General features: G+C 48.6%; 1 protein-coding gene across 1 annotated transcript; it reads left to right on the forward strand.

The window, feature by feature from the left end:
* Window positions 1-19,027: 19,027 nt before the first annotated feature.
* On the forward strand, window positions 19,028-23,806 carry LOC121438925 (potassium voltage-gated channel subfamily F member 1). The gene has a single exon (XM_041639428.1). It carries the CDS (start codon window positions 19,686-19,688, stop codon window positions 21,198-21,200), a length of 1,515 nt encoding a protein of 504 aa, XP_041495362.1. The 5' UTR covers window positions 19,028-19,685; the 3' UTR covers window positions 21,201-23,806.
* The last annotated feature ends 48,283 nt before the right edge of the window (window positions 23,807-72,089 follow it).

Below are 72,089 nucleotides of genomic sequence, written 5' to 3' on the forward strand. Positions count from 1 at the left end.
CTGTGTAAGGAATTTCCTGGATCAGGTTGGCCTGTGGGCCTCTGTGTGGATTGTCTTGATTGGTCATTGATGTCGGAGGGCTCGTCCCATTGTGGGTGGCGCCATTCCCTGGGCAGGTGGTCCTGGGCTCTCAAAGCAATCCAGATGAGCATTCCTGTGAGCAGGCCAGCAAGCAGTACTCCTCCATAGTGTTTCTTTAAGCTCCCCTTTGAAGTCCTGCCCTGACTTTCTTCACCGATGAACTATAGCTTTCCAGCTGAAACCCTTCCCTCCCCTAAGTTGCCTTTGGTTGGTGTTTTATTTCACCCATAGAAACCAAACCGGAACAGGAAGTAACGGAGACTCAGAGAGACCAGCTGGCTTGTTTGAGGTCAGGCAGCTGGCATGCAGCAGAGGCCGCCACAGTGTGTCCTTGTTAGATACCTGCCTGGCATAGCGCGACCGAAAGGGGCCTGGGCTGGAATTGCTGGGCCACCAGGAAGTAGAAGGAGAGCTTTCTTCCTCCCAGACCTTTGCCTCTCGTGCTGCTGTCAGGGATTTTGTATGACCAGAGACCTCCAAGTTGAGACTGAGGTCTGCGGACAGGGACTGCTTTGAAAGGAAGGTCGACGTCTGTGATCCAGACTCCCTGGGGACCAAGCTGCCCACAGGCCCGCCTGTTTGATTCTTGTCCCCACACAGGGTGTCTTCCTGCTGTTCCCCAGAGGGCTCTGTCATGAGGTCTGAGCTGTGACTCAGGCAAGCCACTGCCTCTGATGACTGCATGCTGGCTTGGGGGACTGCACTAGGAGGCTCGTGACATCATAATTATTTGCTTCTTGTGGACTGAAACATCCCACAGATGACAGTAATTAACAAGTCCTGCCCGGTGTGACATTTTCTTCCAAAGGCTGTAAGATGTTTCAGAGTTCCCGTCTCCGCTCCGCTCTGCCTTCCTGCCCCTCTCTCTCACCTCCCACTCTGATCTTGGTTCCCGCCCACACTGTCTCCCCCTCCCTGTACCATGCCTTCCCTCTTTTCTTTTGACCCACTCTCCTCTGCTGTCACCATCTGGGGACAGAGATGGACCTGGGGACAACAGGAGATAACCTTCAGTCCAGGGCTTCCCAGGGCGGGGGTTCCCAAAAACAACTCACCAGTGTCGGGAACCAAGCCTCTTCCCAGACCCTCCTCAAATTCCAAGGCCGACTCTGGGTCTCAGGTTCCCCATCTGCACTGCCTGCTGGGGACCTAGGTGCCTACCTAATAGGCAGCTACTGTTCATGTAAATGCTGGACCTGTTTAGTCCCGCACAGCCAGGTTTCTCAGCCAAATCTTTAATTGTATAATAATAATAATTAAAAAAATCACAACTGGGCTAGAGAGATGGCACAGGGGTTAGGAACACTGTTTCTAACTGTTCAGAAGACCCAGGTTCCATTCTCGGCACCCACCTGTGGTCACAGCCCTCTGTGACTCAAGTTCCAAGGGATTCAAACAATATGGTGCATAGACATACATGCAGGCAAAATACTCACACACATTAAAAACAAAATTTAAAATAAGTAAATAAAATGTAATATAAATAAATTAAATTAAAAAAAAATAAAACGCAGCAACTCAGCCAACATTTAAAACAACATCAAACCTAATCTACATGGGAAGCAGAAAAGGACAAGGTCTCCTGAGTAAACTGGGAGCATGGGGACCTTGGGAGAGTGTTGAAGGGAAGGGGAGAGGCAGAGAGGGGAACAGAGAAAAATGTAGTGCATAATAAAAAATAAAAAAAAACCCAAACATTCTAACAACCATACAAGCAGAAGATAAACTAACCGGACACACACTGAGGAGAAATGCTAGAAAAATAGTAACGTCTGAAAACTATCATAACCCAAGTGCTCACTGACTGGTAAGTGGATGTATACACTGTAGTATATATACACAATGTGGTAGCTGTCAGTTCCCAAGAAACCTAAGACAAGTCTCGCTCTATACCCATGGCCTCTCCCAGCACGTTCTGTCCCACCCCTCTCCCTAAACTTCCTCCTCCCTGGGTCTGGGCTTCCCTTCCCCCGGCTTCTCTTCCCATTTTGGCAGCAGACTGTCCTGCTCCATGCACCCTCTTACCCTCTCTTGCCCCCCTCCCTTCCTCTCTGCTCCCTCCTCCTCATTCAGCTCAGTCTGGACTCTCAGGTGCCTCTGACTGTATTCTCCCTCATATCTACAGTAAAACCTTACTCCTCTACCACACCTAGGAGTTGTTATGTCCCCATATTCCTTCAGTAACCAGTATTAGACAGGCAGGAAATTCTGTCATTCACGACAACATGGTTGGTCAAACTAGGGGACTTCATGCTAAGAGAAATAAGCTGTGTGTAAAGACATACACTTCCCATGACGTTCACTTCCTCGTGGAGTCCTAAAAGACAAACTCATTGCAGTATAGGGCACAGTGGAATACCTTGGGGCCTTGGCGAGTGGGCAGTTCCAGTGAGGTCCTGTTGCTTAGCATGGTGGCCTCGGTTCGTAAAGGCGGGATGCCGCGCCTTTCAGAGTGGCTGAAGGGGTGGTGACAGAGAAGCTTTTTGTTCCTGAGATAAAACACTGGTCAGAAACCTTAGGGGAGACGAGGATTCATTTGAGTCATGCTCTCAGGTCAGTCATCCTCGGCAGAAGTCCGGGGCAAAGAACTCCAGCAAGACTGCGAAACAGAAGCCATGGAGGAGCTCTGCTTGCTGGTTCACTCGTGCATGGGCTCACACTTATGGAGCTTTCTTCTGTAGCCCAGGTGCCTGGGGAACGGGCCACCTCTGACATCTCCCAGACAGGCCCACTGGCCAGTCTGATCTGGGCAGTTCCTAAAGGTGACTCTGGGCTGTGTTGACACATAAAGCTAAGTAGGACAGTGGGGTTTTTAATGTTCACACCACAAGGAAATGATAAATAATTAAGGTGATGAATATGTTAATTAGCCTAATATGATCATTTCATAAGCACATAAAGGGATCTAAACAACACTTTGTAGCCAATAAGTATGTCTGATTCTTTGCCAATTTGAACAAAAATCAAACAAAACATAATAAAATGTTTTTATTGCATTTTTAGTTCCACAGACACATTTGCACAGAAGGTACGCCCACATACACCCCGCCTCCTCCCACTTCCCCTCTCTATACAGCATCCCATGGTATCAGCACCCTCGTTACAACTGATAAAACTCACTGTCACATCGTCACCCAGATAGCTTCATGCTCTATGCGTGTATTATACTTCTGACAGATCTGTAATGTACCCACATGTATAGTAACAGTCACAGAAGCTTTACCATATGGGGCTGGGGAGATGGTTTAGTGGGTCAGAGATCCAGGCACATCTGCCTGACAACATGGTTTGGTCCTCAGAACCCACTTTCTCTCCTAAAGCCAGACATAGAGGTGAACATCTGTCATCCCTACACTCCTTCGGAGAGATGGAAGAGAAGCTAGGAGAACTGGCCAGAAGCTGAGGGCCTGCTAACCTGGAGTCAGCCAGAAACTGCTTTAAAGTAAGGTGGAAGGAAAAAACTAACCAATGAAAAGCTTTCTTCTGGTCTCCATGAGAATGCCATGGTACAAACATACCTGCACATGCACCTGCACACACCTGCACACCCCCACACACCTGTGCACACATACATACACACCTAACACCCCCCACACCTGCACACACACCTGTACACATATCCCTACACCTGCACACACATCTTCACACACTCACACATACACCTGAACACATACCCCCCACTCCTGCACACATACCCACACACACCCCAAAATACATCCTCACACACACCTGCACACACACCAATAGTTTTATCAGCCTGCAAACCTTTCATGTCCCACTCCTCCACCCTAAGCTCAGTAGTCACTCATCCTTTTGTACTCTCCAGAGTGTCACAGACGGAATCACAGAGAGCGTACCTCTTGCAGACACGCTTCTTTTGCTTGGCAGCATGCACTTCAGTTTTCTCCATCTCTTTCCATGACTTGAAAGCTCCTTTCTTTTTGATCTGCACCAGTTCCATTGTCCAGACATACTGAATTTTATCTACTCGCCTACTGAAAGACATCTTGGATGACTTTGCATTTTTACAACTACAAGTAGCTGCTGCTGGATGCTGGTGGCGCATGCTTTTAATCCCAGCACTAGGGAAGCAGAGGCAGGCAGATATCTATGAGTTCAAGTCAGGTCTACAGAGTGAGTTCCAGGACAGCTAGGGCTATACAGAGAAACCTAGTCTGAAAAAACAAAAAACCAAAAAGAACAGCAAGCAACTGCATCCACATTCTTGCATTCTATGGGCATACGTCACTCAGCTGATGAGATTACAAAGAGCTTAATTATGGGTCACATGACCAGAGGACGTTTGGTTTGGTGAAGAGCCACCAAACCACCTCCAGCAGCAAGTGAGAGTCCTGTTGCTCCATGTCCTTGCCAGTACTTGGTGTTGTCATTGTTTTGAATTTTGGAATACTCTGATAGGTGGTGGTACCCAATGTAGTTTTAATTTGTATGTCTCTGTTGCCTCATAAAGTTGAACATCTTCTCACAGGCCTACCTGTCACCTGGATATAGACTTTAATGAGGTGTCTAACCAGGTGTATTCCCCATCTTTAACTGTTGTTTGTCCCATCATTGTTGGGCTTAGTGTATTTTGATAATTATCAAATGTATTTTCTGTAAGCACCTTTGTATACTTTATGGCTTACTTTCCCAAGACAATATGATTGTATATTTAGTTCTGTGTATGTACCTGTGGAGGGTGCGTGTGAGTTCAGGTGTGTGAGGAGGCCAGAGGAGGGAGCTGGAGTTACAGGTAGCTGCGAGCTGCCTGATGTGGGTGCTGGGAGCCAAGCTCAGGCCCTTTGCAAGAGAAGCAAGTACTCTTAACTGCTGAGCCATCTCTCCAGCCCCTTCTCACTCTCTTGACATTGTTCTCGGAGCAAAAGTTGAAGATGAATGGGAACTGATGCATTTTCTTTTGTGGGTTGTACCTCTGGTTTCAGCCAACGTTACCTAAATTCTCTGCCGTAGCATCTTCAAGGTGCTTTATAGGTTCATAGTTATATCTATGACCCCCTTTTCTCTCTCTTTCCCTCTCCCTACTCCTCCCCCTTCCTTTCTGAGACAGGGCCTCACTCTGTAGCTCAGGCTGGCCTCAGACTCAAGATCCTCCTGCCTCAGCCTCCTGAGTGCTAGGACCATAAGCCTACACTGCTCACCCACCTTTATGATCCAGCACGAGAGCTTGTGCTGTGTGTACACTCCTCCTAGATTCAGCTCTTTCACATGTGGATGCTGGGCTCTTGCAACACCATTTGTTGAGAGGTGATCTTTGATCTACTGTGCTGCCTTTGATTCTCCGTCAAAGATCAACGGACTGTATTTTGGTAAGTCTATTTCTGGGCTCTCTCATTTGTTGCCTCGACCTACTTGTCCTTATGCTTCCTGGCTCCATCCTGGCCTGGTTGTTGCAGCTTTGTAGTAAAGTCTTGAAGTCAGGTGGTAAGCGTCCTCTGACAGGTCAGCCGTCCTCAGTGACTCTGTCCTCGTGTTTTTTAAATCCACGGAAGAATTGCCAAGACAAAAGATGATGTTGAGCTGCTTTCTGTTATGTTTTCTTTTAGGATGTTTAGAGTTGCATGGTCTTACTCAAATCTTGAATCCATTTGGAGACTTTTCTCCTGTCCCTAATTGTAGAAAGAGGTCTGATTTTCTTCTTTTGCATGTGAATATGGCTTTGTTTCTCTTAATGGCTGAATAATATTCCATTGTAATGACCATAAGTCACAAGTAGCTTGATGGGGATGTACCAGGAAAGCTTTGTTAGACAAACGTTTTTGGCTGCTGAAATATTGTGGAGTGATCGCACACACCAGGGGGTACAGTCAGTCTCTCCATAAGACCTCTCCTTGCAACGAAAAGACACAATAAGCATAAGATTCATGAGGCTAGTGTAGCAAATAGATTTACAATAAACTTTGATGGCCCTGATTTATAATAATTTCATTTAGGATTTTTTAATTTAAAATGATAAAGCAATATACATATTTTAAGTTTTCTTCCTGAAATATTTTAATAAAAATTGGCCTTTTCCAAGAAACACCCACTGCATGTCCATCAGTAAAAGAGAACCGTAACAAAATAGAAAATTTACCATATGGCTATGATTTAAAGAAAAAAATATGCAGACCCTGGAGCACGATAGCCAAGTCCTTCTGACGGGCCCAGTAGGAACCCAGATAGACAGTAGACAGCGGAGTAGAGCGTGGCCCATCAGCCCCTGCCCTCAGAGGCCTCTCAGAAGCATCTTCCTCAAAAGCAGTCCAGTCTGAGGCGTGATTTTAGGATAAGGCAGAACAATATTAACACAACACATACATGTGATCAAAAAAAAATCTATAGTTCCCCCACATAGTCTGAATCTGAAAACAAATCTAGAATCTTTATTACTTTTCTTTAAACAATTGCTGGGACCGGAATCAAAGACAAATAGAAGGCACAGTTTTGCTCAGTTTTGTTCTCAGATTTGGGGTTTGTTTTCTTGTGGGGATTTTGTCCTTTTTCTCCTTTTTCTTTTCTTTCTTTCTTTCTTTCTTTTTTTTTTACAAATATAAATAAAACATGAAAAACTCTACCTCAAAATAATCTAACAGTTCAAAAAAAATCCTTAGCTGTGGTCTAGACTTTGACATTTGTAGTGGTTACTCACTCCACCCGTGACTTTGGGCTATCTGACCCAATAGAGGCGGAGCTTCTGATCTGTCTGTGACCCCTTTAAAGGAAAGAGATGGGTAGTTGTGCTCTCTCCTGTGATAGGCAGAGATCAGACTGCTGACTGCTGATTCTGTTTACCCCCAGGGCAGAATGGAAGACGCAGCAGTGTATCTATGAGCAAGCGGTTCATAATAAACCCTTGATTCGCCTACTTCCATTGTGCAGAAACTAATCCAGACTTTGACTTTTTCATTCTTTTACATGAACTCCTCTCTTCACTAATCGTTCCAATGGCTTCCTCGTCTCTGAGGTGTAGAGAAGATCAGATGGCTTTGTTCCTGGGCGCCCAATCTGCTTCCCTGGCCCGTGTGTCTCTCCTGTGCTGGTGTCCCACATCTTGAATGCTGCGGGTATGCACGGAGGATGGCCTGAGGACATCCTAGCATTTTGCTCAGGTTTTGTGGCCCTGCTTTCAGGAGATGTCAGTCTAGCTTTCTTGTACTGTGTTCTGGTCTGAGGGCAATGTTGCCTGTGGCACTGGAGAGTGTTCTTCTGTTTTTGATTTTTTTTTTAACCAAAATTAGTATTATATCTTCTTTAATCATTGGGAGAATTCCTCAGAGAAGCACCTGGTCCGGGAGTTCTCTTGTGGGAAGGGCCATAGTGACAACTCCATTTTAATTGCTAGACAAAGGGCTATTCATGAGGTCTGTGTTATTTTTGAGTGATGGTTGGTAGTTTATGTCTTTAAAGGACTTTAAGAATTACCAATATTTACCTGTAAACTTGATTCGTATACAATGGAACATAAGCACATATAACCCCATTTTCTCCCACCCCCTACCTCATATCCTCTCAACAATTCTCCCAACTTCATCTTTTTTTAAAAAAAAATAAATAGCCCACTAAGTTCAGTTAGTGCTGCCTGTATGTGCAAGTGGGGTAGCCAATGGAGCATGGGGATCCCATCAGTGTCCATTCTCCCCTGCCAAAGGAGCCCCTTTCCCTCCAAAACTATCAATGGCCCCATCTTCTCAGTAAGGGGCAGGACCAGAGATCTGCCCACCTATGCTGGAGCTTTGGCTGGCTTGATCTTGTGCAATCAGCCACTGATGCTCTGGGCTCCGATGTGGTATAGGAGGTCCTTCTGTATTTGTGTTGCTTTCATTGGTTGAATAAAGAAACTGCCTTTTGATAGGGCAGCCCTTAGGTGGGCAGAGTAGACAGAACAGAATGCTGCTTAGAAGGATAGACAGGCAGACGCCATGGCTCTCCTGCCCAAGATGGACGCTGGTTAGACTCATGCCGGTAAGCCACAGTCAAGGGGCGATACACGTTAATGGAAATGGGTTAGCCAATAAGAGGCTAGAGATAATGGCCCAGGCAGTGTTGAAATGAATACAGTTTCTGTGTAATTATTTCGGATGTAAGCTAGCTGGGCGGCTGGGACAAAAAGCAGGCCCGCTCCTCCTTCAACACCTATGTGTCAAATGCAGAAGAGAGCATCTGAGGGAGCCCCCCCCACACCTCTGGCTCTTGCATTCTTTTTGCCCCTTCTACCACAATATCGCCTGAGTGTTGTTGGTGGTGGCAGGGTTGATCTAGCTGTCCCATTTAGGGTAACTTATGTGGCTTACACTAGGCTTTGCTAGACATATTAAGCCCTTTGGAGTAGACAATCTTGGTGACAAAACAATGCCATTTTCATACTGTTTTCCATGTCTGGCCCAGAGCTCAGCAGGTACGGGGAATGAGTGACAACATGGGTATGTCTGAAAGAGGGGATGCCTATAGCTGGCCTTGCTGGTCAGAGTCTCTGTGAAAGCATCTTGGGTGAATGACTAATTTGATGGCAAAGAAAAGTGACGATAAAATAAAACATTAAATGAAGTCAAATGACAAATTACATATGCAAATGAAACGAGATATCATTTTCACCCTGCTGGAAACCAAGTTTTACAACCAAATTTAGATCTTACTCAGAAATCATGACGTCTTGAGGAAGTAGGGACTGTCACCGAGGGTCTTTGTTTTCAAGGTGTTTGAGTCATTTGTTTGAGCCTGCTTTTTCGCACAGCAAGTTCTCAGCATCCACCCTGCAGAGGTCCAAGAGCACATGGAACAAACGAGTCACTTTCTTACATCATCGTTTTCATGAGAATTGGAAAGAAACTTAATACCCAGACACAGGGGGGTAGATAAAAATATTTCATGACTGCTAATGTAGAATGTTTGTGAAATATTACTAAGTAAAATATTGGCCACCTCTATCTATCTATCTATCTATCTATCTATCTATCTATCTATCTATCATCTATCCTATCTATCTATCTATCTATCATCTATTTTCTTTCTATCAAAAAGGTCTAGAACTATAAGAAAATTTATGAGGTAAATAGAATTCCAAGATGGCCCCATGACTCTTATATCCTTGAGTGTGTCATCAGGACAGTGAACAAGACAGATGAGATGTCAGACTTGTGCCTGGCTTGCCTGGCAAAAGTGAAGCCATCTTGAGGACACAATTATGATCTTTTAGCATATGAACCTGAAATAATGTAAAGAAAAAAATAACTCTTATATGGGCCTGCCCCAGTCGGGTATTCTTAATAGAAAGCTTGAACTTTCCCCACCATCAGAGATGCCGTTGCTGGCCTAAAAGAAGAGAAGAGCCAGTAAGTTTTGTAGCTGTAAGGAAGTGGACTCTGCCTCAGATGAGACTCAGTCACGACTTAACAGCCTGTGAAACCAGAGACCGGGAAGCGGGATGAGCCTGGAAACCCTGACAAGACTCATATGGGATGTTTAAGTCCAATTCCACCAATGACCCCTTTATACCCAAGAGCTGACTGCAAAATCCCAGGAATAGAGATATATACAAATAGGTATGCAGGTTAAATATTTACTGGTAATAAACCACAAGGAATTTTATTTTGAAACAATTCCTTGGCATATATACAATTTTACCATTTACTAAAGATTAAAGCAAATTTGCATATTATTGAAGTGGATGTGCTTGTTTGGTTTTACTTGAAGAATTAAGTCTTAGCTACATATTTGATGCTGTAGGATGCTGAGCACCTTCAATGTTTTTCTGTGTTGATCAATATTTTCATTTTATAACTGTCAATTCTAAGAACACCACTTCACATATATACAGTGTTGTCTGAGGTCTCTGTCCTGCCGGGTTCTGCTGCTGTTAAGTCCCAAAGAATCACACAGAGGTCTACATTAGTTATAAACCGATTGGCCCATTAGCTCAGGCTTCTTATTTACTAATTCTTATAACTTACATTAGCCCACAATTCTTGTCTGAGTTAGTCACATGGCTTGGTATCTTTTTTGGCAAAGCAGTCACATCTTGCTTCCTCTGAGGCTGGGTCACTACTGCACACTGCAGAATCCTCTTCCCAGAATTCTCCTGTTCTCATTGCCCTGCCTCTACTTCCTGCCTGGCTACCGGCCAATCAGCATTTTATTAAACAAATATAAGAAACAAATGTTTACAGGGTAAGACCATTGTCCCACAGCCAATACAGAATAAAAATGGGCAGAAGTATGTTTAGGCCATAACAAGAATTACTGGAAATCCTGTCCTAATCCCAAGCCAAAATTCATTTAATAATTTTCTTTAAAAATAAAATTTATGTCCATTGCTCAAACAACACTTTTTTAAAATCAAGCATCCTAACATAATACAGCCCAAAGATATACCAGCTTGATTCATGCTGAGAAATGATGCTAGGGAAACATTTTGTCTTTGTTTTCTGTAATTAAGGCCTTCTGTGTCTGGAAGAGTAGAAAGTTTCATAAGGATGGTGGAAACACTGTGATGCAGAGCTTGCAACAGTCTGGCAGCCGAGACGAGGTGTCTCAGGCTGTGTTCAGGTGCAGCTTGACGGCACACATGCTACACAGTGTGCATGCAGATGTGTGCAGTCACGGTTGCAGGGAGGTCACGTGATAGATAGGGGGACCTGCTGCCAGGAAGATCCCTGCTTCATCACACCTGTGATTTTTGAATTTTTGGTAACTGCATGTTTGGAAACCTTTTACTATTGCCTTTCTTTTGTGGGGGGAGGGCCTCTGACATTCAGTCCTTCCGTCTCTGATAGAGCCACTGCCCACAGTTTAAGGAGCTGGGGCTGGGGCTGGGGCTGGGGAGAAGGCTCAGTGGATAAAGTACTTGCCTTACAAGTCCCACAAACACTGTGGATGAGCATGGCAGCCTCTCTGTAATCCCAGCATCCACATACACTGTAGATGAGCATGGTAGCCTCTCTGTGATCCCAGCACCCACAAACACTGTGGAAGAGCATGGCAGCCTCTTTGTAATCCCTGCACCCACATACACTGTAGACAAGCAGGGTAACCTCTCTTTAATCCCAGCACTTCCAAGGTAGAGACTGGTGTTAAATTGTTTTCCACCCGACAAACCTCTCCATCGACACAATAATCCAAATTAGACAAAATCAAACTGAATTAGAAAAAGTCCAGGTTTAATGGATGCCAGCTTTTCCGGGTGGCCCTCTGGGAAAACATGGAGAGGGGAAAAGGAGAACCAGGGAGATATCATGTTTGTGTTCTCTGGATAGCAGTTTAAATAGTCTATGGGAGTGGTCTTGACCCTCCCTGGGGAGGGGTCACTGTTTGGCAAGCTTTCTTAGAGGTGGAGTCTGGACTGTGGCAGCTCCTCGGGGAGGGGCTTGGAAATTTCCACCAAACAACTGGGATCACTGGAGTGAGCTGGCTGGGCAGACCCGTCCAGTATGGCAAACTCAGCAAGACACTGAGCCACAATAAAGTAGAGCAGGATTGGCGAAGGCAACCTGCGGTTAGTATTAATTGTCAATCAACTTGACAGAATCACCTAGAATCACCACAGAAGGGAGTCTCAACGAGGGGTTGTTTAAACTAGCCTGACCTGTGCACATGTCTGTGGGAGATCAATTTGATTTTATTAATCAAGTGGGAGACCTGCGTACTGTGGGTGGTGCCAATCTCTACATGGGGGATTATGGACTGTAAGTGAAGCAATAGCGTGCGTGCATTCATTGCTCTCGTCTGGTGACTGGATGGATGTACCGTGGCCGGATGCTTCATGATCTTGGCACTTTGACTCCCTCGCCATGATGGCCTGTAACTTGGAGCTGTGAGCTGCAATAAATCCTTTCTCATGACTGCAGAGAAAGAGGCTGAGGCACACCCAATGCCAACCTCAGGTTCACAGACATGTATACACATATGTGTGCCCATGTGCACCCACACGGGTCTAAACATGTACAGATATACCATATTCACACCACACACACATATGCAGGAAAGAAAAAGCTGTGAATTAAGTGACCACCATACCGGTCTGTTACAGAGCCGTAGCAAAGGAACATATTAACATTTAATTCTGACCTTCAGGCTGTAGTGGGGTGAGGAACGCAAATACAGGAGGCTATCTCATTTTTCAGTTAAAAGTACTGAATGGAGATGCTAAGGAAAGTTTTTATTAGCACATATTAATTTACATAACAGTGGGCCTCATGACATTTTCATATATGCATACAACATGTTTTGTCTATATTAATCACCCACTCATGTCCTCTTCCTGCTCTTTCCTGTTTAGTCACCTATAAGAACATGGGTGACGGGTTATTTGCATGGGCACCTTACTAGTGGCTACCCCTTTGAAGAAAATGTCTCTCCTTCCCCAACCACGGTTAGCTGCCTATAGTCGCTCAGGGAGGTCTGTGACAGGACCTCTTTTTTTTTTCTTTCAAAGGAGTTTTCTTTTGGGCTAGGGAGACAGCCCAGTGGGTTAGTATAGTAGGATCCAGCCGTGACAATCTCAATAGAGGACCGAGTCTCAGTAGTTTTCCCTAAGGCAATACCTGGTTCCAAGAAAGACTGCAAACTGAGACCGCCCAGAAACAGACCATCCAAAGGAAATTCCTAAAGTTCCAACCAGCACACACCCATTGCTTTTCACTGTGACACCCCAAGACAAATGTCAGCCCATCAGGGGTCCTGAACCTTAGAAATACTTCACCCCTATCTTTGCTACTATAAAATCCCAGTCCCAACTGAGCTTGGGGTTCTCTGATCATTTCGATACATTTGCCACGCGAAGAGTCCGAGTTTACAAACTTGTGTAAGAGAAAAGGCTTTTTGCTTTTACATACATGTTCTCCTAGTTGGTTTTGCGGCTGAGCTCCATGATCTGGACAAAACAGAGCACTTGATGTGAAGTGAAAACAAGAAAACCTAACCTCAAATCCCAAGCACCCCAAGTGAATCTGAGCATGATCATTCATGCCTGTTACTCAGTATTGGGGGCCTGAGGCAGACTGAGCCCCAGAGCAAGCTGGACAGCTAGCCTAACCAAAATGGTGGACTTCAGCTTCAGCGGGAAGCCCTGGCTCAAAACTAAGAGGAGAACATAGAGGAAGGTACGCTGCACACTAGTCTGGCCTCTGTGTGTACAGACAGGGTTCTTCAACCTTTGTCCCTGAAATTACCTGGCGTTAGTGAGAAGGAAACACAGAACATGCAACAAACCCGCTTAGGAGTTTACTGGGGACAGGGAGCAGAGGCCTGGTGTGGTCGGTATGCAGAGCTTGTAGATGGTGTATCCAGCTTAATTGTTATCTAAATTGTAAGCAGGCCATATTTTTGAACAAAGATGGACAAGTGCGGGAATCTTTAAGTAGGGCAGTGGGGCCTGGGGTTTCAGGGTCTCTAAAAGGCATCAGTGTGCAGAGAGCAAGCGAGCTTGAAGATGGCGCGTCCAGCTTTTAAGGGCTGCCTAGCGCATGTGCACAGGGGGATGACGTGGTTATATCATACGACGGAGCTCACGCATGCGCACAAGGGCTCACGCAGTTGTGTCAGATGTAGATGATGCAACCATGAGGCACATGGGTCATGCAGGATCCTTTAAGATCCCTGGGGCCATTAGGCACTTCTATCAGCATGTGTGTGTGGTCCTAGAACTGGGAAGGGTCAGCCATGTTGGTTTGGCTAAAATCATAACAGTCCCCATCCCAGAATGAGAGCAAACAAGACTCCAGCGGTCTTGGCTCACTCCACAGCCCTCCCACTCCAGGTTTTCCTCACTCCACAGCCCCTCCCACTCTAGGTGGCATGTACCTATGTGCCTGTGCATGGAGAAGCCTTAGGTCAGCCTTCAGTATTGCTCTAGGAACCCTGTCTCTCACTGTCTTGAACTCACTGGTTCAGCAGTCCTGAGGATCTGCCTGTGTCTGCCTCCCTGGAACAGGCGTCTTGCTAGGGTGTGGTCCTCAGGTCCTCAGGACTGTATAGCAGTAGCAGTAGTCTACTGACTAAGCCATCTCCCCAGCCCCAGCCTCCTCCTTTGAAGCAGATGGTGAGGTTTAGTGTATTCACCAATTTGTACACCATTCCCACCAGTGACTTTCAGCTCACTTTTTTGTTTTGTTTCGTTTTGTTTTTGCAACATGAGCTCACTATGTAACCCTGAGTGTCCTGAAACTTACGTGTAAACCAGGCTGACCTCAGACTCCTAGAGATCCACCTGCCTCTGCCTCCGAGTGCTAGGATTAAAGGCGTGTGCCATCGCTTCCGAGTTCCACTCATTTTTGTTATTCCAAGAAACAGCCTTGTACCTTGTAGCCATGAGCCTTAGGCCTTTCTGGCCTTTGGAAACCACTGGCCTGCTATCTGTCAGCTTGTCTGTGTGGCTATTTTGTATAAATGGAATCTCATAAAATACAGCCTTTGTGACAGGTTGGTTTTTTCCACTTAGGATCCTTTAAGGCTCATCCATACTGTGGCAGGCATCAGTTTTCCATTCCTTTTTCTGGCTGTGTGGTGATCGCTACACTGATAAATCACCCCTTGTTTCTAGCCTTTGTGGGAAGTGGCCACTGTATTAAAGCAGGCCAAGTAAGACTGGGTATGAAGGGTGTGGAACTAGGAAACAAACTGACAGAGACCCAGACAGGAGGGGTCCCAGCCTAGGTACTGAGCCAGACAAGGGCTTTACATACCTGAGTCTTTGTACAACGAACAGGGCTGCCCACCTAGCCCTGGGCTTTTTACTCCCCATCTTTCAAAGCTCAGCCCTCAGGATGCAGGCCTCTGACAGGATGTCTCCTAGGACTATGCTGTTTCCCTGTGGTCCCCAGGGACATAAGCCCCTCCCCTCGCACACTCACAGAGCCCCCTGCTGTCCCGTAGCACAGGCCTGGACACCCAGGGCCTTAGGTAGGCACAGTGAGGGAGACAGGAGAGGTCACTTTAGTATAATCAGATTCTGCAGTCTGGAAGATCATAAGGGTGTCCATGCCTATGATGAACTGTCATTTGCTCTGCTGTCCCTCAGAGTTGACATCAGCAGTTTCTGAGACATACTGACAAGAAAGGCCAGTATACAGTTCTGTATATGGTCCTCTGAACATGCTATTAGCACCATGGTAAACCTTACTGAGAGAAGAGAGGCACTGGGAGTGGGGCCACAGCTGGTGAAGGGGTTGCTGGGGGGCCACAGCTGGCAGAGGGACTGGTGGGGGCCACAGCTGGCAGAGGGGTTGCTGGGGGCCACAGCTGGTGGAGGGGTTGCTGGGGGCCACAGCTGGTGGAGGCTGGCCTTCTTCATACAAACAGGACACAAACATTTCTTTCCATCCTACAAGAGGCCAGCAAGAAACCAAGCCTGCACTCACTGTGATCTTGGGCATGAAACCCCAGAACTACAAGACCATGGATGGCTACTGGGGTTCTGGTGCTTGGCCTTGTCTTCCTCCTTCTCTGAGTCTCCCTCCCTAAAGCCCTCGGGTCAAGCCCTTTTCTTCTGACCATCAGTCAAGTTGGCCAGGATTTGAGGAAGCTTGGATGTGATTCCATAAATTTCGAAAATGCTCACATGCTGAGATCTCATTGAAGGTCACTGTTGTACAGGAAATCCAGAGCGTCTAGATCTGCTGAGATCTCATTGAAGGTCACTGTTGTGCAGGAAATCCAGAGCATCGAGAGCCACTTAGAATTTCTTGAAACGTTAAGCAAGACAGAAATGTCCAAGCGATTGGCTAAAAACAGAAAGTCCCTTACTGTGGCGTGTTTGGTCCTATATTTGACTTCTATGGCAATTGTACATTTCATGGCACCGTGCAGGGGGTTGGAGGGAGTGATGGAACAGTCCAAATCTTCTGCAGCAGTTTTGACTCCTGACTTTCCATTTAAATGGGTATGAGAAAAAACCTGCCACTGTCTACGGGTTCTGGGAAGCAATTGTTTTGAGCCACATTTTTCTCTGTCAAATGTCTTTTTAAAAAGTTACTGAACAATAGCATTTGGAGCTACAGAGTGCTCTGTTGCTGTGACATCAATTAAAACCAGCACAGGTATGCTTTGGTGGTTGCCTAGATGGGAAGCCATGTGAGAGCTGACCTGCTCCCTTTTTAGGAGCCAGCTAATCAGCTCTGCTCGGTTAAGACCTCTTTGTGTCTCGCTGAATCTAAAACAGTACCTTCGGGCTGGAGAGATGGCTCAGAGGGTAAGAGCACTGGCTGCTCTTCCAGAGGTCCTGAGTTCAATTCCCAGCAACCACATGGTGGCTCACAGCCATCTGTAATGAGACCTGGTGCGTTCCTTGCCAGCAGTACATTGTATGCTTAATAAATAAATAAATCTTTAAAAAAAAAATAAATAAAACAGTACCTTCCGGGCAACTGAAAACTTAACAATTCATTATTTGCTGGGCACCCTCAGCACTGGCATGAGCTGACCAAGTCCCACCTTCCGAGCCCAGAACTCAAGGCAGAAGGCTCGGCCTTGATCTCCAGAGGTCAAGTGCAGGAGGTCAAGTGCAGGAGGCAGGCTGGATGGGAGCCAATGCTGGACGGAAAGAGGGTAGGGAGAAAGAGGCAAGCCATGATCATAAGAAAGCTCCAGTTTTCACTGAAAATACCCAAGTTGATGTCTTCTTTAATGTCTCGGTTTTTCCATCAGTGAAATGGAACCAGTGGCCCTTCTTTTCTTAACTGCAAGATTTTATAGAAACAACTAAGTTACACTGTGGGTTCTGTCTATGGTCGCATGCTTGATATACAGGGGCAGATGGAGCAGAAGAGGGCAGCAATCAAGAGGGCCTCCTGGCTCCCATCTCAGCGGCCAGGTGAGGTCCACAGAAGTACCACAACCCCTCCCTGCTCCTGCCTCTGCTTAGCCTCAGAGATGACTCATGGCTATGCTGGTGATGGTGCCGGAGATCCAGAGAAAAGAATTTGAGTCTTTGTACTGTGTTGTAGGTGCACTAGGGCCGAGGGAAGGCACCCTGGGCCCAAGTCTAGGCTGCTCTGACTTTCAAAGAGAAAGAGGAATGAAGTTAGAAATCAGAAGCAAAGCCCCTGGCTACCAGCTGCCAGCATGGAGCAAAGGAGAGGTCTGGAGCGGAATGGACCTGGGGTGGGAGGGGTCATGGAGTGAGGAGGACATGGAGTGGGAGGGGCCATGGAGTGAGGAGGCCCTAACACCTTGCTTTGTGCCTTCCTCTTTCAATCAGACATCCTGACACTACCTATGGGAGAGCTCTGCAGTACTGCCCTGTACATCTCTCTCTCTTGTTATGTATTCCCTTAGCTGTACCGTATTTAAATTTCCAGTAGAGTATGATTATGTCTTTGCCCAGGGTGGGTGTGGTATGCGTAGATGGCACAGGACATCAGTAATTACGTGAGTGAGAATGGGTCCTTTTTAAGCCCATAAAGCTCAGTCTTAGATGCCGTTCGCACTGGACCCTGCCCGGACAGGGAACAACAGTAGACCGCCAAAAGGGGAATAGCTTGGGTTAGATGGATCTAGTGTGGAGATGGTAGATTGCAGTAAGGAAAGGCGCCTTAGAGCCCAGCAGCCAGCATCCCAGATGTAGCTGGTGATGATGGCAATTACTTGATGTCTTTGTTTCTCTGAGAGCAGCTAGGGACTGAGTAAGAAAAATGGAAAGTACCCAGGGTGCTGGGTACACAGTGCTCTTACATTAGTGTTAACTGTTACTGTCACCCAACCGTTCTCTTTGCCGGTTTCCCTTTCTGAGTAGCACACCATAGACTGGCGCTAAATGGAAATAAATATTGTAAGACGTTTCCCCCAAATGATACCTTGTGTGCTGTATTCTAGTGCGTCTTGTTTTTATGCCATCACATTAAAGAACAATACTGCCAGTGGCCTGGTATACCAGTTTCATGACTCACGAATGGGCAGGATCTTGAGCGTTTTAGAAATCCAGCTTACAGACTACATTTTAATAGTCTTTTAAAGCTAGCAGTCTCAGGTGCACAGAAAGATGCAGTTTCCCAGACCGGGTCTCTACAGCTTCCCCACGATCAGCAGCCCCCACTCTGAACATCCCTGTGGGAATGGAAGGCTTATCACAACTGAGGAAACCACAGGGACAGAGCACCATCGTCACCCACTCAGCCCACAGTGTCCTCTAGGGCCCCCTCTTGCTGTTGTGCATTCTGTGGGTTTGGGCAAATGTGAATGGCATGCTTGCCACTGCATGGTCAAACAGATAGCTTTGCTGTGCTATTAGCCTGTCTTACTGGCTCTGCCTATTCATCCTTTCAACTTTTTTTTTTTTTTTGAGACAGTCTCTAGGCCAGGATAACCTCCAAAGCTAGATGATAGTCTTGAACTTCTGCCCTTCCTGCCTCCCTTTCCTAAGTGAAGAAAGCTGGGATCCTAGACAAGCACATCCGGGCTGGTTTATGTGGTATAGGAGAACAACCACAGGGCCTTATGCATGCCAGGAAAGAACTCTACCAATTGAGCTACCACTTGGCTCAGCTTACTTTTAGACCCAATTCTAGGCCATAGATGGGTCCTCCTTTGATAACCCTGATGGTAAAAACCATGGGCTGGAACCAGAGATGCTCTCAGCCTGGAGAAAGATGAGAGGGAGTGAGGCAGCAATCAACTGAAAGAACTGACTTCCTTCAGAGGAGTGGGGACGGGGATGGTGGGCGCAGGGACTCTGGGAACTACTGGTAATGGCTGTGTAAGCCAGCAGGAAAGCCTTGGGTTAAGGAATGGCTAAGCTCGCCTCCCTTTCTATCTTGTAAAGTGGAGCAATTTCCTTTTTTACTGTGGGAGCGGAGACAAATTTTAGGGGTGGGGACAAGGTCAAACCACTGACCGGGCAGAGCTCTGGAGTGTTAGGAACCCTTACAGGCCGACCGAAGCCTAGGACAGAAGGGATGTGCCCAAGGAGTGTGCAGCTGCCTCTTGAGGGGTTGGTGAGCAACAGGCGGAGGTCCTCTTTTTCCCCTTCTCACCTAGCAATTCAGGAGGGACTCGCCAGCCTGAGCCTGTGAGATCTTAAAGCTCTGGGTTGTAACCCCTGAGCCTGCAGGCGCAGCCGGTGGCGCCGGTAGTGGAGAAGGGTGGGTAGTGGAGAAGGGTGGCGGTGGCGGCAGCGGTGCAGGTCTGCCCAAGGGTTAACTCATTCCTGGGCAGCTGCTGCGCGTGCGGTGCAAAATCTCACCAGAAGAGGGTACAGTAGCAAAGCGTTTGACGTCAGGTTGGAATTCCTATTGTGTTTCGGAACCGCTCCTGCAAAGCCAGTCCAAGTTCGCTCTCGGCACATCCGGATCTCGCAGCTCCTGGACCTACCCGTGGCCGAAGCCACCTGCTTGCCCCGGGGAAGGAGGTCTCTGCTTGCTAGGAGAGCCAGGTTCTATTCTGGACCCAGCTGAAGCGTCAGACCCGGAGCCGCGGGTGAGTATCCTGAACACCGGAGGCCAAAGGCAGCGGAGTTCTCTGCCGGCGCGCCTGGATGCCCTCGCACAGACCCTCTACTGCCGCTGGGTGTATGGCTCCCCCGCGGTGTACCCCAGCCTCCTGCCGCCAGCGGCTGTGAGTACCTTTCCCAGCAGGTGGCTGCCGTCCCCGAGGGAGGCACATTGGCTGAGGCAGGACCCATGGAACCCGGGCTTGGGAGCGCACCCGCGGGGAGCATGGACGCGTCTGCAGAGCAAAGCCTCCCGGAGCCTGGCAGCCAGGACTCTGTGGCAGGCGACGACATTGAGATTGTGGTGAATGTGGGGGGCGTGCGGCAGGTGCTCTATGGAGACCTGCTCAGCCAGTACCCCGAGACCCGGCTGGCGGAGCTCATGGACTGCTTGGCCGGTGGCTATGACACCATCTTCTCCCTGTGCGATGATTACGACCCAGGCAAGCGCGAATTCTACTTTGACCGGGACCCAGACGCATTTAAGTGTGTTATTGAGGTGTACTATTTTGGGGAGGTCCACATGAAGAAGGGCATCTGCCCCATCTGCTTCAAGAACGAGATGGACTTCTGGAAGGTGGACCTCAAATTCCTGGATGACTGTTGCAAGAGCCACTTGAGCGAGAAGCGCGAGGAGCTGGAGGAGATCGCACGCAGGGTGCAGCTCATCCTGGACGACCTGGGTGTGGACGCGGCCGAGGGCCGCTGGCGCCGCTGCCAGAAGTGCGTCTGGAAGTTCCTGGAGAAGCCGGAGTCGTCGTGCCCTGCGCGGGTGGTGGCAGTTCTGTCCTTCTTGCTCATTCTAGTCTCCTCTGTTGTCATGTGCATGGGCACCATACCCGAGCTGCAGGTGGTAGACGCTGAGGGTAACCGTGTGGAGCACCCAACCCTGGAGAACGTGGAGACTGCTTGCATCGGTTGGTTCACGCTGGAGTACCTGCTCCGCCTCTTCTCCTCGCCCAACAAGCTGCACTTTGCCCTTTCCTTCATGAACATCGTGGATGTGCTGGCCATCCTCCCCTTCTATGTGAGCCTCACACTCACGCACCTGGGCGCGCGAATGATGGAGCTGACCAACGTGCAGCAGGCTGTGCAGGCCCTGCGGATCATGCGCATCGCGCGCATCTTCAAGCTGGCCCGCCACTCCTCAGGCCTGCAGACCCTCACCTACGCCCTCAAGCGCAGTTTCAAGGAACTGGGGCTGTTGCTTATGTACCTGGCCGTGGGCATCTTCGTCTTCTCCGCACTAGGCTATACCATGGAGCAGAGCCACCCTGAAACTCTGTTTAAGAGCATTCCCCAGTCCTTCTGGTGGGCCATCATCACCATGACCACAGTGGGCTATGGTGACATCTACCCCAAAACCACTCTGGGAAAGCTCAACGCGGCTATCAGTTTCTTGTGTGGGGTAATTGCCATCGCCTTGCCCATTCACCCCATCATCAACAACTTTGTCAGGTACTACAACAAACAGCGTGTCCTGGAGACGGCAGCCAAACACGAGCTGGAGCTGATGGAGCTCAACTCCAGCAGTGCAGAAGGCAAACCCGGGGGCTCTCGCAGCGACCTGGACACCCTGCCCCCGGAGCCTGCTGCCAGGGAGGGGCCAAGCTGGGGCAGCAGGCTGAAGCTCTCACACAGTGATACCTTCATCCCCCTGCTGACAGAGAAGCACCATAGGACCCGGCTCCAGAGCTGCAAGTGATGGTTCAGCTCCCAGGCAGGGACAGACTGGGATGTGGATGGACAGACCATTGGGCAGGCATGTCAGTAGGCAGCTGCCTGTGTCTCCCAGCCCTCCCCTGAGCAGACCCTGCCAAGGCTGGGTAAGACTCCTTGGGTGCCAGCTGTCCAGGTGGAAGCCCTCTAGGGAGTACAGGAGCCACAGGGCCCCTTGGGGCTTCTGGAATGGTCTGGCAGGAGCCCACAGCTGCTTCTGTGTCCCCTTCGATAAAGACCTCCTGTTCAGCATATCCTCCATGTTGTGGGTTGTCTCAGGCTGGTTGTCACCCCAAGAGTGGCTCCTGCACACCCTAGTGCCAGGCCAGAAAGGAGGTGTGCAGCCCCAGAGGTAGTGGGGGGTGGTGGGGGGTAGCTATTTTTAGTTGAGAGCTAACTAAAGACAAGTTGTGAGGCAGGGTTCAGCTCCAAGGCGCCTTGCCACATTCCACAAGACGCTGCTCTCCTGCTTCCTTCTGTGGAAAAGCTGCCTCCCTGAGGCTTGGGGAGGAAGGAGAGGTTGCATAGCCTGCTTATGGGGCAGCTAGCCCATAGCTGTCACCTGTGGAGCAGTGTCCTTTCCGCTCCCCTTTTTTTCTTTCCAGCTACCCTGGTAGACAGCCCCATTTTACAGGTAAAGAAACTGAGGTTCATGGTCATACAGGAGAGGAATTCAGGTCTGGTTCTAAGTGTCCCTGAGTTCAAGTGGTGTCTCCAACACCAGACAGTATTGGGCCAGAGGCTTTCTGCGGGACTTATAAGGGAGGGTGTGAGTTCCTCCATGCTTTGTGTGTCAGGGGAAGCCAGAGAACCACAGTTATTAGTTCAGCTCCTGGCATCGGTATGTGGCTGCCAATCAAAACTGTTTCTATTGTTCGATGCTAGAAAGAGGGTAAGTTACATAGCTGCCCACTGTGGTCTCCACGGGTCTGGACTGGGCCCAGGGCAGTCGAAAGCAGGGCACTATAATGCTGTTCTTGGCCAAAGCCTAAGTGCTGGGCCTGCGGGCCTAACCGTTCTTGTTTTTCACCTTCTAGGACCATAGGGCCCTTCCCTTTACCCCCATCTCCCGCCCCCCAGCTGAGGGGCCTCCAAGGAAGGAGGTGGAGGGGGAAGAGGGGTTGGCTTCCATCTGCCTCCACCCTAGGAGGCTCCTTTCTCTTCCCTGAGCTCAGATTTTTCCCAGAAGCAAGAAGAGGACTGATTTCTCAGGGCACCTTCTAGGTCTACCTTTCCAGAATTGCCAAGGGTTGGGCTGCTAATTCTTCTGGCAGGGTCTCCAGGAGGTAGGAGGTTGTCACTTGGGCATTGAAGTCTCAAGATTCAAGAGTATTTCTGTGGGGTGCAGGCTCACTCCAGGCCTTTCAGTGAGAGGATACTCAGGTAGAGATGGATCAGACCTGAGGTAGATACCCATGTAGCAGTGATGTCAGTGGCTGTCCAAGGGGACACAGGGACTGCCCCATGTCTCCCCCTCCCCTAGCCCTCTCACTTAAGACTCTGAAGGTCGTTAGCACCTCTGGTCAGGCTGGCTAAGACATTGGTTGCTCTGAACTGTGCTGTGTGCTTCCTCTTCGTGTTTCTCCAGGGTGACACCAGGTTCTGTGACCATCAGAGGCAGAGGAAGAAGTTGGGGTCTGAGGAAGTAGAAACTCTAAGCAGGGGAGGACAGGGCCTTCTGGGTTATGTGGGTTCTTGGGGCCCAATAGATTTGATGAAAGATTAGCTTGCCTTTGTTTATACCCTTTACCCCAGAGTCCTTGGGAAGGCAGGACCTGGGTACCATCCTGAGGACTCAGCGTTCCAGGGAGGTGGGGAAGCCCAGGGTTCACAGAGAGAGTGGGCAGAGGGCCACCTTCCTGCGTTCCCTGCCTTCTGGGGTGACGCTGGAGATGAGGGTGGAGACAAGGAGTTAGAGGGAAGGGTATGCCCAGCTCCAGAGCTTCTTTTGCTCATTCAGGAGTGGGAGACCACCCATGAGGTCTCCACACCTAGGATCCAGGGGCACACTGGCCCCGGGGTGGCTCAGTGACTAGCAGTGTCCTTACACAGTGATATGCTTTGTCAGAGAGGAGTGGCCTGGATGTTCTGAGAATCAGTAGTCCCTAGTCCCTGGGAGATCCCTGGGTTTCAAGTACTTGAACTTGGCTGTACCAACCAGGGGCAGCTCTGAAAGCTCGGTGTCCAGGCTACACCCCGTTCCTATGAAATGAGAGTGTTGGAAATGACCCTCTGGCGTCAGTATTTTTATAACTTAAAGTGCACATGAGTGACAGTGATTGTGTTAAACCCAGGGTTTGGATTTGTAGAGCTGAAAAAAACAAAAGCTATTTTTCAACAAGCTCCCAGGTGCAGCTGGAGGCTAGGGCTGCTGGTCCACGAACTGGTTTTGAATGATCAGAATAAGCCTGTACACTTTATCCTGTGGCCAGATCTGGTGGATGGACCACCTGTTTTTGCATAACCTGTGACTTTAGAATAGGTTTTATATTTTTAAATGGTTAAAAAAAAACTCAAAGGAATAACATTTTTGTGACCAGTGAATAGTACTTTAAATTCAAATTTTGTTGTCCATAAATAAAGTGTTATTGGAACTACTCTGCCTATTTGTGTGTTTGGGATTGTTAGGAATGACTAAGGCAGTACAAGACAGAGCAGAGGTAGACTAGATGGCTCCCAGAACCTGAGTGACTTCTTCTATGGTCCTTAAAGAGGAAGTCTGCCCATCCTGGGCTGGAAAAGACAGCTAAGGTAGCCTCAGGGTTGCCCAAGAACCCTTCCAGAAGAACCAAGAATGTCCCAGGAGCCAGGGGTCCTGGGGGGGGGGGAACGTAACTGCTGTCACACCACAGGGTGGAATAGGAACTGCAGGACAAAGGCTGCTCTCTCTGTCCTTATGATGTCACAGGCTCTCAGATTCCACTTCCTTTGCTCCTGAAAATTCCCAGCCTGGCTTGGCTTTAGCCTGTTTCCTGCAGTCCAGCCTTGCCCGTCCCCTCCACTTCCGGTCTCCTAGACACACCTAGGAGCTGTTTCTTCACTTCTCTCTTCTAGGGATGTGGTCTCACCTGCATCTCCTCCTGCATAACACATACACATACCACCATACCACAGCTTGCCCACATCTGTTAAGAGTGAGACAATGTTTTGGGGTTGTGGAAGGTCTATGTTGACAGAAAAATGAGGTATCATTGAGTTTAACACCCTCCTTGCTTAGATGGGAAACTATGGCCCTGAATCATAATCTTTGAGACATTTATTACAGACCTTTGGGTCACAGGGATACCTTGTTTTGTTCCTGTTAACATTGAGAGTGAATGGTCGTGCCATTTAGATTAGAGTTGTGTATGTGTGTAAATACGAATTGATTTTTAACCCCCAAAGAAAAGGACAGGTGGTATCTATAAATCCTGGTCTCCCGCCTCCATCTTTGGAGGCCCCACCACTGTGACCATTGAACCTTGGACCCCCTCCCCAGTAAGGGTCATGACCACTCCCAGGCTATTTAAACTGCTCCCCAAATAATAAACATGTGGTTTTTTTTTTCCCTTTCCCATGGTCGCATTGGCGGCTTTCCGGTTCCCCTCGGAACCACCTAAGAGCGCAGGAGTCCAGTTAAACCTGGGTATCTTTTAATTTGGTCTGATTTGATTTGCTTGATAGGGATTTTGCGTCGGCAGAGAGCTCATGCTAGAAAATATTTCTAACAGTAGCATATTCACAAACCTTTCGTTTCAACTCTAAACGACTACATGATGTTAACCAGTCAGTCCATCTTCCAGATGGGCAACCTGAGGCCCAGAGCACTGAAGCCCATAGGCTGGGCTGGTGGTGGTGGCAGGAACGAGACAGAACCTTCAGCTGACTTGCTCTTCTGAAGATGGACAACCCGATCCTCACCCCACCCCCACCCAGCAGTTGTGACCAGATCTCAGGGCCCCACCTCAGGGCTGACCCAGCTTCCTAGTAAGGTGAAGGGTGCTGCCGTCCAGTCTCTGGAAAGCATCCCTCCATCATGATGAATTGGCTTTAGTGGTGGTGTTTTGTAAGGTAAGAAAAGAGGTCAATATATTTCCTCCGGTGAGCCACTCTGGGCAGATGTGTGGCTGCGTGGTGGCATTCAGGGTCCATTCTGGCTGCTTAGCCAGGGGCTTACAGCTTTAGTCTGGAGGTATCTCAGAAGATAAGTAGGCTGATTTGAGATAATGACAAGGTTTGTTCCCTGGGGAGAGCGGTTGAGGCAGGTAAGACAGGAGCAATGGCCTTGCAGTGACAGCCACTGGCTCCCAGACCTCTTAGGGCTTTAGAGAGAAGGTGCTTGCAGGACCCAGCTCTTGCCTTCCCTCACTCTGTGGGAAAGGCTGCCTGCTCTCCCCCTTCCCCCTCCATGATTTGATGTCACAGGTTTCCTCTGGGGGAATGAGAAACACTGCTTCCAGAAGCCTCCCACCTGTCGCCTGTAGGCAGACAGCTCTGTGCGTGGTGTGCCTGGTGGCGCATTTTAGCTTCAGAGTGAGGATTTGACTGATACCCATATATCCAAGGTGGATACCCCCCCCACCCCCCCCACCCCCGCACACACACAAATACAAACATAAACAAACTCTTCCCTGTGCCTGTAACAGTTCAAGGTATAGCTGCAGGGATAAAGTGGGCTTCCAAAAGGAGAGACCACTGAAGAACCAGGGATCTTGATCTTGTTCTGCTTGGCTATTGTTTTTCTTTGTGAGCTTCTCAGCCATTCAGGCTTGTGGGGGCAGGGCTGTCTGCAACTCCTCCAAGGAGTGGGTTAGCTTTAGCTTTACAGATGGGGAAACAGGGGTCCAAAGGGCAGAAGCCACAAGGCTGGTACTGATGGCAGAAGTAGGTACTGTGTCTGAGCTGAAAGGTGTGACCCCCAACCATCCACCACCCGCTTCCTGGCAGAAGTGACAGGAAATTGTCTACAGTCACACAGTTATAGAGAAGTCAATCATGGGGACCAAACAACTGCATTGGCCTGGGAAGTCATCCCTTCCCAGAAGCCAAGGCCAACAGGCATCACCTGATCCCTCACTCAGCACAGCTGCCAGTACCTTCCGGATATGGGCTTGACTATAGCAGATAGCAATTCCTTGGCAGAATCTCTCTCCAGACACACACTACCATGCCAGGATCACTGTCATTGTCAAAAGGCTGGGCCTGCCACAGTGAAAGCCCAGACTGGGGGAGGCACAAACATTTGTGCACACACCCAGCTTCTGTGGGTGCATGGTTGCTCAGCCATCAGGAGCAGCGCTCTCCCTGCCCTGTTCCCCGACTGTCTTGTTCCTTGCTAGGCCTGGCTGTGTGAGTGCACCCCAGTCTTGAATATAGGCCCCAGGGGAGGCCCAGCTGGAGACTCTGTTAGCTTTCACATAAACTGGACCCTTGAGAGTGCCAGCTGCTGCCTGCTTTGCTCTTGTGTGAGATTAGTATGCACGCCAGATCTCTCTATTGGTCTTTGGTGTCTCCCCGAGTGCAAGGTATAAAGGGGGTTGCTGAGCCCATCATAGTTCTTCCCCTTACATGACCCCCAAGGACCCGTCACCCTCCTCTTCTCTCCGTCTCCACTACCCTAGGCCTGTGGGCTGTCTCACACCAACCACACTGCACACTGGAGGTACCTGTTGTCCTTGGCACCCTCTGCCCGTTATCCACCAATCAGAACTCTGCCCTTTCTTTCACTCCCTTGTCACCCACCACCCTTTCTCAGCCAGAGGTAGCACTGCCCCCCGTGTGCCCTCCCAGTGGAGTGGGACAGAATGCAGGTTATGGAAGCTCTACGGTTCCCTCACTTCCCTCTCCATGAAGGGGGCAGACCGTGGAGGGTAATATGACAACTTGGCACCTCAGAGTTGTGGTGGCTGTGGGGACCCCCCTCCCCCCAATCCTTTCTCTGTGTTCACTTCCTGCTCAGTCCATCACCCACCCACAGGTGGTCACAGCAGGGGGCTGACCAAGTCAGGCCAGTTTTGGAAATTCACCTGAAGAAACAGCTTCCCCCAGTATGGTGAAACTCAGCACGGGCTCGAGCTCCACCTCACAGTGCTCCACACACTGCGGCTGGGTCATCTCCGACCTTCACAGAGACCTCTTGGCCTTTTAGAGCTTGGTGTTCACAGCCAGTGTGAGGGATCTGCCTTATCAGAGAGCATGTGCTAGGTGTGCAATACCTCGTGTGTGTGTGTGTGTGTGTGTGTGTGTGTGTGTATCACTGTGTGTCTGTATATGTGTCTGTGTGTCCATATCTTTGTGTGTATGTGTCTGTGTCCTTGTGTCTCTGTGTGTTTGTGTGTCCCATGTTCAGGTGTGTATCTGCATTTGTGTCTGTGTCCTTGTGTGTAACTCTGTGTGTTTGTCTGTGTGTACATATCCGGGTGTGTGTCTGCATTTGTGTCTGTGTCCTTGTGTGTGTCTCTGTGTGTTTGTCTGTGTCTGTGTGTGCGCATCCCTTCCCACAGAAGGAAAGGAGAAAGTCCTCTGTTTGGTGAAGCAGTAGCCTCCACTCATAGCTCTCTTCTCTCCCAGAGAACCTGGCTTCTGGCATGGGGCTGCAGGCAGATCTGTCCTCCGTCCTGAGAAGTGCAAGCAAGGTTCTGTTCCTAAGACCAGCAGGCCATAGAACCTGAGGACAGGAGGCCTCAAGGGTGTTGCTGAACTGATCAGCGGGAGCCCAGGAGTGTGGCATACTGGTGGGGACTCCCAACATCAAGCCTGATGTTTCCCAGGAAAGCTGGGGCTCGGGATTTACATGGCTTGCCCAGTCTCACTTTCCTCCAGTGTGTGGTCCAACCTATTCCCTCATGACCGTGTTTCATGTTGCTTTCCTCCCACTCTTCTGTTTGTGGGGCAGAGACTCTGGGGAGACAAGGGTGTATCTGGATCCCAGGTGCGTCTCTTGGGACCCAGGGCAGTGTCTACCCTATGTTCAGTACACAACTGATCTCTCTGCGATGAACCTTTAGCACTGCACACTGAATTGATCTTGTCCTTCCTGCCCTTCAATTCCACCAGTGGCTGTTGGGCTCCTGATGGTTGCGAGTAGCTTGCCCCTGTTCCAAGGACCTCATACAGTGATTTTCCCCCAGAGAAAAGCCCCTCATGATGTCTCCACTAGACACTCAGCACCCTCAAATGAGAATGGATGGGAGAAAAGTGAGTAACATCCTGGAGACCTCCAAGAAGCGTGAAGGAATTTGGACCACATCCCAAAGCACCGAATGATTAAGCTAATCAAAGACTTACTCCTTTGGCACATGAAAAATGGCTGAGACTTGAGGCAGGGGACAGTGACTGGACTTTGGGGTGATCCAGGCTACCTACGGTGAGACTGGAACCTTCTGGTTGCCCTGTAGACCCAACATTTTTTGTTTCTGGGGCATGATGACCTGAGCTTGTGCACGAGGCAGGAAGTCACCTACTATTCTATTTTAAAACAGTCCATTGAAGGAGTCGGACTCACAGGGAAGGGAAAGGGGGCTACAGGGAAAGACCCGAAAAGGTTGATGTCCCCTCCTGTCTCCCGGATGTGATCACACACGCACTGTTCCCTCCTCTGAGTGAACCCCCTCACTCTGAAGTGAGGCCACCCCAGAAACAGAAGCAGCATCAGTGTTATCTGCACCTTTGGTGCATAGACCCCTCCTCTGTTTGGTGTGGACCACTCTGCCCAGGAAAAGCCATGAGAACATTCTGAGAGTCCACTGCCTGTGCTGGGGTGGGAGCTGGAATCCCTCCCCACAAAACATCAGGGAACAATCAGGCCAGATGATTGCAGACAGACAGACCAGAGATTGCAGAGCTCCAGGGACCCAGCCAAGTTCATGGCCAGTTATGACCATTAGATGTCTGCTGGCCCTCACCACTGATCAGCGCAGGGTCCCCTAGCAGGAGTAGAGAAAGTCTTGGACATGCCGGGTGCCCTGGGGACACTGTCAGGTGTCCAAACCCCATTGTGGCTATAAAGAAATCTCACTTTGTTGTTGGAGAGTGGTACTGAAATCTCAAGGGGACCGCATGCACATCTGATACTTAGTTCTAAGGTCTAGGAGGCAACAGTACATGCTAGGAACTGCCACGCTCAGTTTGTGGGCATTTGGGTGTTCCCTCTAGCATCCGGTTGATTTCTCTGTGTGTCAGACACGGAGTCTAGTGGAAGTCCCCATGAGGAGCCCCCGAGCCATCATGCCTGAACACCGAGCTCTTAGACTGGTAGGCCATGAACCCACACTCCCCCATGTGCCCCTTTAAGAGAAAGAGAAGATAAGAGCTCCCATTTGGAAAACATTCAATCAAGTCATCCCCTCTGGCCAGGAGAGGCTATTTGGGAAAACGGCCAGGTAGCCTCCACTGCTGCAGTTAGGGAAATTGTCCTAACCTTAATGTCTCTGCCAACTCTGCTCCTTTCTCTGGGACTCCTCCCTGATGCTGGTACTCCCGTATGGCTGCGAGGGTCCCCCCAAGTCTGCATTTGAGAGTAGTGCCTCCCGGGCTGCCAGGTCGATGTCAGCTGGGTTGGGTCACCAGCTTCACTAGTCAGTGAATGACACCACCTCACAAGTCACACCCCTTCCTTCACTGCTCAGGCTTCTGGTGGCTTCATAGTCTTTGTTAGACACGTCACCAGCTATCTGTCATTATGGCTCAAACCCCAGACAGTCAGCTCACAAGGAGAAAGGGTTTATTTTCAGCTCTCAGTTTCAGAGGCGTCCATGGTTGTTAGCCTCATTGCTTTGACGTGGGGTGACATAGCAAATACGAGGTAGCGCAAACCCACTTACCTCATGGCCTGGAAGAGAAGGGAGGAAGGCTGCGAGGTGGGAAAAGGAGGGGGATGGGGACCATGAAGAACCATTCTTGGCTCATCACTGCTAGCATCAGTTTTAGTCCAGAATTTGCCCCCCCCCCCCCATAGATACCCGTTGCCTCTATAGGATATAAATCTCTTCATTCCTGTGCTTGGGAGTGCTGTGTCCTATGTGGGGCAGGCCCAGGCTTCTGGACAGTCACTGCAGGAGTAGGGGTTACGGCAAGGGGACACTGGTGTCACAGAGAGCGCTGGAGGAGGCAGTTGCTTTCCACTCCTTCTTGGTAGGCACCGCTTGAGAGAAGAAAGGTGGTAGATGCTCTTCTCCACCTGGCTATGCTTTCAGGTAGAGATGCTGGGTCACCTTCTCTGGGAAGATTCCTGAGCACTCATTCTCACAGCGCCCTTAAAGCACCCACCTCATTGATATGTTGATGCCTGTCTCTACCTGTTACCAAGTGTCTTAGGCAGTGTTCTATTGCCATAAGGAGACACCATGACTATGGCAACTCTTATGAAGTAAAACCTGCAGTTGGGACTGGCTTTGCAGTCCATTATCGTCATAATGGGGAGCATGGCAGCACCCAGGGAGACATGGTGTTGGAGTTCTCCGTCTGGATCCATAGGCATAAGGAAGAGGGAGTGAGACTGGGCCTGGCTTGTACTTTAGAAACCTCAAAGCTCACCCTTCAGTGACGTACTTCCTCCAACAAGGCCACACCTACTTGACAAGGCCACACCTACTTGACAAGGCCACACCTCCCAATCCTTCTCAAATAGTGCCACTCTCTGATGGCTAAGTATTCAAATCTATGAGCCTATGTGGGTCATTCTCATTCAAACACCACCACACCAAGTGACCATCTATAGAGCAGGGTAAGTATCTGACACCCTGTGCCATGGGGTGGACTGGAAGAAACCCCAAACCTAGCTTTGCCTGAGGCTGAGTGCTTGTTGGGTGAGTGAAACACCAAGCCTGTGGTGAGCTGAGGTTTGGTGAGAGGGACAGTGTTTTACCAGAGCTGATGCCCAGCAAAAGGAGCTCCATGGAGGTACCATCTCTGAATCATCCCAGTCCAACAGTTCCAAGGGCCAGGGGAGGGGAAATAGCTTCCATTAGCTCTGATTGTTGATGTGTGGTCTACATACCAGGCTGCCTCCAGTGTGACCAGTGCAGTTGGGGGAGTTGAGAAGCTCCTGGGGGTGTGTCCCAGATATTGTCTTTGCCTTGTCAGTCTTTGGGGGACTCAGTAGAGAAGAAACAATGACTTCTTGTTGGAGATCTCTGGTACCCCAGAACCTGAGGTCAACGATTCCATCTAAAATGCAATGCATTCCTAGGCTCTTGATTGCTCTGGGGGAACTACTCAGCTGTTTAGAATATGCCCACCCAGCCTGTATCACCCTCCTTTCCAACTTGTTCCATGATTTCAAGCAAGTGATTCTTGGAATCTGGGTCCTCAGCATTAGCACCATGGGCACACAGGGCCTGATAGCTCTTTGTCAGGTAGTCACTCTATGAGTGGCGGTGTTCAGCAGCATCTTGGTCTTTGACTGCTCACTGTCAGTGATATTCTTCTGCATCCTCTATCTAGGGATGACACCCACCCCTGAAGTCCCTAGACACTGTAAATGTCCCTGAGAAGCAAAACTACTCAGTTTCGATGCTCCTTCTAGTACATTTCCTCTCCCTGACTCTGGGGTCACAGGCATGTTTGACCATGACTGGCTTTTTACATGGGTGTCTCCTCTTCCTGATGCTGGGGTCACAGGCATGTTTGACCATGACAGATTTTTACATGGGTGTCTCCTCTCCCTGATGCTGGGGTCACAGGCATGTTTGACCATGATTGGCTTTTACATGGGTGTCTCCTCTCCCTGATGCTGGGGTCACAGGTATGTTTGACCATGACTGGCTTTTACATGGGTGTCTCCTCTCCCTGATGCTGGGGTCACAGGTATGTTTGACCATGACTGGATTTTACATGGGTGTCTCCTCTCCCTGATGCTGGGATCACAGGTATGTTTGACCATGACTGATTTTTACATGGGTGTCTCCTCTCCCTGATGCTGGGGCCACAGGTATGTTTGACCATGACTGGATTTTACATGTAGGTGCTGGGGGTTTGAGCTCAAGCCCTTTTGCCGTCACAGGAAATACTCTTACCCAATGAACCATTCCACCTGCACAACTCTTGCCTTCTGTGAAGTTCTTTGTCAGGTATTTGTCATTTCTGTCACAGAAATGAAAAACTGACCAACACTCACTCTCTTTTGTGTCTGCTTCACTCTTACATCTGTCCTGCTTTGGCATCCCCACTACCTTAGGTTACAGGCCTGTGTCGCTAGCGCCACCTCTCACCTACCTTGAGTTGGTATAATGGTGGGAGTGGTGGGCAGCGCTGACTTGATGGAGCAGGACTGTATGAGGCATAATGCCCTGGGTGAAGGGCTGGAGTGGTGACCCTGAGGGGCACATCAGGTGGCACTTGCTGCTCCTGGCAAGCCTGTGTTTCCTGTTAGCAGTGGTACGCACACCATGTCTGGCCTGCTGCTCCGTATAGCTTCTTGGATCAGCTCCAGGACTCTGGGGTAGACATGGCTAATCTATAAATCTGAATAGACAGAGTTCCAGCAGACCACAGACTCTCCAGGTCCCGTGCTGCTACTGTACACAGCTCTTAGTCAACCCTGGAACAAGTTCCTACAACCAGAACGTTCTGTAACACACAATCACTGGAAGAATCATGCCATGTCTTAGGCGGCTTTCCACTACTATAGCAAAGTCCCCAAGTTAGGGTAATCTCTACAGAGCAGGCTCATCTGCCTCACGGCTCTGGACACACGTGAACTTGGCACTGGGATGTGGGATGTGCTCTGCAACAGTAGAGGGACTTTCTGTTTCCTCCCCAGCACCCTGCCAGAGGTCTGACACATAGTAGGCACTCTGTAAGAAGATGGAGACTGAGGTACTTTGGCACCATATGCTAATAAAGATTGTCTGCAGCCCCAGGCTCTGCCAAGCGCGGTTAACATTTTACTTCTCCAATTCCTCCCTTGCTTTATATAACAGGCTTACACTTCTGTTTTCCCACACGTACATTCTCATCAGTCCCTCTTGTCTTTCACTGCTGGGAAGTAAGGTGAGAGGCCCCTCTGCCCCTCCCAGCCCTGCCAAGTTATAAAATCTGGGTCTCTAGTTATATTTGTACCATGAGCAAACAAATTTAAGTGACTAACCAGCATTTGAAATATTTTGATTATATAACCATTCCTCATCGCAGACATAGGAAGGAAACATCTTACGGGCAGGGCACAAGCCATAAATCCAGGGTTTGGGCATGCCTTCTCCTTGCCACCAGGGCTCACCCGTTACTATAGTAATTGTTAAACACGACGAGTGTGTCCTCTGGAAGATGCTCTTTTTCAGAATCTCCTAGGTTCCTGAATGGAATTGCATCCTGTGTTCTTAGGTCCAGAGCTTTTCACCCTGCACTTGGATGAGGCGGGCGACTTTGCAGTTCCTCGGCTATTCTGTTCGATGCTTTCTTGGATTGTCATTTTGCTGGAGACCTGTCCTTGAGTGTGCCTCTCCCAGCAGGTCTGTGCAAAGCAGACATTCAGTACCCGTGTTTAAGTCTTCGGTTTACTCTCACACAGGACCCACCGTCAGCGAGGTCATCTGACCCACGTTTTGTCTCTCTGCAAGCCTGTATCATTACTTTTCTCAATCCTGTGGCCAAATACCTCACAGAAGCAACGTAAGGGAAGAGATGTTTATTTTGGCTATGGTTTGAGGGGACATCATGGTAGCAGGAGTGGCTGGTCCTACAGCAGCAGGAGCTTGTGACACAACTCATCCGCATCCTGGCAGATCTGCAAACAGAGAGCCTGGACCCAGAGCTCATCTCATTCTCGAGGGCCATCCTCGGCGACCCACTTCTGCTATTTAGGTCGCAGGCTTCCAAAATACCACTAGTCGAAGGAGACCTAGGGTTCAAACACAGGAGCTTGAGGGGACATTTCGTGAAGTCATTTGATGCTTTCACTCCAGAGGCTTCTTAGGATTCTCTGTATCTGTAGAATTTGGCAATTCTTTCTGAACATAAAATTTTACTTAGAAAGTAAGCATTTGCCATTCTCTGTCTGGAAGGAACTTTGAACATGTAAGTCTTTCTTTAGCCCAGGGAGGTGGGTTTCTATCACTCCTTCATTTTTCTTCTCCTTGTGTTCTTTTTAAATTCAAGGATTCTTACTAAAAACCAAAGATCAGTTGCACGTATAAATTAACTTCATGCGTGCTTTTGAGATTGTGTGTGTGTGTGTGTGTGTGTGTGTGTTTGGTTTCCTTTCTGCTCTGTGTTTGAAATTTCATTGACTTTATCATCTTTAATACTGGAGTTCAATCCTGTCCGTTTTATTCTTTCCTTCATTATTTGATTTGTTTTGGAACCATGGCATCTAATTTTCAGGAAGTCTTTGTTTTTCTGATTGTTCCTTATTCACACTGGCTAATGTTCCTTCTGTAGAACTCCAGGGAGCAGAAGCAATGGTGTGTGTGTGTGTGTGTGTGTGTGTGTGTGTGTGCGTGTGCGTGTGTGTGTGTGTGTGTGTATGTGTGTATACATGTGTCTGGATGTGTGTCTGTGTGTCCCCACACAAAATATATGTGAAGCTCAAAGAATAACTTTGGCCATCCTCTCTCAGGTGCCACCCAGCTTTTTGTTATTGTTATTCTGACACAGGGTCTCTCACTGTGTCAAATTGGCTAGGTTGGCAAACCAGCAAGTCCCAAAGATTCCCTTGTTTCTGCTCACAAACGTGCCCCACCATGACCAGCTTTTTAAATGGATGACGGGGACTAAACTCAAAGATTCAGGCTTGTGCCTTGAGCACTCTACTCCTATTGACCGAGAATCTCCCGGCTCTGCAATGGTGGGTTTGTGAAGTCTGAGCCTGGAAGATCAGTGTGCTTGGGTGAGTTCTTCTAGCATCTGAGATAGTGCCCTGCATGGAGAAGGCAGGACTTTGGGCCGAGAGGCCTCACAGCTCTAGTTCCTCTATGGAACAGACCAAATAATCTCAGTTTCCCCATCTGAGATATGAAAAAAAGAAGGAAAACCCCTTTGGGTTTGAGGGAATGGTGTTGAAAGAGTTCCTGGTGACTCTGGCTTTGGTAGAGTAGGGGATGGAGTGGGCGGAGCTGCTGGTGACTGGCTTTGGTAGAGTAGGGGATGGCGTGGGCGGAGCTGCTGGTAGCCCTGGCTTTGTACACTCATGGTGAATGAATGAGTCTTCTTCAATGAATCCAGCACAAAGCTCCCCACTCGCTGCGCCCTTTCATCAGAGTGGCAAATTGCCTTTTGTTATTCTTCACCCTTAGGGCTGTCTTGCTTTCTGACTATATATACACATGTATGCATGTATTTTAATCATTTCTGGGCAGCTTCTCATGAATATTCAAATCCAAGCACTTAGGGTTCTGTGAATGATTCAAATGTTTGTTGCACAGTGGATTGATCCTAATATAGCTGTCATCAAAGGATGTGCGTCTACCCGGGTCTCCTTGACGCCCCCGCAGCCTGTTTGGGCCAATGAAGGGCAAGTGACAAACCCAACAGATTTCCGGTCCTGACCTAAGAGAAGCTTAGCTATTAGGGTTGGGGAGCCTTGCCATTTTTTTTTCTGACTTTTGCTTTTCTCTTTACATATTCCTTTCCATAGGGGCTTGGGGTCAAGAGGGCAGAGTTTGGGAGGTCAAGTGTGTTGCAGAGGCAGTTACTTCCACTGGCACCCATGGCTTAGGTGGCATGTGTATCCTGCCACAGCCCTCGGATGCTCAGATGCCTCTTGAAGGCTATAGAGAGATACAGGCATCAGAGATGGCTGGGAGAAAGGAAACTTCAGGTTCTTGTCTCTTCTGCATCTGTTCCAGCTAAAAGAGTTGGGTGGCCCATGCTTTTCTTCCTCCTGGGTCTGCTTGGGGACAGTGCTCCTTCCTTACAGGGACTCTGAGTGTCACCCATGTAAGTGCAGGATCTAGGAAGAAGGTTGTCATGGTGGACCCCATGTCAAGTCTTCCTAGAGAATGGGAGCGAGTTGTTCTCCAGAAGTGGCTGCGGAACAGATCAAAGTTGGATCCCTCTTTTACTTTTGAGGTGCTAAGAATTGAACCCATTGCTTGTGATAGACAAGAACTCTCCCACTGAGCTATCTGTCCCTCAATATGTAGCTGTGTATCCCTGGCTGGCCTGAAACTCACAATGTAGACCAGGCTGGCCCCAAACTCACAAAGATCTACCTGCCTCCTAAACTGGGGTTAAAGGTGTGCACTATCATGCCTGGCCTTATTTTGAGTTCCTCTAAGTTGTTCAAGGGGGGCTTGCACTTACATCCATCCTGCTTTGGCATCCCCAATACCTTAGGTTACAGGCCTGTGTGGCTAGCCCCACCTCTCACCTACCTTGAGTTGGTATAATGGTGGGAGTGGTAGGCAGCACTGACTTGGAGCAGGACTGTTTGAGGCACAATGCCTGGGTGAAGGGCTGGAGTGGTGACCCTGAGGGGCACATCAGGTGGCACTGCTGCTCCTGGCAAGCCTGTGTTTTCTGTTAGCAGTGGTGCGTGTCTGGCCTGCTGCTCCGTATAGCTTCTTGGGTCAGCTCCAGGGCTCTGGGGTAGACATGGCTAATCTATAAATCTGAATAGACAGAGTTCCAGCAGACCACAGACTCTCCAGGTCCCGTGCTGCTACTGTACACAGCTCTTAGTCAACCCTGGAACAAGTTCCTACAACCAGAACGTTCTAGAACACACAATCACTGAAAGAATCATGCCATGTCTTAGGCGGCTTTCCTCTACTATAGCAAAGTCCCAGAGTTAGGGTGATCTCTACAGCGCAGGCTCATCTGCCTCACAGCTCTGGACACACGTGAACGTGGCACTGGGATGTGCTCTGCAACAGTTGAGGGGCTTCTTGTCTCATCGCACAATGGATGACATCATGCAGGGGCGGGGTGCAGTAGGACAGATGAGCCTGCTAGCTTGGCCTCTCTTCCTTTTCTTCTTCTAAAGCCATTTATGCCATCATGGGAGCCCCAGTAGGATCTTAACTAATCCTAATCGGTTCCCAGTACAGTTAACATACCAGTTGGGGGATCGGGTCTGTGACACGAGTCCCAGGGACAACCATTCAAGCCGTGGCTTTGCTTGGCTCCTGGCCAGACAGCTGCTCTTTTCCAGGTTGTGCCCTGTACTGGATGCAGGGATTCTGAGACTTGTGCTGGCGGCATCCTGGAAGCCTCTAGTGGGCAGTCAACTTGAGAGCAAGGCTCTGCTGTCTCATTCTGCAGATGAAGAGTTGGGCTCTGAGGGGGACCATCTGCTCCCGTCTAACACCTCAAGATGGCGGAGCTCCAGGAAGGCTCTGAAGAGCAGCCTGCGTCTCTCGGGTGGGGTGGGGATGGCTCTGCAGAGGCTACTTTTGATCCCACAGACACTACTGCTGTGGTGCACTTCTGTCCAAGCCAGGCTAGTGCCCTGCATGCATGGGAAATTGTCTTGCTTCCTTTAAGACATCCTCCACCTTGCTTGTTTCACGTGCATGCATATGTGCAGCGTGTGTGTGTGTGCACACGTGTGTGTGTGTGTGTGTGCATGCATGTGTGTTAAAGTTCTCCAAAGGAATGGAATTGATAGAATGAACTACTTTGACATGAATGGCTTTGGGAATGACCTGACTGGGAAAAGGGGGAAAGAAGAAAAGACACGTGGAGCTGGGATGGGTCGGGCCATGTGTCCTGATGGAGATACACCAGCAGCCTGGAAACTCACTGTGTTTATTCCATACAATGGAATGAGGAGGCAGGTTTACCATGCATAGCTAACCTAGGAGGCAAGTTAGCTAATCATGGTAGTGGACCACTGTAGACTTGCATTCCCGTGAGTATGAGGCATTAGGATCCTTGACACGGCCTCGCTCATGTCAACAATATACATTCACTCAGGGCTGTACCTGCTCGCCGCGTAACTATATACTACAGAAGAAAATTTATTAGACTGGGCAGTCCAACAACGGCTGTCTTCACACTGGAGAAGTTGAGAAGTGATACCGTTTTGGTTCATGAGGTTGGATGCCTCCATCCCAAGCAGGCACCAAAGACCTAGAAGATCTCTAGAGAGATGCTGGTCTTCAGTCCACATTGCAAGGATGAGGATGCTGCATTTAGATTCAGCAGCATAAGCACCAGCAGCAGCACCAATAGGAGAGATGTGCTTACTAGCTGCCCAGAGTATGAATCCCAGTTGGCTCCAGACCCACTCAAATTGACACTCCTGGATTTGGCCAGCACAGATTGGGTTGTCTTCTTCTCGGTGCCATGCTGGGCTGTAGGCACTAGAGGTTCCTGCTGCCCTCTCCCCAGGAGACAGGCACTGCTTGGAAGGCTTCTCATTAGTGTGAGACTTCTGTCACTCCTAAGCCCAGGGTTGACAGTGAATCACTGTGTGTCCATCTCTGCCTATGTGAAGGAGTAGAGAGGAGGAATCGAGAAGGCTGAGAGGTTGTGGGCCATTCTCTTCCTCCTCTCTCCAGTGCATGCCCTTCAGCATGTAGATGGAAATGCTAGGACTCACTGCAGTTTCCCAGGACTCCTCCGGGGACTATCCCACTTCCCTGCCTGTGATGGGGATGCCCTTATACCCCCAAAGCCTGACACCTCTCTCCACCCAGGCTTCCCGCTGTGAATGGTGAGCCTGGCTTTACAAACACACTCCAGTGTTTTTCTGCTAGATCAGCTTGCTTGTGATTCTGAGCTGCCACTCACCAGTGAGAGTTAGGATTCCCTGGACTACCCTAGGGCAGGGCAAAGATTCTGGGCTTTATTTTTTTTTTTCAAAGATTGTAATCAAATTCACATAGTGTGTAAAACAAGTCGTGGCTACGTTCTAAGTAAATGCAGTGACATTTAGCACATCCACAGTGTTGCTCAACACCACGGGCATCTGTGTCTAAGAAATTTTTGTCATCCCCAAGGAAATGCCTTCCCATGGAGCAGGCACTGTCTGCTCTACCTACCCATGCTCCAGCAATTGCCAGTCTGCGTTCTGTCTACGTGTTGGCCACCTTTCCGTTTCTATGGCAACCATCTGAGATCATCAGCTTGCAAGAAGAGATGGCTTATTTTGGCCCACAGTTTGGGAGGATCCAGCCTGTGATTGTCCCTGTTGATTTTAGAATTTTGGTGGCATACCATGGCAGAAAAAAACTACTCCCCTCACTGCGAGGATGCAAAAGAGGGAGGAAGAAGGGGCTGGAGTTCCATCATCCCTTCTGAGAGCATATCCCCAGTGACCTAAGATGAGGCCCTATTTCTTAAAGAGTCCACCACTTTCTCATAGTTCAAAGCTGGGATCACGCTTTAACACAGGGCCTCTGGGAGATATTCTAACCCCAAGCTGTAACAGTCTAAGGACTTAATTATTCCAGAGGCTTCACATAAATGGAGTTCTACACTGTGCGATCTTGGTGTCTGGCTTTTACTTAGCATCTTGCATGGCTGGCTTGTCCACATTTTAGCACATGTTGGCATTCATCCCATTTTTTATGGTCGAATATTATTCCATGTCATGGATGTAACCCATTTGCTTATCTGCCCCCATGGTAATGGAATCTGCCTGGGGGCCTCGCAGGTCTAGGGAACTTTCTCAGAGACAACTCTCTGAGAAGATACTCAGTTTTCCCTGTCCTGTTCCGTCTGTTGCCTCTGGGAAACCCAGAGGACTGATGCTCTTCATCTGAGTTCAGGCTGATAGGGTGGGGGTCTCCCATCCCTGTAGGAACCACGTAGCCGTGTGGGGGAGACTGGCCTTTTCTGCCCTGTCGTTTGCCCTGTGCCTCCTCAAGGACATTTGTCACCCTCTAGGGGAAACACCTCTCCCTTCTCCTGACTGAAAAGAGCTCACGGTGTTTGAATGAGAATCATCCCCCCCTCCCCCATATTTGAAAGCTTTGTCACCAGGGAGTGGCATTATTTGAGAGGATTAAGAGGTGTGTCCTTGTTGGAGGAAGTGTGTCACTGGGGGTGGGCTCTGAGGTTACAAAAGCTCAAGCTAGGACCCCTGGCTCTCTTTTCCTGAGGCCTTTGGATCCAGGTGTAGAGAGCTCTGAGCTCCTTCTCCCACTGCACCGTATCTGCCAGTGTGCTGCCAAGCTCTCACCATGAGGATGACAGACTAACCCTCTGAACTCTAAGCCAGCCCTAACTCAATGCTTTCTTTTATAAGATTTGCCATGGTCAAAAAAAAAAAAAAGGGCTGGAGAGATGGCTCAGAGGTTAAGAGCATTGCATGCTCTTCCAAAGGTCCTGAGTTCAATTCCCAGCAACCACATGGTGGCTCATAACCATCTGGCCTGCAGGCATACACACACAGACAGAATATTGTATACATAATAAATAAATAAATAAATATTTAAAAAAAAAAAAAAGATTTGCCATGGTCATGGTGTCTCTTCACAGCGATAGAAACCCTCACTAAGACAGAACTGCTCCAGTTGCTTTTCCTTCCAACCATGAACCAACACAGCCCTCAGAGAAACAGGGCCCAGAGATGCTGAGGGACAGAAAGAACTGAGCATCTCAGCAGAAAGCTCCCGCCATCACGGTGTCTGTTGACACTTGCTCCATGTCCACCTCCCAGTGCTGGCTATGCCTGGTTTTCCATGGCCTCCTGAAGTCCTAGGAGGTAACAGACAGGAGTTTGCGCCCTCAGTGATGGGAGGCTTTGAGGTCTTTGGTCAGGAATGACATCAGAAGTCCTAGGAACTGCCAGATCCCCAAACGCATCCTTCCTGGGGCCCAGGACAGAGTACCCATTGCTACCTCTCTTCAGCTATGGTCTCCTTCCTCAGTGCTTTCTGCCATCTCTGTATCATAGAGACAGCTGACTAGGCTCTCTACTGTGTAGTACATGAGAATATCTAGACCTCTACCCCACCCCTACACATACACACACACACACACACACACACACACACACACACGCTGTCCAGCCAGCTGGCCATTGGATTAAATGGCTACTTCCACTTGCAGCAGCGATTTGGGGTCTCCTCTGGCTCTTGAAGGCCCTGACTCGTGGGACCCTGGGCCACGGTGGCTTTGATCTTCAAACTCTTCCAGTAGCTGGAGTGGAGACTTAGTCAAGGTCAGGTGGGTGAGAATAGGGAGTTGGAGAGTATTAAAAAAAGATGGTTGCAGTGTTGGCAGAAAGTGGGGAGCCCTCCTGCTTCAGTCTCCTGGGTCTGAGAGATACATGAAGAAACACAAGCGCCTGGGACCTGTACCCAGGGAGGCCACCTGACCTCCTACCCTTAGCACCCCCCCCCCAATGCAAGGCTATGACTGGGGTGACTCAAGTGGTAATTTGGGGAGAAACGCTCAATTCTCCTCTAGCTCATCATCTCTGGAAGGCTCAGGACTGCCCGGGAGCCTGGGCATAGTGTCCACTGGGGCAGGACAGGCAGAGCAGCCTCCCAGGCAGAGCAGGATCAAGAGAGGATCAGGGGCACTTAGATTTGCACTTGAGGGTGACACTCACAGATGGCTGAGCTCCTCCAGGACCCCCACCCCCTGTGAGCACTTTAGAGTCTCGCCTCCAAATGCCGTGTTGCTGACCACTCCCTTTTAACCTCTCAACACCTGCGAGACTCTTCCTTGCCGCCCCCGACTGTAGGGCTGCTCTCCCATCCAGAACAATGGGACCCTCCTGAGTCCTCAGGCCACCAGAAGCCCCTCTTGCTCCAGACAACTCCCAAGTTAACACTCAGGAAGTAACGATTTGTTGGCCCTGCCTGCTGCTCACGGGTCCTCAGGAAGTTGTGTTCAGCTGTGTGCTTTGGAACGGAGCCTGGGGCTTGGTCTCTCAAAGCAGAATGAACAAGTGAATGAAGGAATGAATGAGGGACATTTCATTGCCTATGAGGATGGCCACATGAATTGAGTGTGTGGGTGACTGAATCGGGGGACTGAGCAGATGAGTAAGTCGGGGGTCACAGGCATACCCTGGAGGCAGAAGCATACAGACCTACATGCCAGAAGCCTACCGCCTCACAGGACAGGCCACGGCCCCATTCTCCTCACAGTTTCCTGAGCAACTCAGAGCTCTGAGTCCAAAGCTTAGATCCGGCATGACTCATAACATACAGCTGAAACAAACAAATGTTGCCATGAGCCAGTGACAGCCACCAGAAAACCATGGCAACCAAGCCGTCCTCTCCTGCTAAGGCTCCCAAGGCAGGATGCTCTCCAAGGATTCAGGAAGAGTTCCCTTGTCCCCTTAGTTTTCTTTCTGAAAGTGTGGGGCCTGATATGGGTCTTTGATTTTCCTTTCCCCGTTTCCTGGCAGTTCCTTTCTGACCAGTCTCCTCTAAGGCTTCAGTGCCACCCATGCTAGACTGTGTGGCCTAGGCTGTGTGACCTAGAAGGTCACATACCACCTCTCTAAGCCTACTTCTGTGATGATAGCTGACCCTCCCACAGCGACAAGTGTATCCTTCTGCCAAAATGTAGGTTGGTTTGGTTTCTATAGAGTGTGTGTGTGTGTGTGTGTGTGTGTCTGTCTGTCTGTTGGTCTGTCTGTGTATGTGCATGTCCTTCTACACCAGGCTAGTGTAATCAGAGACTGCTCATTTGTTTTCCATTCACCTAGACTTAAATAATCACACAGAAACTATATTAATTATAATACGGTTTGACCAATTTCTCAGGTGTATTTCTAGCTAGCTCTTACATCTTAACCCATTTCTTTTATTCTGTGTATCACTATAAGACTGAGGCCTACCGGTAGGCATCTTTCTCCTCCAGCAGCTTCATGGCATCTCTTTGACTCTGCCTACTCTCTCTCTATATCTCTGTTCTGATTTCCTGCCTGGCTTTACTCACTAAGCCATTGGCCCAAGCAGCTTTATTCATCAACCAATAAAAGCAACACATAAACAGAAAGATATCTCACATCATCTCCCCTTTTCTGTCTAATTAAAAAGGAAGGTTTTAACTAACATTAAAATTACATATACAAAACAGTTATTAAGCAAGAATTATAATTAAAATATTTACATCTACTTTATCTTTTATCATAACTAAGGAAAACTATAACTATCTATTCTTCAACTCCATCAAAGATCCCAGAAGGATATAATATTACCTAAGCAAATAGGAAGTGCATTGTAAGCAACTTCCAAAGCTCTAGAATTCTAAATTGACAGGGACATCTTGTTGTCTGGACAGTTACCCAAAGTTCTTCTGTAACATTGGGGCATCCATCTTCAGTCTACAGGCCCATAGTATCTGGCAGATTTTCTCATGAAGTAGGAAATTTCAAAGACTGTTTTGCCTACATTGGCAGTTTGTCAGTCACTTTCCTTCTTCTGTATCCTGCAGAATGTCTGGCAGACTCTGTCATGAAACAGGAACCCTGGAGGACTGTCTCACCTTTTTGCAAGTTCAGCAGTCACTTTTCTGTGGGCTTTCCATATCCAGTTCATACAGCATACCATCAAGCAGTCCAGGCAAGAACAGTTTCTTGCCCAAATGGCTAACCTTGTCACACTGAAGGCAAATGCCATAATGAGTTTCTTCGATGCCCATCAACTTCTCTGAAGTAATTGGTGCTGCCAGAAGCAGACATATCTCACTGTTGAGAAAAATCCAAGTTCTTAAAACCTTTTAAATGCCATATTGAAGATTATCTATTTAACTGAAATATATCTTTGCATATCTAGAAAACCTAGCTAATATGACTACAAGTTTGACTATCATAAATGACTCTATTAATCTATAATTTTTAATTATGCATTACATTTTTAAATGAGCTATATAAACATAATACCTTAAACAAGAACATAAATACATATATGCAGGGCTAGGCAGATGGCTCAGAGGTTAAGAGCACTGCTTGCTCTTCCAGAGGTCCTGAGTTCAATTCCTAGCAACCACATGGTGGCTCACAACCATCTGCGATGAGATCTAGTACCCTCTTCTGGATAGCAGGCATTCATACATACAGGCAGAACATTGAATACATAATAAAATAAAATCTTTAAAAAAATACACATATGCAGTGTAACAAAATTTAAATTTGTATCAATAGACCAGGGTCTATACCAATGCAAAGTATTCATCTCTATATCATATCCCCCTTGTAAAATAAAAATAAACATTTATAACAATCATTTTAGAAATTTGGGCATAGTTTTTTCCAAACTACTTCCTGCTGTTTTGTTGGACAAAGTATTTTTAGGGTTCACATAGACCTTTCAGGGGGATCTTGTTCCATTAAACCACATTAGCCTGGAAGGAATCCACAGGTTCTCATCTTCTGTGGAAACAAAAGCAGAACCTCTTTTCCAAAGCAGCATATCCTTAGTCCCAAATTTTGAAGTCAAGATACCTTTAATATATATAATACATATATATATAAATATATATATATATTTAGCTTAGCAGCCCCCATAATCAATTGTCTCTCTGCAGTCAAAAAATTCAAAGAAAACACAATAATATACATAATATAGACTCTGTGTATATTCCATATTTACATGGCTTATTTTTCTTTACTCCTTTAATCTATGACTGACTGTACTCTTTTATATTACTTTTACTGTCTCTTTAAAAACTTTGTTTTATTTTTAAAAAATATTTCTATAACTGTCCAAACTCTTTTTCTTCTCTCTCCCAAGCCTACATACATTTTTTTTTAACACATCGTGTCTTATTTAGAGGTCTTTTTCATCTGAATCTGTCTTTATCACATATCTGTTATCGTTTTCTGAACAGGAGTGCCTTTTTTTTTTTTTTAATGCTTAGCAGGTGTGGCTGGGACCAACTCTGTAGCCCTGCCTGTTGGCTCCACCCCATCCAACATGGCAGAGGTATGTTCACCACCTCTGAGAGCCATGCCCACGGTCCCAACTCCAAGGATCCAGTGGGTCTGTGTCACCATTAAACAACTAGGAGTATGCTTCTCACAAACCCCATGTAAGTACAGGACCTCCTGAAAGAGTCAGAGTTTCATGCTAATACTGAGTCAGGAAACCTTCTCTTAAAGGAGCTGCGCCTCTGCTCACTGCCAGCAAACAGAGCCTATCTGAAAAAAATGTAGCTACCAAGAAGCTCTGGTTGACTCCCATTTTTGTGGGTCTAGAAGCGCTTTTCTTTAAGTTCTCTTAGGCTTTATGTGGATGTTTGCTGTTGAACGTTGGGCATCATTATGTAAGTGGAGACTGCTCTTGTGTTTCCTGGCTGCCCAGACCCTAATAATCACACGAAAACTATATTAGTTACAACACTGATTGCCCAATGACCAGACATATTCCTAGCTAGCTCTTCCATCTTAAATTAACCCATTTTTTTCAATCTATGTATCACCACAAGGCTGTGGCCTACCGGTAGGCATCTTTCTCCTTACACAGCTACATGGCATCTCTCTGGCTTCTCCTACTCTCTCTTTCTCTATCTCTGTTCTGATTCCCCACCTGGCTTTACTCTGCTAAGCCATTGGCCCAAATAGCTTTATTCATCAACTAAGAAAAGCAGCACATATACAGAAGGACATCCCACACCAGGCTAGAGCAATGTAAAACACCTGACTTAGCTGCCAGCCAGACTGAGGTTTTAACTCCGACTTCACCTGAACAAGTGGCCTTATTTTTGGAGCCACGTTTTCCTCTGTGAAATAGGAGTCAAAAGCCTCATCTGGAGGTTGCAAAGAACAAATGAAATGACTCACAAAAGGACTCGCATCAAAACAGAGTTCAGCAGAAGCTCAATGAGAGGCCAGTGTCGCCTCTGCGAGCAAGGACCATGGAAGCGGTGACTTCCCCAGCAGTCTCAAGGGTGTGAGCAACTGTGAGGTCCTTGGAGACCTATTTCCTCAGCTCTCTCATCCGCTTTCTCCCTGTTCCTCCCACTCACTCTTTATTCTTCTCATTGCCCACAGACAAACTCCTGCACTTCCTGCCTGTGCTAGCTTAGCCTGGGCACAACCTGCCCACCAGGTATAACTCACCTATCTTCTCTCTCTTTTGTTTGTGGGTTCCTGGGAGAGAAGTCACACTATCACACCCAGAGCTGTCTGTGGTCCCCATCATTTGTCTGTACACCACACCCATCCCTGGTGTCTTAGGGGACAGGGTCTGGGTCCTCTGAAGATCCTACTGCACAGCATACAGTCAGACACCAAACTATGAAAAAATATTTCAGAGGGAAGGTGGATAAGAGCATCTGACATCCTAGCACCTGGGCAGCCAAAGCAGGGGATCCTTTAAAATTCAAAGTCAGCCTTGACTTGACTGAAAAGTGGAGACGCTGTCTCAATGCAATGCCATACAATGTAACATAACACAATACAAACGTAACAGCAAACTGACCTCCAAGGGCTGCAGCAAGCCAGGCACAGACAGTGGCACATTTTTATGGTATTGAAATCACAAGTTCTGTTGGGCCCAACTGGGCCAGGGGATGAAGAAGTGACCAGAGCAAAGAGTAGGTAAATCCTGAGCATTCACAAATTTAAATCTACATTCCGGGTGGGCAAAATGGCTCAGCGGATAAAGACAATTGCACCAAATCTAATGACCTGACCTGAGTTCAGTGCCTGGAACCCACAGGGTAGAAGGAAAGAGCTAAGTCCCACAAGTCTCTGTGGGACACACACACCTGAAGAGCTCTAAGCATCATGTGATTTCTTTTTTTACATACCCTTCCATTTGCTTTTTACAACCTCCATGTGAGGTCAGTGGTTCATTTCACAGAGGAGAGGTGGCTCGTAAAATCAAGCCACTTGCTCAGAATGCAAACCTAAGCCTGGTTAAAAAGCTGGGCTTTTCACAACACCATAGTCTGTTGTGGAAGAAGGGTCAGGGTCCCTTTGGCCTCCCGATGACATGGGATGTGAGGAGGTGGCTACAATGTACCAAGGGGGAGGAGAGGTTTCTATTACTAATAGTCTCTATATAGAGAAATGGGACTGTTGGGCTTGAATCCCAGAGTCATGAAACTCAAGATTGAATTTCAGGGTGGGCTGAGGTAGCAGAAGGCGGAAGGGAATCCCTTCACCTGCCACTAGGAAGGGTGGCCTCGCAGCGATGCAGGGAAGAGCCACAGACCTGCGCCCCCAGGAGCTCTACCTACCCTCTGTGTTTGTTCAAAGTGTGACTAGATCTAAGCAGGTAGGCATGTTCAACTTGTGGTCTAGGAGCCTTGCATAGCTAGATGAAGCCTAGAGGAGCTGCAAATGCAGCCCAAACAAAACTGTAAGCTTATTTAAAATGTGAAGTTTCTGTAACATTTTTTTTTTTTTTTTTTTTTTTTTTTTTTTTTTTTAGTGGAAACATGATTCTGTGGTTCTTGGCCATGAGCTTTGGAAATGATAATGCTTTCTGGGGTCAAAGGTTGTACACACCTGGTAGTTTCTTCCCTGTGTGCTAGGGACTTATGGAAACAGGTGGAGGACCTGGTGACTATGTGTGGAACAAGAGATGTACCCTGCCACTCCAAGTCCAGATGCTACCCGAGAAAGGAGTAAGGGTCAGAGAGGTAACCCTGAACTAGAGCATCTGCCCCCAAATGTCCTCACTATCTGCAAAGGGTTGGTTAAATGAAAGGGGATGCTCACAAGTTTAATGTCTTTTGTCCTGCCCTAGCTTGTGGCTGTTTCCATGCAAGATGGCGGCTATTATGGGAAATCTAGTGTTCTTTTTCCCCCACTTTGAATTGTTCTGGTATATATTTTAGACCTACTCTAAGAGCTGCACTGAAATTCCAACCCTACCAGTCTAAGACTTGGGTGCTCTGGGCTCATCTCAAGCCTCTGTCCGCACAGCCCAGCAGGACTCGTGGGACACCTGCCATTCAGTTGACATACCACCTTGGCAGTCCCCCTCATCTAGAAGAAGGCCTTGTCCATATCTGTCCCTAGAAAAATCATGACCCAGCGAGTCAGCCTGGGGAACCACCCCGATGCCAGACACAGTGAGGGACAGCTGTGTGAGCAGGAGCTTCCTGCTACAACCCCTTCATCCCAGAACCCGGATGTCTGCAGCAAACAGGACACGATGAATCTCTCTGCCTTGATCTCAGTCAGACTCTGCCCGATCCAAAGTGTGATACAGACTTTTCCAGGCAACTTCTTTGTGGATTGGAGACAACCACGGAAGTGATGTTGGACCCTGGCGGGGGGCGGGGGGCGGGGGGGAGGCAGCTGCTGAGATGGTAGCTATAAGATGGCCTTGGCCAAACTCAGTCTTCTGCCCACCTTCATCCCATGTACAACTTGCTCCAATCCTGGAGGGGACATAAAAATGTTTCATGTGGAAACTGTGTCCTCCCCCACTCCAGCATATACACACAGATGTGGACACACAGGTGCACACACAGGCCCAGAGGACAGTGGTAGATGGATTCTGTCGGTCAACAAGCTCTGGCTAAATGTTTACTTTTAACTGACCCATTACAAGGTGATGGTAACAGAAAAACAAACATTGCTCCTCTCTCAAGAACTCCAAATACAGAAGAATAAGCGACCCAACTATGGGAAGAAGCAGCGGCCCAGGTAACGTTGATGCTGAGGAGCCAGGCTGGGCCTGAGGAGCCAGGCTGGAGCTGAGGGGAGTCTCAGGAGGATTGCAAAAGCTGCTGCGTGTGAGCTAATGGGCCTAGGCAATGAGGTTACTCCATCCCTCCTGGCTGAGGGCCATCAGCAAGAGAGGGCTCCTCTCTCTAGAGACATCTTCCTGAAGAGCCCACCTTCCCAGCTCTTGGAAGATGTGCATGTTGAGGCCATGCTATCGATGCTATCGAAGACGACAGACATGAAGATGAACAGAGGAGGCCATGGGCTAGGCTGTCTTGCCATTGATACACTGTGCCTTTGACCACCATCTCTTGGCAGTGGAGCTGATGCTAAATGCCTCATGCGAGAGCAGGAGATGCTACAGCCTGCAGACTGATGAGAGTCCGAGGAGACAGCATCCTCTTCATCACTCCTTCCTTGCTGCTAGGGGCGGGGCATAAGCCTGGGGTGGGTGGCAACTTGAGTTTCAAACTGGGAACCTTATTTTGCTTCAAGATGCAAAGTTGACAAAAAAAGTTTTTAAATGACCTGGAGGAAAGAACCTGATACTTGAGGTGGGAAATTAGCAGATCAGCAGTGGGCACTGCAGGGGCTGTCTCTTCCCACTTAGGGTCTCCGGGGAGGAGTTCATGGCACGGACTAGCTTTGTAGGTCCTAAGAATCTTAACATGCTTCTGGTGTCCTGCCATGCCTGCCACCACTCCCCCCCCCCCCGGATGTCACAGAGGCTCCCACAGCTGCAGCTATGACACCAAGCCTCCAGTTGGGAAGAATCAATCCCCAAAGACCATTCTCCCTCATGCATACCCTGGGTGTTGAGCAAACATTATTAGTAATTAGTTTGCTAAAGATAGCAGCCTTCAGGGAGCAGAGGCAACGGCAGTCACTGTGACCAGCCTTCCAGCTATTTCTGCGCATGTAAAAAACACCCACAACTGGGAGTCTTGGCAACATTTTAAAACCTGGAGCCTGAAGCCCATAGCTTTGTGCCTCTACTCTCAGTGTGACCCAGTTGTCACCCTCTTGGGGACTCATTTCACCTGCATGGCCACATATCACAGCAGTTGGGCAGCCTTGAGGAAAGCAACCTCCTAGGCTGACTGGGCACACACAGAAGGCTATGATTTGGGGAACTGGGGGTGAACCACAGGGGCCAATCAGGGGAGTGAGGAAGCATGTCTGGAGAGAGAAGTTCATCGATGGGATACACCATGAAGACTAGGAGACTGACTGCCAGCATGTGAGCTTAGTTTGGAAGTCACGGGTAACTGTTGTCACACAGGAAGGCTTAAAAAGAAAACTCCAAAGACATAGTGACAACGGCCTGGGTGGGGGAGGCAAAAGAGAGCAAAAACAGATGGCACAGGGCCAGCTAGGTACTCCCGACACACTTTTAGGGGCTTCTGTGGTGTCATGACAAGATGTGGCAGGTTGTAACAAGGGCACAAGGAAATGCTGACCTCATGTGGACTTTGAGGACCTGAGATGCCTACCGTGTGGTTGGTAGGGTTGGCACTAGACTGTGGTTGGAGACTAAGTAGAGGTGACAAGGGAAGGTGACAAGAGTCAGGCTATGTTCAGGAAGATCTTCAAGCCACTGGGAGGGAAGGTCCCTCGAGTTTAAGTTGGGGGGGGGGGTACTTGTAGAGTTTCTCCAGCAGGTAAGGACCCATGTATACCACACAGGTTCCAGCTTCATGGCATGATGTGGGATTTCCCCTCTGTATGCTATGAGTATGTTTTATTACCACTGGTTAATAAAGCTGTATCGACCAATGGCTTGGCAGAGTAAAGCCAGGTGGAAAATCAGAACAGAAAACAGAGACAGAGTAGGTGGAGTCAAAGAGACCGTGTAGCTGCCAAAGAAGACACCAGAACAGAACCTTACCAGGTAAGCCACAGCCTTGTGGTGACACACAGATGAATAGAAATGGGTTAGTTTAAAATGTAAGAGTTAGTTAATAAGAAGCCTGAGCCAGTGTTGTAAATATATATATATATATAGTTTCTGTGTGATTATTCTGGTCTGGGAAGCCAGGAAATGAACGAGCAATCTCTGTCTACAATGGCACACCCTGTCCTGTTCCACATTTTGCTTCTGATTTCTATATTAAGTTCCCTTTAGCTCCCTGCTTCCGGGTTTTTCTCTTAGGACCTCAGGAACCCAGCTAGTGACTCCTCTATGAGGCAGAATGAGAATCCCCAAGGAGTAGCAGGAGGGATGTAATGAAACACAAAGTCTCAGCATTAACTAAAGGATTCAATGCTGGAACATTTCTGTTGTCACTGGAGTTTGGAGGACTCTGAGAAAGTCCTGGAAGCTGGGACCTAGAGTGTGGCCCTGTGCTGGAAGCTTGGGTAAAATGGAACACAGTCATTCTACTTCTCCCTTACTATAGACCAATCAGGTTCACTGGCGGTCAAGTATATTAGTTCTTGGTATTCACCCCTGAAGAGTCTCACATGGGTGTCATCTCCATCTTCAGAGCAGACATGGCTATAGTCCTCTCTCTCTCCTGACACCTGGCATTTCCAGAGAGTTCCCACTAATGTCATATCTTTCCTATCACCAAAAGGCAGGGACATACTGAACTCCTGGCTCCGGCTGCAGAATGGCCTGTCCTTCCGGCTGTCCCTCTGTGGAGCATTTCCAGCAGGGACCCGGTTCTGTCAACCCTTTAACTAGCTACTCTGGGAGAACTCACTGAGTGCCCTTGACCGGCTCCAGCTTAGCACCCCTGCTCACCCATCCACCCACGAATAGGTTATGTCCTGAGCCTCAGTTTCCCCAGACCTAGTTGCTCTCCATCTCCTCTGTTTTATAGCCACTGCCAGCAGGATGATGGACACCTGATGATCCCCTCCTCCCAAGCTTCCCTGGGCATCACACTACTGCTTGGCCCTTTCCCTCCCCTTCCTGGGAGGGATGCCTCCATTCCCATGGCACTAAGATTGGGTATCCTTCATGTGATCAGATCATGGCAAATGACTTCAGCACGGTCTCCTCTGCTGTTCTGGTCACATTTTGTATGCTCTTCCCAAAAGCTTCTGTTTGCACCTGCCTTCTTGTGTGGTTTAGACACTCCTTGAGGGTACAACGTATTTCCATTACTACTCCAGTGCCCACATTGGGAGAGAAATCTGGGAGGGGCCAACCTTCATACGTACCTCCATATATGTAGATGTGTGTTTACATATATGCATGCATGTGCTAGTCCTAAATGATGTGAAAAAGAGTAAAGGCCTTCCCAACACCCTTGTATTCACCAAACACTGGGATCTGGGTAAGGAGCACTGTCCCCACGTGGGGAACTTGTAGCACACAGGAGTTGCAGAAGGACTGAGGGACAGGGTAGCTGGGAACCAAGCCAGAGAGTGACCATGAAGCCATTCACCAAGGCATTTCTTCTCCTGGATGGGAGATGAAGCCACTTCCATGGGATATTGAGGACAGACATAAGGTGCTGGACAGGCAGACTGAGGTCTCTTGGGCTGCTGGCCTGGCTTCCTCAGTGTCTCCATCTCCTAGTTTTTGCTCATCCTGCAGCGTTCTGCCTGCCACATCTGCCCTCTTCCACACTCAGGCCCAACACACTCTCGGGTGGCTTAGACAGTTGCCTCTTGAGTGTCGTTTCTGACTGTGGGCATTGCCCCAAGCTAGTACAAGTGCTTTGGGTTCCTCTCCCCAGTGAGTGCCTCTGCTTTATCATACCATGGTCCTTGATGTGTTCACTATCAATTGGCCTGCAAGGTTTCAGGGTCCAAGACCTGTGGATATATTATCTCTGGTCATGGCTTCACACACAGTGGTGTTTTGCTTTGGTTTTTTGGTTTTTTTTTTAATAGCTGAAAGCAAAAGTATTAGCTTCTACCAAGATGAATTGCCCAAACCCCCTTTGACAAAATGACCCCTGATTAAAGCATTCCTTATCGTTGTCACCATGGTGAGTAGAAGAATGTGGGTATTTGAGTAGCCACGGTGCTGAGAGGTCTTGGGGGATTCTTGGGGGACCATCTTAGCCACTGAGAACTGCTGTGCTGACCCCCTCTTGGTCTCTCTGCACCTCAGCACTGTGCCCCTCACCCCCGATCTTGACAAATGTGCTGTAGGTGAAAGCAGCCAATGACCAAGCCCTCAGGGGACCACAGGCCTGTCACTTTAGGAACGTGTCCTTGGCTTAAAGTGCTGTGTCTCAGAGTGGATGCAGGAATGTCCCAGCTCCAGGGAAACGGGGAGATGTGAAACCTCAAGCAGATGGCCTCTCCACTGAGATCCCACTTCTCGCTGCCACAGGCAACGGCTCAATCTGTAGACATCCTCCTCTCCTGCCTGAAGTCTGGTCTGAGAATCTATGTGTCCTCACCACGACGTTTCATCCCTCAGAGCATCCCATCTCTCTGTTGTAGAACCCTTTACTGTGTCTGAGGAGCTGGGGGACTCCTGGCAGGAGGCCTTCTGATGTGTTTTGATCTTTATGGCCCACAGTTCATACATATGAGCACTGATGCCCATAGGAAGCTGCCAGGAGGAGGACCATTAGCAGGGGACCGGTGTTAGGTGAGGTCGTGAGAGAGGAGGTCTCTGGATGAGACCGTTGCCTTTGTAAGACAAGGAGAGTTTGGAGTTCTGTCTGTCTATCATACAAAGAGACCTGAAAATGCTAGCTAGAGCCAGAAGCAACCTGGGTATAGAAGGAGTTCAGAAAGAACATGGGGAACAGGACAAGTCCAAGATCCACCTGGGCAACTAAATAAGACTCAAACAAACAAACGAATGAATGAATGAACAAATAATAAATGGGCCAGAGATATAGATAAGTGGTAGGGTTCTTATCATGTATGAGGTTTGGTCCCCAGTACAACAAACAAAGGCATCTGATAACTTTGGAAAGCACATCTCCCAAGCATGTGGCTAGTAAGGGATGTGACTGCCATAAGGGGGGAGACAGATGGGTGGAGAGCTCTAAAAACAAGCAGGGAAGAGCCAAGCACTATGTACATTTTTCATTCAGCACTTGGTCAAGACAGGAGGAATGAACGCTCTATGCCATCCCAAGCTCCATTCTGAGACCTGTTGTCAAAAAATAGGGAAAGGGGGTAAGGGAGGAAGGAAAAGAGGGAGGAAAAGAAGAAGGAAAGAGACAAATACTCCACCAGGAGGAATAGTTCTTTTTTATATTTTTATTTATTTTATGTTCATTGGTGTTTGGCCTGCATGTATATCTGTGTGAGGGTGTCAGATCTTGGGGTTATAGACAGTTGTGAACTGCCACATGGGTGGTGGGAATTGAACCCAGGTCCTTTGGAAGAGCAGACAATGCTTTTAACCACTGAGCCATCTCTCCAGCCCCCCCCCCCCCCCCCCCCCCCCCCCGAATAGTTCTTAAGAAGGAGCTGTAGCCTATCAATATACAAACTGTCAGGAGCCAATTTCCTCCTAAAATCATTACAGGAACCATCACCCTGGGGAGTCTGCAGAGAACCCCACACCCATAATTGTGTTAGGAATCGTTCTATTGACAGAGCCTACCCCACACCCAAATTGGCTGTTAGTGGAGAGCTATCTGTTAGTGGAACCCATCCCACATTCCAAACTATCTAAAGAACTAGGTGTGTCAACTCGTGACTTCCAGGCCTAGGTGACCTGACCGAAGGTAACCTCCTGGCTACGTGACCAACACGGACCATGTGACCAACGTGAACCACGCAGCAAGAGCCCAGGCCCCTGTGCCCATCCCCCCAACTCTTTACCCTATATAAGCTGTACCCCATCTCTAATAAACTGAGGCTTTGACAAGAACCCCACTTAGCCTCCTTCCTCTTTCTTAGCCCATTTATCTTCCAGATAGTGCCTCTCCGTGACCCTGGAATAACTGAACTGCTAGGCGGGTTACTAACCCTAGACTAAGTAACCCACCAAAGCAATCAACAACAAACAAATGTTCAACTGCATACCCAATAAGTGATTATTGAAATATCATTTTGCCCTACTCTTTCATTAGCAGTGATTAGAAGGATCAGAATTCAGTTGGCAAGGACATAAATAAAGTGGCTTTCTCACAGAATACTCAGGTACCAAAATGGATATGAGTTTTTGGGAAGCATTTTGGTAAAGCATTTGAAAGTTTACACTGGGGTCCAGCCTGGTGGAGTACGTCTGTCCTCCAATTCTTGGGAGGCTGAAATGGGGGCATCCCTTGAGCCTAGAAGTTCAAAACCTGGGCAACATAGTGAGAACTTCGATTTAAAAACAAAAAGGAGTAAAGAGAGGTCCAGAGAGGGGGGAGGAGAAAGAAGGGAAGGTTGGCAAGCAGCCTTAATTTTCAGAAATTTTCTCCAAGGAACCAATCATTCATACATACGCACTTAGCTACAAGGACATACAAGGCAGCATTGTTCACAAAAGCAAAAAAGACACACGAACAGACTCTGCGGACCCATTTGACATGGCTTTGACTATGCTAAAACCTTAGTATATAGTAGATACTCGGACACATACAAAGAAATGTACTATGTGCTGTTAGTTAAAAAATGTGGAGTTTTAATTAGTAACAATTATTTTTTAAAATTATCAAATAAACCCAGTGTATATACACATATGTGCATGCAGATATGTATGTGTGACCACAGTAATCACAGAGGATTTTTTTACTGTTTGATTTTCAATATTTTCTATTTTTTTCTTCTAAAATGAATATGCATTGCTTTGCAATAAGACACAACTTTATTTTAAGAAAATCTGATGGGAAGAGCTTGCTCCACTTCGGTGACTGCTCACTGTTGTCCTGAGGTTGCCTCTTCAATGGAGACTGGCAGAGGGGAGAGCTAAGAAGAGAGCATAGAAAGAAATGAACCCTCACAAAGACAGTCTATGCCTGGGAAGCAAGACTCTGCATACGTTAAGCTGAGAGAATCAGAGGTACCAGGTCTCCTCCAGATGTCACCAGCGTGGCGCTGGCAGCTATGGACCATTCCAGGTCGTCAGCCACTGAGTAAAATGCCTGGTGGCCACAAAGAAGTGTGGGCAGGTCAGAGGGGAGTGTGGGACGCTCCACTGAGTAAAATGCCTGGTGGCCACAAAGAAGTGTGGGCAGGTCAGAGGGGAGTGTGGGACGCTCCGAGGGGTGACGGGAGGGTCATGTTAGAGCCAGGAAGATAAGCACGGTCCTGAAAGGGAAATGAAGGAGAAAAAGTGGGCTGTCACCACTCCACTGCCACCCCAGGAGAGGCAGGACTTGGCTTCTTTCCCCCTCCACCACACTCCCCTCATACGATGACAGACAGCTTCAAGATCCCAGCAGCCACACTACCCTGAATGCTGAATGTGGACCTGGAGCGGGAGGATGAGCAGAGGGCCTGGGCCTGGATCCCCAGCTCAGAGGGATGTTCCAGAAAGAAACCTTCCTGCATGGTGCCAGTTCAGAGCACTGTGAAGAGTGGCTGGGATCCAAGAGGGAAGACCTTGGTCTGCAGGGGAATAAAGTTCAACGTGAGGGTGACAACTTACCTGGCCAGTAGGTCCCAGTGTGCCAGTGTCTCTGGATCTAAGGAGAAACAGGGCTGTAGCTCAGATCTTGCCAGGGACCGTGGTGGTCACATATGTGAAGAAAGGCTGAAGGAATGCCAGTTGCCACCCAAGGCAGCATCTCTCTGACCTACTGGCTTTCAAATCTCACTTCCTTCCTGTGTCTTGTTGACCCAGTGTGTCTGGCTGGTTCAGTGTTAGATGACCCTGCCTCCTTTTCACTTCTGAGGGGGAAACAATGCTAGAAAGAGCCCAGGAGACAGCTCACACCAAGGTGGAACCGGGGCATAAGACAGCAGAACTCTGGTGACAGCAGCATGGGGGACCCATCACGAGGAGCTCAGGTCTCTACTACTGCTATGTAGGCCCCAGAACCAGACCCCATTGCTCCTGCTCTTGGCCACCCTTTGCGTGGACGCTCTGTATTCATCATTCTGAAATTCCTGAGGATTTCTGATCCAGGTTTTCAATGGGGAGCCCCAACAAGTTGCCGCTGACTGTAGCTCCTGTTTGAACATTTTTATCACCCACAAAGATCCTCCATTATCAAGTTGCTTCCCTCTCCCGTCACCTTTGGAAGTGCCCCCCCCCCCACATCTGTTCACCATTTCTGGGGATTCGCATAGTCTAGACATTTCATATAAATAGAAACAGATAATATGGGACCTTTTGTGCTTGGTTTATTTTTAGCATGCTTCTGAGGTTCACGCTGTAGCATATATTCATCTATTCATCCATTTTTACGACTAATAACATCCCTGCAGTAGATAGCCTCCTGTTTAGTCATGCAGCAGTTTACAGACGTAGGGGTGGCTGCTCTGTTTTTTCCTGCTATTATGAGTAGGGCTGCCGTGAGCGGATATGTATTTTTTTATGTGTTGATGCTCCCATCTCTCCTCAGTTATACCCAGGACTGGAATTGCTGGGTCAGCTCATGAATCTATGCTTATATCTTGGAGGTTTTGCCAAATCGTGTCTCCACAATGTCTGAATCATGGTCTGTGCCCACCAGCAGTGTGTGGAGGGCCCAGTTTTCCCACATTGTTGCTCCATACTTGTATTCCCTTGTTATGACTAAAGCCATCTTCATACCTCATGGATGTGAATTGGACACTAACCATGGTTTTGGTTTGTTTTTTTTTTCTTCCTTCTTCTTTTTCCTAGACAGGGTTTCTCTATGTAGCCCTGACTGATCTGGAGCTTGCTCTGTAGACCAGACTGGTCTTAAACTCACAGAGATCCACCTGTCTCTGTCTGCCAAGTGCTGGGATGAAGAGGTCATCACTGCCCGACTTGGTTTGCAGTTTTCTAAAGACAAATGTCATGTTATCTTTTCTTAAACTAGTTAGGCATTTGTATATCCTCTTTGGGAAGTTGTATAGGTCTTCTGCCCATTTTAAAAATATTATTTTCTTAATCACACTTGTGTGTGTGTGTGTGTGTCTGTCTGTCTGTCTGTCTGTCAATGAGTGTATGTGCATATGCAAGTACCCTCAGAGTCCAGAAGAGTGTGTTGGATCACTTGGAGGTATAGGCAGTTGTAAGCTGTGTGACATGGTTGCTGGGTCTTCTATAGTAACAGTATGCACTCTTAACTGCTAAGCCATCTCTACTGTCCTTTTGCCATTTTCAAAAAATGGGGTCTCTCTTGATTTCAGGTTTATACCTCCTTCATTTCATCACCCAGAGCCTCAAACAATCTACCCCTGATGTTAGCCAGCCTGAACAAGACTTTTTTTTCTCCCATGCATTAAGAAAAATGCAACCAACTTCACTTCCAGCCTCCTCCAAGGAGCCGGCTTGTCCCTTAGGCACTTGGCTTAGGTAAGGGATTAGTGACATTTCCTGTAGTTTGTCACGGAGAGGAAGGTGTGGCAGCAGAAGTGACTTGGCTTATGGCATAGACCTGAAAGCCGAGAAAGGGGACGGCTGGTGATCAGCTGGTTCTCCTCCCTTTTACCATCTTGTTCAGCCTGGCATTGTGCCGCTCACAGTCAGCCTTCCTGGTACCCCTCTCACAGAAACACTCAAAAGTGTCTTCCGTGGATGAATGGCCTGGGTGTCTCCCAATCCAATCAAATCTACAGTCCGAACGAATCATCTCTGTAACTGCTCCCTCCATCTAGGCGTGGCTCTTGGGCTAGGCTGCCAAGGCTCACTGGTTATCTGGGACTACTCTTAATGTAGTCATTAAGCCCCCATCAATTAGCATAACTCTGAGACATCAGCCCCATTTGGAAGGAAAGAGCCCCTAGCCTCACTCAGCCATGGGTACATTAAGGAACTCATCATCAAGGGCCCCCGGCTGGCTCTTCCCACGGGAGGCAGAGTTCTGGAAGCAAGCAGGACACAGATCACGGACGAGCAAATAGCTTTCTCTCCCTGAGTATAACACAACACATTTTACCCTTTGGAGTGGTCCAGCCTCTCTGAAATAGAATAAGACTGTGGTCCAACCACTGTGATGCTCCCATAAACATAAGAATAAGGGATTGACACTGGTGGAGCCTCGCAGGGAGGTCAGCTTGGCTCAGAGCATGAAGGCATGACAGACAGACCCATCCAGCTGGTTCCCATCCAGGGGCCCAGGCACTAGCTGCATTCCCATGGAACCTATGAAACTGGAAACTCTTTCTGTCTTTTTGTTCATGTAAGGGCAGTCGCCTCCAGCCATGTCTTACTTCAAAGGAGAAGGAAGAGGCAGCTCAGCAGCATTCTGGCCAGGGTTAAACTCCAAGGTCCAAGGCAGAAATTGGTTTGAGACCCAAGTCACTCACTGCTGGGTGGGAGACCTTGTGTGTTCTAGGAGGCACTCAGTGTCCCTGTTAGAGACAAACTTCAGCTGTGACTTCTTCGAATGCCCGTAACAGTGACTTTCAGTGGCATCCCAAGGGAGGGCTGTCTTCCCTTCTCACTCACCTGGTGACCTCTTCCCTAACCACTTAGTTATGTGCTTATGTATCGTGATTGCCTATGGGGGATCCCAAACTAATACAGAGCCGGAACCTGCCTTCTAGGACTTTCTCCTGCTGACCTGCCCACCTGTATGACTGTCACAGGATGGGGCAGCCTCCTGTGGTTGGGGTTCAGGAGTTCCTTCTGTGGTGGCTAGGCCATCCTTACCACTCCCCTTGCACATATGGGGAGCACAACATGGTATCCTCAGATCGTTTGGTCTAAATTCTGAATCTGATGATCATAAGAAAAAAAAAAAAGGCCAAAAAAGACAAAAGAACCTACTTCATACTAGTGAGTGTGGAGAGAGGTGGAAAGAGACACTGTACACCTTACTGGAGGCTAGCTGCTGGGCTGGTGTCATTCATCCCCAGGGGCACCTGGTATCTACTTTAAGCAGACCCAAGATCTCATACCATCACTCTCAGCCCAGGGGGCCTCAGGATGCAAACCTGTTCCTGCTCACTGCAACCGTCCAAATGAACCTTGGCTTCCTACAGAAGCCCAGTCTTAAGGGATTGATCCCACTTGTGTAGGATGCTGGCAGACAGCCAGATGGTGCTGAGGGTGAAAGGAGCCCATGAGCCATGAGGCTCAGGGGAGAGAGAGAAGCACTGGGGTCTGGGCTGGCACCATACAAGAATTCATTGTAGCCAACAGTTGTGTACTCCAGGAGATTAAATCAGCCCATCCCCCACAGGCCTTAAGGTGAGCAGAAGCAATCAGGTGACCGTCACATGGCTTGGATGTAGCAAAACAGTGTGTGTGGTCTGCCAGCCCGAGTCCAAAACAGGACAGTATGGAGGGTCCTGCACACTGTGCGTATGCCAGCTATGTTTTGGGCATAGCTAGAATATCCCCCAAAGCTTCATGTACCGTGGGGTACCAAATACAGAGGGGCCTAATTCACCAGCGTGGATCTTTCACTGTTGAAGCTTGGTGACTCTGTCAGGAGGAGGACTGGGGAGATGAACCCATGGGTGATGGGTAAGAGCGCTTGTGTAAGCCTGAGGACTCCAGTCCAGATCCCTAGCTCCCACATAAAAACAAAGCTGGTTCTGGCCACCCACACTTGGAACTTGGAGCTTGATTGACAGCTAACCTAACCAAAGAGCAGTGTGTCGTGGGATATTATTTGCCTCTTGACAAATAGATCTTGCCTGACGACCTGAGGCAAAGTTAAAAAGTCACTAGAGGTCGGCGATGGTAACACACCTTTAATCCCAGGATTTGGGAGACAGTGTCAGACGATCTCTGAGTTCAAGGCCACCCTGGGCTGTGTAAGATCACTGCAGAAACAAATCCAGGTGGTGGTGCCTCACCCCTTTAATCTCAGCACTAGGAAGTCATAGACTTTTAATCCCAGCACTAGAGGGAATGGAAAATGGGAGGAGAGAGAGGCTTAGTCTGCTTAGTCTGCGGTCACCCAGCCTTGGTAGAGGTAAGACTTCTCTAGTGGCTTGGCTGCTTTGCTTTTCTGGCTTTTGGGTTGAACCCCAATTTCTGTCTCAGGATTTATTGTTCGTGCTACAGCAGTGAACCTTAGGTTCCGCAAGAGACCCTGTCTCAAAGAGACAAGGTAGAGAGGACAGAGAAGACACCCAGCCCTTTCTTCTGGCCTCCACAGGAGTGCCCTACACCTCAGAGAGAGATTAATTTTTAAAGGGTACTGACCAAAAGAGACATATGCACAGATGCCCCCATCTCTTACTATGTGATGCCCTGTGCTGCCTCAGGGCTGTGCCAGCAAGCCATCACTAGATGCCAGCCCAGGAGCTGCAGCCTCCAGAACCATAAACCAATATGAAGTACTCAGCCCCAGGCATTTCATCATTGAAATGGAAAGCAGAATGATATAACCAGGAAAATTCAGAGAGAAGGACACTAAGCGATTAGGACACAAGGTACAGGGGCCACTGGGACTGTACATTGTGACCTAAGGTCCCTAAATATGGAAACGAGAGGAGCAGGAGTCACCACGGCAGTCCCCTTTAGATGGCGGAGCAGAATTTCTAGACATCACTACAGGGAGGCATGAGTGCATGTGTGTTCTGGGCCGCACAGTAGAGGAGTCTTGTCTGAGTTGTCATGTGGCCAGACACGGACATCCAAAGATGCTTCAAACTTCCTCAGACTCCCTCACAGCGTCTCTTGGCAGTTGATCCTCTTATGCAGTGCCATGTCTGATCGCCACATAATCTCAGTTGCCCTGCTGCTGGGCACCGTGCCTGGCTCACTCTAGCCTCGCCTACCACTGGGGTACCACTTCTAAAATAACCTCTCTTTTGCCTGTTGCTCCAGGCTGGTCCTCTGGGGCATTCAGGAGGAAAGTGTATGACCACTGTGGACAGCCACTTCCCACATGTCTCTCTCTAGAGGAGGCCTGAGCAGCCCAGGATGGCCCCTCAACTGTCAGTGGCACTTGGTGGAAGGCTGTACTTCATCTACACAGAAAGACAGGTGCCCACAGTCCTTCCTTCCAGAGATTTCTTTTTCCAGGCTCACTATGTACTAGATGGTCCACTTAACTCCAAGGTGGTGTATAGAAGAAGCAGGCATTAGGCTTCCTCCTAGAACGGTGACCCTCAACCTGTCGGTCATGACCCCTTTGGCAAACCTCTACCTCCAAAAATGTTTACACTTTAATTCATAACAGAAAAAAACCCCACAGTTATGAAGTAGCAACAAAAACAGTTTTATAGGGGGAGGGTTACCACAAGGTGAGGAACTGTCTAAAGAGCTGCAGCATTAGGAAGGTTAAGAACCATTATCCTAGGACATCATGGGGGAAGAGGAAGCTAGGAGACAGGTCCGACATCACTTTATACAGGTTGCTTGCTTGACTTGACAGAGTACAGTCTGAAATTGTTTATGCAAATCTTTTCATCTTCCAATTGGCCCAGGGTGGAGTGGGGACTTGGTGACCATCCTAGCCAGGACACTTCTTTAAACGTCCTTTTGGCCCGCAGGAGACCATGCACATGACTGAGCTGGTCACCCTCAATTCATGAGCTTCTGGTAGAGCTGCTCTTGCCTGCTGAGCCCCCCACCCTACTCTGTAAGGCCTAGCAGGGAAATGACAGGTGTGTGTCCTCTTGTCACCGTCACCACAGTGATGCTCCCAAGGCAGGGACCAAGGCAAGGGACTCCTGCACTGGCTTCTCCGGGAAGTGCTAAGTCCGACCGTGTGTCATAATGATCATCAAGAGACACCACCCCTCAAAAGGCACAAGATGCTGACACTTAGTTCTCACTAGTGTGCCAGGTAGGTGACTTCTACACCCTTCTATAAAGGATGGGTTGAGTACTCACTTCAAGCCGTGCAGCTTGTGGTCAAAGAGCAGGATTTGGGCCAAGATGAGTGGAAGCTCAGGCCCTCTCCACTTCTACACGAGTGTGCAGGCGGCCTCCACATGGGACCAGGGTCTTCTCCACATGGGACCAGGGTCTTCTCCACTTCTACACGAGTATGCAGGTGGTCTCCACATGGGACCAGGCCCTCTCCACTTCTACACGAGTGTGAAGGTGGTCTCCACATGTGGCCAGGGTCTTCTCCACTTCTACACGAGCGTGCAGGCGGCCTCCACATGGGACCAGGCCCTCTCCACTTCTACACGAGCATGCAAGTGGCCTCTACACAGGACCAGGGCCCTCTCTACTTCTGCATGAGTGTGCCGGCGGCCTCCACATGGGACCAGGGTCTTTTCCACTTTCACATGAGCTTGCAAGCAGCTTCCACATGAGACTAGGGCCCTCTCTACCTCCACACACAAGCATGCAGGCGGCCTCCACATGGAACCATTTGTATTAAGACTGGCTCCTTCCATCTGTTCTGCATTTATCCATTCGGCAGCTCTTTGTGACTGTCTGCGACTCAGTGAAAAGAAGGGAGGGAGGGTGGAAGGGAAGGAGGGAGGGATAGAGAGTCGTCATTGTCTGTGCTTGCTCTGTACCTGGCTTTTGTGGTGACTTATATACAGACCTCCTCAGGTGGTTTGTTGGGAACTCCTGACTGGTTGAGGGAGCCAGGCCAGTGGGGCGGATGTGGGTCTTCCCAGTTCTCAGGCTCACTACAGTACTAAACTACTGTGCTCTACCATGCTCCTAGTTGGGATGCTGGCTGATTCTCTTCACAGACAATTTGGGGGGATGTCCCTGACAGTAGGATGGCCCTGGGATTCTGGTAATGGGCACTACTTGCCTATGGGGGCTATGTTTCCAAGACACTTCTTCCCAGGCTCCAGTGTAGAACACTGTGAATACCATCCCCTTGATCATGAGAAGCTACTCCATGTGAACAAACTATTTAAAATTGGAATGAAATTTATCAGGCAGCAATAAGGCTCGTTCCATGACTCAGCTATGTACGTAGTTCTGGGCTTCACAGAGACTGGACTCCATTTCAGCTATTCAAGTTCACACAGCTTGACTCCCACTGCCAGGGTCTGGACCAGTGGGCAGGAGAGCCCATGGATGGGGCAGCCTACCAGAGGGGCCCATTGGCATCTGTCTCCCAGGTGTCATGGCAACCTGGCCCTTGTCAGAAAAAAACTCAATGTAAATGATACACAGGGCACTGGGACTCCAAGCAGGGAGCCAGCCATATCACTGAGGGCAGCCACAGCAGAGCCAATCCCATCAGAAGCCCTGTTGCCAATATGCCAGGCCGTGCTCCCTGTCACAGCATCTCCACCAGACCTCTCATGGCCCAGAGAAATGGTGTCCCCGGCCAAACTGTGCTGGCAGGGAGAGGAACCCGACTAAAAACCATAGAGATGAGTAATGATGGCAGGTCAAGGGAGTTTGGGTGCAGGGTCTCCACCCCTGCGGTGATCATCAGGCAGCTGCTTCCGAGCAGAGCTGGGGCATGGTGGAGGTGGCTCTGAGTCGGATGGGTTCTACGGTGCTCTTGACTGCTGTAGCCTCAGGGGTTCTATCTCACAGGGGCACAGACAGGACCAATACACAGCACACTTTTGAACGGTTAATACTCTAAAGGTGGAATATCGGAAAACAGCGGGGCGAGAAAGGGCTAGCGAAGCTTGGCAGAGACCCGTCTTGAGCTGTTTGTCAGCTGCGTGGGACCAGCCCTCTATATAGATTCCCAGCTGGCCTTGTTTTCTGTGAAAGTCAATTTAAATCAAGTTAGACTATTGGAAAAGATGCGGCTCACGCAACGCCTGCCTCCTCTTGGAAGGGAAAGCGAGCAGGGATTATTGAGGTCGGACTGAATGTGAGGGGCAGGTTTCCTTGTAGGGTCTCAGTTGTCACCCTATACTCTGCAATCATCACTGGGTGCTGTGTTTGTCAGCTTGTCACTGATCTGACAAAATGCTAGAGGACATCAGCCGAGCAGGCTTCTTTGGAGTCACGTTTTCCAGCATGGTAGCTTGGACCCAGAGCTTTGGGTCCGTGCTGAGGCAGAACATCAAGCTGTAGGGGCATGGGGACGGAAGGTTTTCCCCTCAGGGTGGTAAGATCAAAGAGAAGTAGCAACCACCTATGATACTGCTTCACAATAGCACCCACGACCTAGAGACCTCCTGTGAGTCTTTGGAGGACACTCCAGACATAAGATAACAAGTGACAGATAGCCAATTTAGTGGTGGAAGAAACTGAGGCCCAGGGGTATCAAGGGTCTCAGCTGAGGTCATATGCCTAATCCACAAAAAAACTAGGTCTCATAAATATGCTTCATTGATGTGGTATTCCTTCTGTATACTTCTGAATATGTTTTTATCACCATTGGTTAATAATGCTTTGGCCTATGGCAGGACAGAATAGAGCTAGGCCGGAAATAGAAGCAGAGATAGAGGGAGAAAGGAGGTAGAGTCAGGAGACATCAGCAGTCACTGGGGAAGCAAGATGGAGAAGCAAGTCCATGAGTCTTGTGGTAAGATATAAAATAATAGAAATGGATTAAGTTATAAGAGCTGGTTAATAATAAACCCGAGCTAATAGGCCAAATGGTTTGTAATTAATATTAATCTCAGCATGTTTATTTGGGTACTGGCAGGTGGGAGAGAAGCCTCCAGTTACACTCACAAAGTCAGTTCTGGTCTTTCCACAGGGCCATGCGGCAGGCAGCATTAGGTAGCATGTGTCCCCACATCATGGCATTTTTAAAAAAGTGACGAGGGAAAACCAAGCTGCCATTTCCTCATCCCACTGATCACTAGGTGTTTTTTTTTTAACAAGGAAATAAAATGCATCCTCTCAAAGAGTCTCTGCACTTCTAAGAATAACCAGGGCTGTCAACACCCTGGCACCGTTCCTTTCCCCTTCCCCACCGTAGCTTCCGTTCATCTTTCTCTTTATACTGAGACTTTTTGGTGCAAATGGTACATTGTCATAAGCACCCATGAATACTTTGCCAAGGAGAAGGGAGGCTGGCTGCCTTATCACACAGACAAAGCCATGTGTGTGATAGCCGCTCACCAGGGAGGATACAGTCCTCTAAGGGGCCTGGTACAGTTGGAAAGTGGTCCTGGGGACACTTCCACTCTGGGGACACGCAGGGCACTCCTCTAAGGGTGTCAGTGACTAACTTGCCATTGGCTCTGAGATTCTTCCCCAAACCTAGTTGTCATTTTGCTATGAATCCCCCAGTCTCAGTAGCATCCACTCTGCTGTGCCAGAGGCCACCTCTTCCCTCTTCTTCCTGATGTGGGATGCCCCTCTGTTTGCTGTGAATATGTTTTAATACCATCGGTTAATAAAGAAGCTGCTTTGGTCTATGGCAGGGCAGAACATAGCTAGGCGGGAAATCCAAGCAGAGAGACAGGGAGAAAGAAGGCAGAGTCAGGGAGACACCAGCAGCCGGGAGAAGCAAGATGTGGAGCAACACCATGGCCATGTGGCAATACATGGATTAATAAAAGTGGTTTGATTTAAGATGTAAAAGCTAGTTGGTAATCAACCTGAGCCATCAACCAAAGCATTTGTAATTAATATTAAGCCTCAGAGTGGATATTTGGGAACTGGTAAGTGGAAAAGGAGCCTCCAATTAGTTCCCTCCTTCTTGGCTGTGCATCAGCTAACCGCAGTCACCCGCTACTTCCCCAAGTCTGGATTCTAGATACTTGCCCTGCTTCTTAGCCTGTCTTTCTACATTGCTCCGTGGAAGCCCCCGGCTGACAGCTGATGAGCCTGAGCTGCAGTGGCGTCACTGGAAGGTCCCTTTCCTGCGATGCTCAGGCAGCACAGGAAAAAGCCTTTGCCCATTCCCGCCCCTGGAACCAAATACTCAGACATACGTCAGCATATAGGACACTGACCTTACCTGTAAGTAGACACGTCACATCTGAGCAATCCAAGATCAGTGGCCCAGCAGTCAGGTGTCCAGGATGAGTTTTTCATGCTCCTAACAAAAGTCCAGGTTATTACATGGAGGAGAGGTGGGTGGGGAGAGGGCTGGGCATTTCTTTCCATGACTTCTTAACAACATGAGGCCCCATCCACCAAAGGCTTCGTGTCTCAATACTGCCACATCGGTGATTGTTCCAATATATGAAAATCCGAGGACACATCCGGACCTCAGCAACACCAGGGACTCCCATGCCTCCAGGGTATTTATTCTCGGTCTCTCTCTGCCATCAGAAATGTCACTCTCATTTTCTCCTAACTGTGGACGGATGCTCAGGGGCAAGCACGGGGACCAACACCCCATACGATCTTGACTCAGAAATGTAGCGTGGACTCAAGTTAAAGATTCTATGTTATTCTTTCACTAAACAGTTAAAGAGAAAAGAAGGAAGAAGGAAAAGCCAGTTCAAAGAAGAGCCAGGCGACACGGAAACAATTCTGATAATAGATGCAAAACTGACTGGTCCCCATGGGGAGGAAATTACTTGTCATATTACTGGGCACTTTTTTTTGGTATTTCTATGAAAAAGAGCAATGTTCGTCATCATTATGTCTCCATGGATAACTTTAATCTTTAAAAAGTGGAATAATGATTAAAGATAATGAGAGACATCTGATAATCAGATAACCCCAGGGAATCTGAGCAATCTCAAGCTAGCTTGAATATATGTATACATGCACATGTTGTATGCGCAATATTTGCATATAGATGTGTCTTTACACATACTATACATGCAATGCATATGTATTATAACATATAACATACATGATCATTTCAAAGTTTGACATTTCTCTTGACATGTCCAATGTGCTGGGACCAATCAATTAACTATGGCTCATTGTATGGTGGGTGGCCCAGCCTGGGAAGGTGTCCACCCTCCACCCACCGTTCTGGCCAGAAGACAGAGGCATACACCACTGCTGTAGTTACAGGAAGCCCTCCTGAGAAGATGGGCCTTTCCCAGAGGTGAGACTGCTGTCGCTGGATGCCTATTGCAGTCTTTCTCCCTGTCACCAACTAGAGAGCTTACACTGATAGTGGCATCCAAGTGTCTTCTTTGAGTTTTTGCTGTTCCCGTCTGGATCCCTTTTCTGTTTCTCTTCTGTTTCTAACATCCTCCTGATATATTATCCATTGTCCTCACAAAGGTTTATAGACAGGAGGCTACATTTGCTGCTGGTGTTGTTATATAGCAAGGGCAAAGTCCCTGCAGCCCTGTTCCTGTTTGAGACGGTGGCATGCAACAGGCAGCAAGTAAGTGCTGCTGTTTCCAGTATCAATGAGCTATAGGATGAGAAGCAGCGACACACGGCACCAAAGGTGATGGAGCGTGGCATAGGTCAGGTGAGCTCCTGAACAAGAGGAGCAGCCCCACAAAGTCCAGCATCCCAGTAGAGGACCAAACATGTAACAGGCAGAGATGAAAATGAGTTCAGCAAACATGGCCGTCTCACACACACACGCACACGCACACGCACGCACACACATGTACTCTGGCAACTCTTGTGTTTTATCCAATTTCAGGTATATAATACTACCTGAAAAATCAGTGATTTTTGTCATCTCATGGTTACCAAGTATGCTAGTTTTTATTATCAACTTGACACAACTTAGAATCACCTGGAAATGCAGTCTCAATTGAGCAGCTATGTTTATCTAGTTAGTCTGTGGACATGCCTACGGGGCTTGTCTTGATGGTTAAGTGATGTAGGGAGACCTAGCACACTGTGGGTGGCATCATTCCCTGAGCAGGGGGTTCTAAACTATATGGGCCAGGAGAAATCTAGATGGAGGAAGGTAACATGGGTGCATTCTTCTCTCTGCTTTTCACTGTGGATGTGATGTGAGCAGCTCCTTAACCTCCCGGGAGTGAACCATAGCCTGAAATTGTGACCTAAAATAAAATATCCTGATCAAGACCAGATACGTAGAGGGAAAGTTTATCACAGCAGAAGTGAAGCTAAGACGTGGAGGCTGTGGTTGAAGCCAGTGGAATGGGACACATGGCATGCTAGCTTGGTGGGCAGCCGCTCAGCATTAAGACTCATGGACTGTAGTCCTCCTTATATAGTCCCACTGGGTCCTAACCTTGGGGTAGCATGGAATGATACTGCATAGGACCCCAAGAATGGCTACCCAATTCCTCTGTGACCCTTGCTGCTGTTTGAAATGCAGAGGGTGGCATTCAAGCAGGCCTATATGCCACTTCTCAACATCAGCAACCACCAGGCTGGCCTACAGGCCCTACACAGAGGTTTCCTGGACTCAAGGAGGCCATGAAGTAGTTGTAGCATAGGGTCTAGACATGCTGGCCCTGATTGCGGAAACTGTGATCAGATCTGTGTGAAGACTAGAGAGGAAAACCCAGGAGGCCAGGACGAAAGGTTAAAGTTATTAAAGCAACCGAGAGAGCTCACAGTGGCCTCCCTCCCCTTCAGACTCTGGGGAGAGCATTCCAGGAGGCAGGGTGAATCTGGACACTGCAGGGATTTAACCCATGCACCAAGCAGAACCACATGAGCTGGACTTTGGGGACTGATGAAGAGCCCAGCAGGAGCACGGAAGCCTTCACCTTTGCAGACCTCAGGAACGACTAGCACAATGCTGGGTGTGCGTGTCCCCCAACAATCAGGTGTCCTGTTATTCCTAAATAACACTCAGACCATGTCAACCAGAAGCTCCGAGATCAAGCATTCTTTCCTTCTACATAGGTAATTGGAGTCTGGTACTAGAGGCGGATGGGACCCCACAGACCTGCTTCATGCAGAGGTGGGGGGGAAACGCGTGGGTCCAGGAAACATCAGCGCACTAAGGAATCCAATTCCATAAAACAGTGTTGGGACTGGGATGGACACTGAGATCAGAGACCAAAAGTGTTGCCTGTAGCAGGGGCATCAGGGACAATTGGGGGGGGGGGGGCGACAAAGTGTCTGGTGGTAAGAGGAGAGCTCCTCCTTCTCGTATCTCTGCGCTGAGGCTGCTGAGCACGCTGCCCCTGTGAACATTCTTGACCAGTCTGTGTTCTCTGGCTCCCAAGCACAATGCTGGAGCTGGGCTTCATTCCACATGGCCACAGCCCAGATGCCAGCAACAGTTCTGCTGGCCACTACCAGCTGGAGCCAGTGGCACAGGGGTGAGGGCAGGGTTGGTGACCCAGTCTGGATCTGGAACATTAATTTTTCGTGTCTGCCTGGAGAGTGTCGCATATCTTTGGCAAAGCCTCAGTTATATTTCCTTTAACGTGTTCTAAAATATCCTGTTTGCTAACGCAGACAGCAGCTTTAGATGTGCTTGATTTTATTTCTACATATGTACATGTGTATGTCTCCATGTGGGGTGTGAGTACAGGTGATTGTGAAAAGCCACAAGGGGACCCCAGAGGATTCTGGAGCTGGGGTTACAGGTGACTGAGCTGACCAATGGCTTTAGATCATTGGCGGGAGCAGTAAGCGCTCTTACCCGCTGAACCACTCCAACCTCTACCTCAGGCTCTGTTCTTCCCAAGAGGACAAACATTGGTTCTGGGGTGCAAATATTTTGCCCTACAAGTAAAACACAGACATAAATGCAGCACACCAGCAGAGGTGCAGTAGATCTGTGGGGTCAAGGTTAGGGTCTCTATAGGAAGTAGAGGTCTATACAGTTTCTTCAGGGGGAATAAACAGAAGAAGAGCTGCTTTTAGTGCGAGCTGTTAAACTGCCTGTTCCCACTCCCTGGATTTTAGTTTTTTTAAATATGAGTTTAGCAATAGTTTGGGTGTGATGAGCTCAAAAGAAAGGAGGGATCTCCGAAGATAAGGAGCTTAGTTGAACTAAGATAGAAGGGCAGGTACCCCTGCATGGACATCCAGGGGTGAACAGGCAAGGGGGAACTTTTCAAGGCAAAAGAGAAAAGTCGCAAAGGCACGGGGGTCTGGGGTCTGTGGTGGGGGCAGGAAGAACATTGCAGAGAGAATAGTGAGTACAGAGGTCCTGAGGTAGTTTGGAGGATCAGTCCATTCAGATGCAAGAGGACTAGGAGATGGTGAGGGCAGAGGGTGTGAGATGGCATCAGACCACAGAGACCATGGAGACCACAGTGAGGACTCTACTGTTGGACTGGGAGCCACAGCAGGCAGCGACCCAATGTCTTCAAGGGCAACTTATGTTCTATTAATACACACGTATGTCATATGTATGTCCCTCTTACATATTCATATGCAAAGAAAACAGGTGGAACATGCTTCCAAGTAGCTCAAATAAATAGCACATGTCATTCTGGAGTAGAATGTGCTATTGCAAAGTCGTTACAACTTCAAACTTAAAAAAGGGTAGACAATTTTCTAATTATTTTTTTTTCTCCAAAAAGAAAGGGCTTCCTAATCATATCGAGAGGCCACTGGAGGGAGGGAGCATTGCCAAGAGTCCTTGCGGCTCTTCAGACTCTCTCATCCCAGGCCTTTACCACAGAGAGGAAGTCTGTTTTGAATGTGAGTCTGATTGGAGTCTCACCTTCCCTGACGGTTCCCATCCTCTTCAAAGACTTTATTTCTCCCTTCCAGTTCTTTGGGAATGTGAAGTGGCTGCCAAGATCGCAATGCCTTGTTGAAAATGTTTCTGAGAGGCGGGGGGAAGGGGATGGAGGGTGCACATTCTCAAAGGAAGAGACGAGTAGCAAGAACAGGAAATAATTTCTCACACAGAGCTGAATCGAAAGCAAAAATAATGGCAGTGGCTTTGCACCAAGAAAACAATCCACCCTGGGAGACTTTTATCAGAGGGACAGAAATGGAAAAGTTAAGCAGCAGGGAGAAAGCGGAGAATAATAACACCTACCTCCACCCGAGCTCAGAGGACCGGTTCCGTCAAAGCAATGGTGCACGCGTTGCCAGCTTCAGTCTTGCAACTACTTTACGGCCTGCTGGCTGTTGCATTTGTTATTAGACTTCTCGGCAAGTGAGTAATGGGCAGAGCACCTGTGTCTGCAGGACAGCAAGGTCCAAGCAGAAACACGGGCTGCATCCATTGTCACCAGCAGGAGAATGGGCTCTGCATCCTCTCCCCGCACTGGTCTGGGCTGTGCACCTCCCGGGCTCATGGATGAGTTCTCTTCATCCCCCTCATGGGAAAGGCTCCTTGCTGTTGGGCCAGGAGCCAGTGCATTTTAATTCTCAGCCAAAGTTCTTACTATGGCTCATCTTGGTGGGGCTTCAGTCATCAGATGTCAAAGCCAAAAGCATCCTTCGCACGAGCCCATTGTGACTTTTTGTCTTACCAAGGAAAATATGAACGTGAAGGTTCTGTGCTAGTTCTGAGCTGAGGCCCTGGGCCCTTCAACCCACGCAGCCCTGGAGGTGAGTGGGTGAACTAGGACCCTCTTCAGCGCCAGGTTACAGGGGGACTCAGTGTGAGCTCCTGGCCATGCTGACTTTGCCACCTGTGTAATCTCTGAGGTCTGGGAAAGAGAACTGAACGTTGCCAGAATCAACATGGAGTCTCTTGTGTCAACCCTAACAAGAAGGTAAATGAAGTTTGCATGAACCACCTCCCACTAGGAATGGCCAAGGAAGAGTCTGCCAGGTACTGACTCAGCCTC

The sequence above is a fragment of the Microtus oregoni genome, unplaced genomic scaffold (assembly GCF_018167655.1).
Source record: "Microtus oregoni isolate MIOR12 unplaced genomic scaffold, Mior012 000058F_ref0000040, whole genome shotgun sequence".
In the NCBI taxonomy this organism is placed as follows: domain Eukaryota; kingdom Metazoa; phylum Chordata; class Mammalia; order Rodentia; family Cricetidae; genus Microtus; species Microtus oregoni.

Bases quoted from the DNA above. Each gene is read 5' to 3' on its own strand.
- LOC121438925 (XM_041639428.1), top strand. From the start codon at position 19,686: ATGGAACCCGGGCTTGGGAGCGCACCCGCGGGGAGCATGGACGCGTCT.